The 65,230-nt window shown below is 33.4% G+C and overlaps 1 protein-coding gene across 1 annotated transcript; it reads right to left on the bottom strand.

The window, feature by feature from the left end:
- Positions 1 to 25,606: 25,606 nt before the first annotated feature.
- Positions 25,607 to 63,833, bottom strand: C15 (homeobox protein C15). Its single transcript, XM_076130535.1, has 3 exons — positions 62,987 to 63,833; positions 43,258 to 43,486; positions 25,607 to 26,759 (listed from the first exon to the last, which is right to left on the bottom strand). The coding sequence occupies exons 1-3, from the start codon at positions 63,537 to 63,539 to the stop codon at positions 26,459 to 26,461; spliced, it is 1,083 nt and encodes a 360-aa protein (XP_075986650.1). The 5' UTR covers positions 63,540 to 63,833; the 3' UTR covers positions 25,607 to 26,458.
- Positions 63,834 to 65,230: the final 1,397 nt, after the last annotated feature.

Here is a 65,230-nt window from a genome sequence, read left to right as displayed (position 1 = left end):
TAAATGATAGTATAATTATGAAAGCTAGACTCTAAATTACCTTATGTCGTGTACATTACACATAGGGGTGGCTATCTAAACAGTACTTAGTGTTACTAAACCCCTCATTACACTGTACTTATGTGGGTATCGATTAGGGAGGTGAAACTTACAACCATTTACAAAGAGTGATGTTTCATAAAATATTATTAAGAATCTGACAATGTTATAGATGCAATCCATTTTTCTTACTGACTACGCTCTTCTCAAAGAATATAAAATTATTTTAGGTCAACATTCGATAGGCAATAGATTGTTCAAAGTCATAACTATAACTTTTATTTTCGACAATCAACCTTAGTTTATGGGACTGACTGGTTGAAACACTTTAATATGAATGTACGATAAAGCAGTATATATATTATACGCAATAATAGTAATAATTGTGACACCTTACATACTTTTTGAATATTAAAGCTGTCTAAATGGGCCTCTACGTGTTGGCTTCGGCCCCACGCACGCCTTCTAAAAGTCCGGGACTCTATAGTCCCGAGATAATGAACAGACATACAATTAGATTTAAATCAATATATTTAAAATCTTATCTATTAGTGAAACCCCATGAAAATTTGAAATTTGAGTTTTACTCGAACAGACAAACAAACACGACATACACTGTCTCATAATAACATTATCACTTAGATATCACTTACGTACTAACCTATCAAACATAGCTTCATTGAAAACATAAAGATATTACTTACATACAAACATATCTATTTCAAATCAAACAGCTCAAGAAAACAATCTTAAAACAATCTAGCACCAGTTACATTAAATTCCATACAGATATTTAACTTTCAAATATTATTCTCTGAATCACCTACACGCTCAATTCAGATTAGCTATCAGTGTTGCGACTATAAATCGCGCGACTCGTCGCAAAATAAAGTCGTCACTATATCGTGTTGGTATCGCCGCGCCCACGGACGACTGGTATATGAGCGTCTTCGGTTATAAGTTTGTTGTACACTGAGATATTTAGACTTAGAAGATTCCTTTACCACATTTGACGTGTAGCAACTTAAATAGTCATCAAAGGTTTAGGAAGTATGACCTTATAGCGAATACCTCTTCTTCACCTAAATACCTTTTTTATTTCTTTTATCTTTTTTATCTTTAAAACGAGTCCTCAAAGGGCTATTTTATTGCTAGTCAATCAGCAACTTACTCTATATAAAATATAAGGAAAGCCAATTTTGAGTGATATACTGATGTAATATCGTCACAAGCAGTCATAGTATTTTTTTGGGATCTTATGCGAGTATATTTTTTATATCTGTATCACACGGTAACATCAATAAATAAATAAACCTCATGCATAAAGGGTATGTACTGTAATAGATACAGGATCTTTACTGTCTTTACCTTAACCTACTAAAATATCCTATTTAAAAGTAAGATTGTTTGAGGATTTTGTCGCTAAAGTTAAATATTATAATCCTGTCACCTCGTACTCAGTGTGTCTCGTGACGATCAGTTCAACGTCTGTATTGAAGTTATCCTCGTACTAAGTTAGGTGCAAGTTCACCGCGACGCTTATCAACGCAAAATAAATTGAGAAAACAATCAAAACTTAGCCACAATTGTTACTACATGTATAAACATTGTTCAGACAAAAATACAACAATGTATAAAATAATCGATATTTGTATCAAACAAAATATCAATATTTGGTGATAAAGAACTTAAACGACTAGTGAGTTGAAATGGTTTGAATAAAAAATAATATTCAGAAAATGGTTTAAAAGATATCATTGAATAATAGTTAATTACGCCCTGTTTTGTAAATATCATCTGAAAATAATAAATCTTGAGACAAAACCTACACAAGGGCTCAAGAGATTTAATATTAAATTAGTATTCAGTGTATATTAAACTCAATTTCCAGTCTGAAATCTATTTTCATACTTGTGTACACTATACTAGTACAGTATAATAGCATGGAAAATATGATTTAAAGCATAACCAGTTGGATAACGAAAAGTATCAGTTTATTTATTGTCGACTGGCATCTGACTTCAGTAAAAAAATTAAAATGGTGGTTTTTACCGTCTCCTGGTGATATCCAAAGCGGCCTTGCAAAGCCTTGGAAAGAATGTAGTATAGAAGTCACGGTGTGTTATGGTGTATTGAGCACATTCACTATTACGGCTGTTGTTGTTAATTTTAGAGGAGCAAGACACATAACTCTTCTTCATTTATGATTACCGCCCGTGGTAATACCTAATATTAATTTAAAAAAACATCTTTTTTTGGCAAATCTACCCTATGGACCAAAATAGGCAACATTTGCACCATGTACCTAACATAATTAGAAGATGTAAAGCTGGCAGAGTCAAAATTGCCTGTAGTTTATTAAAGATGCTAGTTTTTCCTAATACCTGGTGATATTCAAAGACTTGAGTGTAGGCGTGGTATGACGGTATATCGTATTGACGTGGTGTATTGAGCGCATTCATTAATACGGCCCCTTGTTATCGCGCTTTCATTTAAATGCCTTCGTCTTGTTACAGACGACACGCTGTACGGTTATACTAAAGTGCTTTACTGATTGTGAAGAAAAAAAATTATAAATATTTTATAAGGGGAATAATACCTTTATAAGTCTTTTAAATGTTTCCTTAATTACAGATTTTGATAAATTTTAGACAATTTTTTAAAAAGATTTTTGAACAACTTTTTTTATTTCACTAAATGTGATTTGCTTTATTTTTAGACATTCTATCTTAATATATATAAAGAGTACTTAGGGATGAGAATTCTATTAAAAAAATTGAAGCATGTTTACCTTTCTCTTTTATTCCCTTTCCTCATAGTAATGTGTTCGGTAATGAAAACTTACCAGTCGAAATAATAATTATCCCTGTATAAGGTATACCTACACACATAAAACGACTGTCAAACTAAAAAAAAACAAACGTTGACGTCATAATTTTTTTCATAAGCCACGTACTTCTAACCCAACTGAACCAGGGTCCATAATAAAGTTTGAACAGAACATAATATTAAATAGCTTTTAACATTCCTCTCACTATCTTAATGTTCTCCCAAGACATTTATATTTAGCCCTCGACGTGTTCAATGTTTACCTTTCTGCCTCTTTATCTGAGCTCTTTTTGTTTTGTATCGCGTTTTGGGGTCTGCGCCGAAAAAATGGTTTGCAAATGCACAGGTTTTTTGATGGTTCGTGAGTCATGGGTAAAGGGTTTTGTAGTGAAGGATTTGTGGTGAAAATATTTCAAAAAAATGTTTTTTTACGAGTCCTTTTGAAACACTATCCACAAAAATAAGATTTATAGCTATATAATAGAATTTGGGAAACAAATCCATCGAACAATTAGGAATAATACTGACGAGTATGCTGATTCCAAAATATATTTTACCAAAAGATATATGTACTTGATTTAAATGTGTATTACCTAAATAAGTAAATAAAACACAGTTCCGTATCTTACATTTGTATAATATATTTGTATCTTACATTTTGATTGGTCTCACAAGTTACAACTATAAAGACGAAAAAAAGTTACGGCATCCATAAAGCCAATTTTCGAAAATAGTATTCGAAATAATCATTATGGTTATGCTATATAGTCTCTTCACAAATAAAACTAGTAATTTACAGAAAATTGTTTCATCACTGTCAATAAGAAATTCAAATTAAATACAATGTACAGAACCCTTTCCATCTTCCATAAAGCTCTTAATCCACTAAGTACAAGTGATTTGTGAGCTCGAGACTCACATATTGAATGCTTTAAAACCTTTTAAGTTGAAAACGTGCTTGTGATAAAATAGTTATAAAACTTGTAATTAATTGTTCGTATTAAATACTAGCTGACCCGCGCAACTTCGCTTGCGACACATAAGAGAATGGGTCAAATTTTTCCCCGTTTTTGTAACATTTTTTATTTCTGTTCTGCTCCTCTTGGTCGTACCGTGATGATATATAGCCTATAGCCTTCCTCGATAAATGGGCTATCTAACAGTGAAATAATTTTTCAAATCGGACCAGTAGTTCCTGAGATTAGCGCGTTCAAACAAACAAACAAACAAACAAACAAACAAACAAACTCTTCAGCTTTATAATATTAGTATAGATTATCAATTAGCTTATACCCGTGACTTTACTTGTGTCAAAAGTTTCATCACATTAAATCTCATATTTCATCCGCTTAGGGGTTGATTTTTTAAATTTAGAATAGCTGTTTTTGGCCTTTGAAGTTCTCTTCCACTATCGCCATTTTTCACCGAAATTGGTTTAACAGTTTAAGCATAAAAGTGTACCAAACAGATAGACTTTTTAATTATAACATCAGTATCCATGGATTATCTCATAACCGCGCCCTTGCTCATAAGTTATTTATTGTTGAAGAAAGCCTAAGTATGTTCTTTTTCGAAATACAAACTATTATCCTTCAAAATTTTTCCTCATCAGTTTTTCTCTTTAACGCTTAATGTGGACAGAGGGACAAACAAACGCGCTATCGAATTTATAATATTTGTATCAATAATTTAAAATTAATGTTATACTCAAGCGGATTTTGTTTATGGTCGTTTTGTTTTATTTAATTTTGTTTATGAGTTTTCTCACAGAGATTTAGAACTAGATTTTTGCGGATGATGGTTTTATAGTTCCGTTTAAAATAACTTGTTTTTATGTTAAACATGAATCTAGCCGTAATTGTTAACCAAATTAAATAACGTCTTACACATAATAATATAGGTACCTACTTGATCAATTTGGGTAGATAACAAACATATAGAAACACTAGCTGACCCGGCAAACGTTGTTTTGCCATATAAATAAAAAAAAAATAGTGCCACTTAGGGGTATGAAAAATAGATGTTGGCCAATTTTCAGATCTACTCAATATTATGCTCACAAAATTTCATGAGAATAGGTCAAGCTGTTTCGGAGGAATACGGTAACTAACATTGTGACATGGAAATTTTATATATAAGATTAAGTGTCAGTTTTGGCCCAAAATGCTAAACCATGGGACATAGAATTAGGCTAAATAAAAAAAACTAAACCATTTAATTTTGCTTGGCGTTCTACTGTTCTACTGTCCTAACTATTGCTTGACCTAAAATAAGTTACAAAACGTGGTGTTTCTGTCAAGACACATAGAAAATCTCACTTTATATATGAAGTAATACACAGCAAAAGCTCGCTATAATCTGGAACATATGAGAGAGGGAATCAAATCTCATACATACATGTAACAATGGCATACAATATATTATCTCTGTGCGTCGTTCAGTATCAATATGACATTCGTGGCCAAACGCGGTGCCCACTCCGCTATCATTTTTATGAGATCTCTCATCTTATATCTACGGGGATGTTGATGTTTTGATACTTTTGCAAGCCTTCGAGATTTTCGAGCTTAATTTGTGTTTGGCTGAAATCAACTTAAAAATAGAAGGCGATAAATAGATAAAGGAAATTTAGGATAGAGGAGTGGTAGAGCATGCCGTTCTTCTCTAAATAATTAGTTGAATTGTTGATTGTAATAAATATTGGTAATTCTAACACATTTTTGTGCATTTAATTTGTTTCGGGTTTATTCGAGTCGGTATTTGAATCCGAATCTAAGATTGGACAGATCCGTTGGTCTTTCCGCCACCAATTGATGGCCTAACACGAAAATAAAAGAATAGCAAGTTCATCCAAATAACATCATCAAACAATCTACACGAGCATGTTACGCTAGCGCAATAGCGTAAAAGAAGATATGTACTTACAAAATAAAAAAAATAATAATTTACCTGTTAATGTGCCATTGATGGTAAATTATGGTCTCGCTGGCCAAGTGCGGATTTGGGACTTGGCATGCCTTCAAAAACTGTTCTAAAAAAATCTCAGGGATGCAAGGTTGCCCAACGATGTTTTTCTTCACCGTTGGAACAAGTGATAATTATTTCTAATACACACAAAAATACATATGGCCAGTAACTATCCTCAGCAAGTATCAAAACCATTACCTCAGTTTCACAATACAAAACGCAGCGTGTACGTGAGCGTAGTACTAAGCGTGGTAACGGTCGTATGGCGTGCTCTCCTTATTATTGTTATGTAATTCGTCAGTGACGTTTACGATGCTGCGGTAACATTGCTTACCGTGTATCGAGCCTCTATTGAGTTGTGCTGAATTTTGTTCAGCTTTGTGAGAAGATGGTTGGGTAAAATGAAGAGTAGAAAAAGCTTTTGGTTTTTATGTGGCGATCGTTGTCAAAAGGTCTGTTTTCTAAAAGATGGTAGAGTTTAAAGCGTTTATGGACGAATGCTTTCTCGCCTATAACTATTTAAAAAGATCACTATTTTAGAAAAAAGATGACTACATTTAATATTTGTAATGAAAATAAAAGAGTTAAATACGACACTTTTATAGTTGTACCACAGATACTAGTATCACTCGGCAAACTTAATATTTATTTAAGACCTGGGATAAAATTACTTTATACATGTGTTAAAAACGAAAAAATCTTCAAACAGTTTCATTGAATGGTGGGTAGATTTGTAGAATCTTCTCTTTACAAATTCATTTACAAAATTATTTACATCAATAGATATTTCTATAATCTTCCATATATTAACGATACGAAGACATCTCCATTCTCTTTGTACCACAGCCTACAAGATTTCGTTGAGCTTCTATCAAATTACATTCAGAATAACTATCCATTTGCAACTATATATTCTAGAATACTAATACCACATTGATATTCAGTTGCAGTCGTATTTATGAAATTTTCATGAGAATATTCCACTGCAGTGATTCCGATTGGTTCCGTACGTGACGGGTACTGAGGGGTTTTCTTACATTTTATCGGTACCCTGATTTTATATGACTATCCTCTGGCGTGGGAGTAAATGATGTTGGCTCAAATTTTATTCGAACAGACAAATTTATTCTATTTCGGAATATCGCAAAGGTTCTGTTTCTTAGAATACTGTAGGTGTATTGTCTCGGTTCACTCGCTTTGGTTTACTACTAATAGAATATTTTGTTGTTTTGCTGTGTAGTTTATTGTTACTGATGGTTACTTGTTTTTGAAGTAAGCCAATATAAAAGAAGGGACGGGCTATTTTTAATTATGATTAAGGATAAGAATCGAAAGTATTAAGGACACGCAAATTCAAATTACTTATTTGTGGGACATAGGTAAGTCTTTAAAGTGATTTAATTACAGTCTTTCTATTACGAAATCGCGAACAGATAGCGTCTTATAATCATGTAATTTAAAGATTTTCCCGTTCTTAAGGAGTTTTACATTATTCTTCATACCAAATTCAAACTTTCAACGCTCACTAGTTTTAGCTGTGCGTTGTCCAGCAGTCATACACTCAGTAACGGGAGAATTTAATACTTAAATTTATATTCATTATTAGAAGCTCTAAGAAGCTTAAGAGCCTTAAGTTTCAACTTGACATTTTATTGGCAACTTAACCATAGATTGTCTCGTAATAATAACAACTTTTGCTTTATTATAAAAATAATGATTACGTATGCATTACAAAACCAATCACATTTATAATATCAATCGCAAATCTATCATTGCGATAATTGCGTAACACCACAGAATAAATGGTAGTTATACTAAAATACGGTGGCAAGTAATTAACTATAGTGGTTTCTATTAATCGTTGTATTAAATTTGGCCGTATTACTCAAGCACTGCACGTACGTAACGACCCCATGGTAAGGGGAGCTGTATTGTTTCTAAGAGAATTATGGGGATGCTGTCTGTTGAGAAATTATTGTATAATGTGAATAAGAAGATATGCAATGGGCTGTATTATATCTCTAACATGTTGGTGTTTTAGATACATGTATATTATGTAGGTAACACTTTCAATAATATAAAAAAATGTTTTTGAATTGAATAAGTGGGCACTGAAATCCTCCTACTGCACTGAGCTTTTACCATTTCAATCAATTACAATTAAATAAGGTGGTTTCTAAAAATTCGTTACCGATCAGGAGATATGATGGTTATGAGTTGATCTTTTCCTAAACTAGGATTATCCCCATAATCCTAGCTTACGAATTTATTTACTAAATGGAATACTATTTACCGATTTTAAGACACTGTACATTTTTGGTCGATATCGATATATGAGAGTCTTATTTCAACCGTTGCTATTTTTGGTTAAGTCGGTAGGTAAAGGTCACTCTGACTAGTTTATAGTTAAAATTCGCAATCAATCTACCTATATATATAAAAATTAAACCCGTTTTCCTTGGTCACAGCATCACGCGTGAATAGTTGGACCGATTTTACTAATTATTTTTGCGTTGTATTTGTTATTATTAGAAGAAGGTTCTTACGGAAAAAAATATCCCATCAAAAACATTCTGTACAAAACCTCAAGTCTCGCCGTAAAAAGTTGTGAGATCTATATAATACCAAGTCGATTAATCTATTTAGTCTCTACTTAAAGGACCTTCTGTCTTAAGTTATTACGTATGTTATTATCATGCCAATTTAAAAAAAATACCTTTAAAACAAATAGACCGACCTGGCCATCGCATGATTTGATTATTAGTATGTATCACACTACACAGCACGACGAGAAGTTAATGCTCCTGAAATGGTAATGGCGAATTTGTGTTTTCTTGCGATGACCAAGTCGATCTATTTGTTTTAAAGGTTTTTTTTTAAATTGGCATGATAATAACATACGTAATAACTTAAGACAGAAGGTCCTTTAAGTAGAGACTAAATAGATTAATCGACTTGGTATTATATAGATCTCACAACTTTTTACGGCGAGACTTGAGGTTTTGTACAGAATGTTTTTGATGGGATCTCACTTCTTTTTGTAGAGCGAACATAAGTCCAATTTGTATGGAAAGACGTTTTTTTTTTCATAATTCAACATATTTTCCTATGGGAATGTTGTTCAGTTTCATGGGCTAAACACCCTTACCCACCCTATACCCCCTCCCGTTATGCCTCATATAGTAGGTACCTATTTATTTTATTTTCTACAGTAATAAAAAATCATTAACTGCAAATGTAACCTTGTAATCTTATACATTTATTTATATGGGATTACAAAGTTATTGTTACAGTTGGTGTATTTAGAAAACTGGACCGAAATTAGAAAAAAATAATTTTTTCCCATGATTAAGACACTAAACCCTATTTGTATTCTAAATTTTAAGCTTCTAAGTCTGCTAGAAGTACCTTAGACTTTTGATGATCGGTGAGTCAGTGAGTCAGTGAATCAGTGAGTGACAAAATTCAAAATTTTAACAAGTTGTCATTCTTAAACTACTGGTTCAAATTGACTGAAATTTTAAATATACCGTGTTTATGCAATGACTGATTAGTTGCTGAAAATCAAGGCTTCTTGTTTTATCCACAACGAAATTATAGGGGTGTCAAAAATAGCCCGAATTGCTTCGAGAAAAGGATGTTACGGCCGTGCCGCTTTTTTTTGCTCGACTTGCGGGGGCACTTCCGTGCCCCCAGATTAAGAAAATCTCTCAGAAATATTGAAAAATAGACATTTAATTTTGCATATTTTAGGCGGTACGAAGTTCGCCGGGTCAGCTAGTATATAATAGAACTAGTAGTAGTAACAAGGATACGTCTGTACTTAACGACATCAGATGATCTGAAGCAATTAACGCACAATTTGGCGCGTGCGGCACATCGCGTCGCTCGCTCAGAATATCACTCACTACACTCGTTACTAACTTGATTATGTACTGCATTTATTGATTTTGTGTAGGGACATCTCGGGGTGAAATAAAAATGAAAACTTGGTAGTAAATATTACTGCATTGGATTGTGTTTGTGTAGTTATGATTCAGTTGCTATTAGGTATCTTGTCTTCACAATTTACACGTAAACCTGTCCTCTTGAATCACTGCATCTGTTAAAAAACCGCATCAAAATCTGGTGCATGTTTTAATAATCTAAAGGTATATAGGGATACAAAGCCGAAAACGACTTGCAAATACCATGTAGTGATTATCGAATCGATATACATAGTAGATCGTATGATTAACAATCAAAAGTAGTATTCGAATCAATTCTTTAACACTCTGCTGCCACGGGTCTCTGCTATAAACAGACCATTTAAAAAAATACACCCAGCAACAATAGATAGAATTGTAATCTCACACTGCCTAATTTTTTAACACCCGTCTGGAACATTTCGTAACATCCTTCGTAAACTACAAATTGGTTCTCCAAAACCTTCCCGAGCGACTCTTGAACGGTATCTATTCATAGTCAGACCACAAACTATTGAGAACTGGGAACTTCCTCTAGCACTGCGCTATTTCCAGTTAATCACGGGATAAACTCACTGAATTGCTTTAACTCGATATTGGGAACTGTAATTGAATATACAATGAGATTACGATTGTATTTGTTTGTTTGAAGACACTAGCTGATCCAGGTAGGTATATATAGGAGTATACGGATAAGTATACTTGTATCAATAGCCTAAGTATATAATAAGCTCTAAGTTGTGGAACTCATATCTATAAGTAAGCTAACAAAAGAAAAAAAGGTACTGAAAGTGTCTACGAAATATCTACCTTAATTCCGTACATTACGAACTTTTTTGTAAAAATCTTACGGATTCCTAGAACCATAGTAAATGATCTGAAGCCTACTTTAGCATTTCTTCTCTTCATCTTTGACAATAGTTATTTTTAAGTTGCTTTTGATATACTTTTACTTGAATAAAACTCTGACAGTAAATTGTGAGTAATTCATAATTACGTTTAATAGTTTTTACCATACATCCCTCAAAAAAACTCTACCTCAATTTTCTTACTGAAACGAAATATCATAATTCTCATTCAGTCATATTCACTTCGCTTTCATGCTACGATAATGAGGTAGAACACAGATCTATGAATGATTGAAATTACCGTGTAGGATATGACGTCATATAAATTATTCTGTGAACACCAGTGACTTGTCGACGCGTCGCCAGCCTCATTACGTCACAGCGCAACCGATTCATTTGTATCGATGCCGTGTTAATCATTGTTTAACGATTAATCGACTATTATGTTGCGGACTTTTGTTTCAAGCGATATTACTTTTATTGGTAGTCGATTTTCAAGTTGTTCGATGTCATTTGTTCAATCGAATTCGTTTCGTGTAATTAAATTTCAATATTATCTGTTTATATTTATGACGCTTATAAAAGAATATAAGATGTTATTATAATAACAGGGTTGGTTTAAATGATTTATACGCTAATTTTTTTTTTGGGTATAAATAATTTATGAAGTTGAATTGATTTGCAACGACTTAAAAAAAACTGCTGAAAAAGTTCTCAAAAAAGCCAATGAATTAACAGTCAAAATATTTTTTCCGTATATGAAATAATTATTAATAATTTTGTTCACTTGCAGTATACCTTTAAAGCATTTTATCCCACTTGCTAGCTTAGTGTACTAATTTTACGCACTATAAAGTAAAGTCAGTTTCTAACTCTACCGACCATAAAACAATCAAACTACTATTTAACACATCATATCACAGTAGCAACAAACACTCGACAGTCCAATCTCGCAGCTAGACCATCCCCTTTTTAATTCGTCAAACATAAGTCAGCTAGCGATAAGCCCCCGTATTAACTCGATTACTCGCCTCGACTTTTTTGTCGCAATGTCGCAAGGGTCGCGAGATGAATTAAAATCACCTCCCTGTGTAATTGTCGTATGATTTTTTGAATGGACTTGTGTCTGACTTTTTTATGCGAATATAATAATACAACATTTTGTTATGCGTTTGGGTAAAATGTCTTTTAGTTGTGTTAATTCTATTTGAATCTATTAAACATTCAGTTAATTTACTTCTAGTTGAAGTTAATTAGTTTATTTGGATATGATTAAATGATTAAATTATACGAAAACAATTCTTTGCAATTCTTGCCCGTACTCAGTAATCTGTATTAACTACGAGTAGTATTTGACGTTTACGCTCAGAATATTCTGAGCGTAAACGGTATTTGAAACCGACGACTTTGTAATATAAATATCGTACCTAATATTTACAGGCTGACCACTAAAAATCTTTTATCTATAAGCAAAATGATATACTTATCAAAAATATGTTTTCGGATGTTAAGATTATACAGAGTGAATATAATAATATGGATAAGTATCAAAGAGCCTTAACACACGCAAAATCTTTAACTTCCAATCAATAAATCATAATTCAATATTATTTTATTAATGAACACAAAATAAATACTTCCAAGTAGTATCACTGCGGTCGGATCTAATCGAATATCCCAATAACGATAATAAGTGCGCCACTAAAACAAAACCGTGGCTAACGACGTCTCAATAACAGTAACGATCCCTCGCCCTAACAATTAACTTATTGCAGCACTTGGGGGCTCAAATGTAGACTAGTTGGTGTAGAACAGTCAGTTTTGGTGTGGGGTAAAATATTGTTTGTGTTAAAGAAGTTAGAGGATTTGTTTGGTTATTGAGAATAGTATCGAAAAGTATTTATAGATTTTTGGTTTTTAATCTAAGGGCTTTGAAAAATAATTGTTTATGTATGTGGCCTTTATAAATGGGTTAATATTGTGGTAGTTTTAGATCATGGAATATTTGATAGATTCTTGAAGTGTAAACTAGTTGTCGTTTGGTTAAGATTGAGGCAAATAGTGTTTATAAGCTTTTGGTTCGTAATCTAGGGGCTTAAAAAAAATACTGTTTGTGTATGTGGTCTCCATAAACGGGTAATTAATATAGTCCTCTACACAGGTGATCGGTTTTCAAAGTCATAGAAAGCCTGTGTCTTTGGTCGAGATGCAATTTGTCACGTTAAAAATTCTGTCACTTCAACCCTTTAGTTAAATGGGTTTAGATGTGAGAGACAGACAAAACATTTTGTAAAGGAAATTGAGTAAAATAATTCAAATGTAAAAATATCTACTTACTTATTGCGAATGGCGATACGTTTGTTCATTTCTATACACATCTGCTTGTATTTTTGCTAATATTCCATCTAACATTTCTTTCATTTATTAAACGAAACTAAACGACAGAGAAATAGTCCACATTATATTACTATCATAATATAGTTTTTACCTACACTCCACTCCATTATATTTATAGACAATCGCAATTTTATAGACGGACAGTGTTAGATCCCGCGTTGAGCTTTAACGTGCCTTTGAGGGTTAAATAATGTGTCCAATATAACAAGACCCATAACTCGCTTCCATTCCTTTCACTGTATAAAAGTGTCAGAGGTCAAACTAAACTGGTTATGGGGATAAAATTTATTTGTTTGTGATTCGATTATAATCGATCTAGTGATAAGAAAGTGTGGTTTATTGTTAAGTGATTGCTAAATATAATTGATGTTTGTGATTAATAAATTAGTTTCGGTTATCTCGTTAGGTTATTGGTTAGAGGAGCTCGTGGTTAAGTCAGAACGATCGATCGGCCACAAAGATCGATCTCTGAGGTGAAGCTACGCTTGCCGAGATTGTTCAGTGGATGGGTGACCATCTTATACACCTACCTCCGTGTTTCAGGTGGCATACAATTTTGGCGCCCGGCAGTCATTAACAAAATTATTTGACAGTCGTTAACCGTAGTCAGAAACTTGAAATTCTGACAACCAGTCTTACCGAAGGATATCGTGTTATAATCCAGGTAACTAGGTTGCAGATCCAACAGGCAGTCGTTCCCTGCAAAATACTAGCATTCAGCTGCATCCGATGAGACTTGAAGCCGACTCCAACGTAGTTTGAAGAGAGGTTAAGCTGATGATGAAATTAGTCTCGGTTATATTGTATCGTAAAATCTTATGAGGCAAAATGGCGAAGGTTGTCGTAAAACGAGACTTGTATTGATCATAATATTAGAAGAGTATCATTTTATGTATGAGCTAGTTACTTTGGATATAAGGTAGTTACAGGTTACCGACATTTTGGATATTGAATTCTTGATTATTAAAACATAGCTTTCTACATTGAGTAGGATAGGTAAAATATAATTTATAAATAAAAGTTGCAGAAAGATTTTAGTTTATTTTATTTTAGCTTCAAGCCGGGGATTGGCAAGAAGTGGCCAAAGATCGGGCAAAATGGCGTTCTCTCGTGTCGGAGGCCAAGACACATTTTGGGTCGTTGAGCCAACGGAGTAAGTAAGTAAGTAAGTAAGAAAGATTTTATGACTCTTTTCCTATAAACCAGTAATAATCTCATTCGGAACTTGTCAAAAATGAAACTGATTTTAGCAGTTTTTAGTTTCAAATGCTTATCTTGCTTACCTTCATTTCCTGGACAAAAAGCACTATTATACCTACTTCGAATAACTGCAGCTATTATTAGAAAAACACTTTCAAATGTGGTTCAGAATTTTCCGAGATTATTGGCATACCAAATTTTGCAGATATAAGTAGGAATTAGTGAATGGTTAAGTTAATAATAAAAGTATAATGATGAACTCTACAACAGATTCGAATCTTAAATCAGACAGTCTATCAAAATCTAAACAGCTTTTTTATTAATACCAATGACAATGTAACAATAAAACAGTTCACTTGTCAACTATTGTATTGCATTGTATTGTATTGAAGTGAAGTGGCTCGGAAACAGATAGTGAGTCGCTTGTAAAACAATCTGTTGTGTAAACAAACAACTGTAACTGTCTCGCATCACGGCAAATTAAAAAACGTAGGTATAGGGTTGCCAGTAGGATATTTGGTTAGTGATTTTTGTTTTAGGTTTATTTGCGTTTTAGGTAGATTTTGTGCAAGTGAGTAATGGTCTAGTCTTAGTTTTGACTGCTATGACTTTTGGTGTACCAGGCTTGTTAGTGGTTATTTTTTGTATAATTTAGTTTAATTAGTTTTAGTAGCGTATTACGATGTTAGAAACGAATTGACTACAAAGCTGATGAATATTTTTTGTTCTGCAATTGCGGATGTTTTCTAAAATAATGACTGAGATTCATTAGAGTTTAAATAGAAATCAGAAGGAAAAGCTGAGTCGATCAAAATTAAAAATGACAAAATTGTAGATTTACTTTATTATGTTATTTCCATCTCTAAAAATATAGCTTAGTCCAAATAAACACACACATAATAGCTTACGCAAATCATATTCTACCTACTTTTGGCAGCCCTACGCCGCAATCACCCTTACCACTCATAGTACAGTGCGGGACAATAAAAACGGCGAGGGGCGTTATCGAATTATCTCATAATATAATAGTCCGGCGATATGCATGTGTACCATCTGATGTTACGCCGCGGCTTCTACGCGAATTTCATTATTTATGAGTTATTGATTGCTTTTTTGAAGCATAATTTTATTAGATTTCATGGGTATTAAATGTGAATTGTTAAGTAGTTAGGGATGTTTGATAGATGGTGTATTTGCTATGGTTAGTAACGCCTCTAGCGATAATACCAATAAACTAAACTGTCTATAAAACTAGGAGTGGAAATCAGGAAAGCTTAAATCTATACTTATAATAAATCTGTAGAGAGGTCAATTCTGTACATTGAATATATTTAAAAAAAAATCAATGGGGGATGTTTAGTAACGGATACTGATACCGAATCTGCAATTTATAATTTTCTTTTCTGTCTGTCTGTCTGTCTGTCTGTCTGTCTGTCCTCCGTCTGTATGTGTCACTATCACGTAAAAACTACCGGATAGAATGCACTGAAATTTGGTATATCCATAGAATAAGTAGTGGAGCATCTTTTAAGATACTTTTTACCTCATTAAATTGTTTAATTTTCTAGAAAATTGCAAATATGTAGTAAAAATTGTACACAGGTAACATAAAAATATAAGCGATAATTTTGGCATCACTCTTAAGCGTCGCTGTGGCGTATTGGTTTAGGTGTGCGATCGAACCTCATCGGAGACAGTACTTTTTGTGACTGTTTTACGTTTCAAAGTACTTTTTAAACATTTTCTATGAATTTTGTTAAGATTTTTGTGGAAATTGATATAAATTTTATTTCATAGTGCATTATTTTATTTGGGACTAGCTGACCCGCGCAACTTCGCTTGCGTCACATAAGAGAGAATGGGTCAAAATTGTCCCCGTTTTTGTAACATTTTTCACCCGTACTCTGCTCCTATTGGTAGTAGCGTGATGATATATAGTCTATAACCTTCCTCGATAAATGGACTGTCTAACACTGAATTTTTCAAATCGGACCAGTAGTTCCTGAGATTAGCGCGTTCAAACAAACAAACAAACAAACAAACAAACAAACTCTTCAGCTTTATAATATTAGTATAGATAAAACCTCATCGGATACAATGACTTTTTGTGACTGTTTTACGATTCAAAATACTTTTTTTAGCATTTTTTAAACATTTTGGGTAGATTTTTGTATAATTTAATATCAATTTTATTTCATAGTGCATTATTTCATATGAACCTGAATTTACATATAGGTACACATAATAGATGGCGTTGCAATCCATTTTATTTCAAAGTGCATTATTTCATATGAACCTGAGTTTACACATATACATCATAGATGGCGTTGCAATCAATTTTACAACATGCACCAACCTTATTGGTTTTTGTTTTATTTATTTTTTAATTTAACTTCAATCAAAATTTTTATGCATTATGTATCATATGACGGGATGATAGGTAAAATTAAATTATCTACAATGTCTTATGAATATAAAATTATGGTTAATGCGGCGCTCGCGCCGGCCGTATCATGGTAGATCCCTACATGATTTCGCGAGTGAAGAACTTTAGCGCGGTTCCATACGCGTACGCTACATAGCAGGTAGGTACGCGGGCGCCGACAGGAACATGAGAGAAGACGGGTACGGACAGAAGGATAGGTCAAAACGAAAAGTTTTTAAAGCATTTGCATGTAGGTAGGTATATTATTTTGAAAGTATCTAGGTCTAAGTGAGCTGCAACGAATGCAACAGCACGACATTCACGCGAGCGGAGCCGCACGGGTCAGCTAGTCGGAAATAAACGTGAAATAGAAGAGAAAATATGCTTACTTCTTTCTTATGGTTACAGTCTTAGAGGACAACGAAAATTAAACAGAGTAAAAATATATATGTTTCTGCCCGTGATATTTTATATGACAGACCAGTTTACGTCTACTATAACCTACAATACAAATTGAGGACTATGTTTTGTGATAATAGCAAACTAAGTACATAATATTATTATGTCTAATAGTAGTTATGGAACTAGACATAACACCGTAGATGCAACGATTTCAAAATCACAATAAAACGAACTGAGCGTGAGAAATTCGCGACTTCAATATAGACATCAAATATACTTGTCGCCTTGGGACCATCTATAGATACATCACCCTTTCCATCCCTTCTAATTCATCTACCGAACAAGATGTTGCCCATTCATTCAGCGTTTACAAAGTCAAGTGCAAAATTCGCTACTGCACTAACGCTTAACATATTATGGGAATCACGCCTTGCTGTCAATTCTAAAACAGACTTAAAATGTACTTCTACATCATTTGAATTTGTATCTTAAAACGTAAGTAATAAAGTTGCAATTTGCCTGTAAAGTACATCTGCAGCTACAATTACATCATCTAGATATAAAAAAACGTAAATCACATCTATGTTTATTTTAATTTTGTGTTTTGTGTCACTGTGTTTAGAGTCGAGTTTGCAATGGGGAGTTGAATCAATATCAAGAGCCAGTTAACGCGGTTAATCCCTAGGGGTATAACAAACCCCAAAGCTTTGGGTACAGATGGAAAGTTTATGAAGGCGCACTTGTTAGGGAATTACAAAAACCGTGTTATTGTTTTGTATGAGAGGGGAATTTTATGTGTTAATAAAAAGTGGGTGGATATTGCCGCCTGCAAATTGTGATTCTGTGTCTCTAATGTTATTGTGATAGATGAGTTCTTTGTTTAATTGTTTTTGATTATTGGGGTGGATTGTTTAATAATATTAGCTGTTTCAGGTTTTAGTTAGGTTACTATATTTCTGGTATTATTATGCAGTTTTCATTCCATCGTCGGGAATATAGATGGTATACTACAAAGATGTTTGATTGTTTTGTACCGATTAGACTGGCCTTTTCTTATTTGGCCTTAGTGTCTAATTGTTATTGTGTTATGTTGAAAGATACAACACTAACATCATAATACCATTAATATAAATAATATTAACAAAGACCTAAGACATCGACATCACTATTTTCCTCTCTTCTACAAGATAGTGTAACCCATTGAACTTGAATTGTCATCATATAAATGGCTCTCTATAGTGTCTATCATCGTCGCAGAAATCATAAATCAATCGACACACATGCGATTTTCCACTTATCCTTCACTTTCACGTATAAAGTTTCACCAAACGATTAGATCTCAATCATCGTAGCGTGGGAGTGTATTAAACTCGTGTGACGATCTCCGAACATTTATAACTTGTCTCTTGAGAATATCATCAGTTTTGGGGCTACCTTCAACCAGTTAAACTTGACCTCCCACCCTCCTCTCTCTACTAACAAAATCAGAACTAAAAAGAGCGTTCAATTCGTGAATGATAGGTCTTTTTATACTGGTCGTTTCTTCGGCTAGTTGATTTCGCACGGGTATCCCGTGTTTGAGATTAGACGATCAAACAAGTGATCTAGTTTGTAGGGTCAGAAATTATATTTGGTATCGTTCCATCTATGTCTGTTGATAATTTGTTTGTGATTATAAAATTGATCCTTTGACACTTTGTTCACGTGCCTTGGTGATTTGGGTGTCTGATTACAATATTTTTTTTTGTATTTGATGTGTTGAAATTATAAAGGATTTTATTATTATTAAATTAAGTTGTTAAGTAATTAAAAATCTACTCGTTAATGCGTAAGTGCTTAATTAAAAGTAGTTCACACAGCATCATATTATATAAAACATACCAATTAATGCAATACTCTTAACTATTTTATTTACCGTGTAATAAAAGCCAAAGATATAAATATTTTATTCGTAATTTCAGTATTTTTACCGACCAATCAGCGCACACGTGCACATAAACAAAGAATCAATAACAAAACAAAACCTAGGCACCGAATGTACAGTCAAAACGAAAACTGTTTAATATTTGATCAGCCAACTTTTCAATGTTAAAAATTCTCAGTCCCCCTATTATTTTCAACACCCCGACTCGATAACGCTTTTATGTTCCCCCTAAAAGAAAAAAATGAAATAAAAGAGTAAATTTAAAGTTAAAATGGACTTTGACGGATGACATGGCTGACCCGTCAGCTCCTTGTGATGATGTTGAAATATTCACGAGGTGTCAACAGTATAGAGTTGGGAACACTTGTGGCCGCGACTGTACGTCGAGAGGTTTAGATTCAAGTATTGATGGACCAAGTTTAGGGTTTGGAGACACTTGAGAGAAAGGGTAAAGGTTATTTCGCGTATCAGTGAATGTGACTTTCTTATAAAAGGTTCACTTTGTTGTATTCTCACTGACTTTATATTTGACAAACTGTAAAAGGTTTGTGTTTTAGGTTTCACCATAATGAATGGAAAACATTGCCGATTCCTTTTAAGAAAACAATAGATTTGCTGTTTTTATTAATTTTGTCAGCATTTTCGAAGTATGCACTATAAGTAAGTATCTTCTTTTAGCATTACATTTTTGAGCACTAACGGATAATTGATTTTGGTGCCAACACTCAGCTTAGGTTTTAATCTCGTTTCAAAACCAGAAAGAGATGAAGTTTCATGATTTTCTATAATGTTTAATGTAATTTATTAGATACCAAATATCGAATTTACTATCAGAAATTACGTTTCTATTTCATTAAATAATATAGATTGATATAAAAATAGTTCAATTAGCTAGTATTCCCATGAGTTCAAATTGATAGCACTACAATGTGTATTGAATGAGGTGTGCTCTGTGGCTCCGTAATGAGCTGTGTGTCGTCGCTTTGTGAATACACCTGTAATTACCGTGTACAGTACAATACTGTTTGGTGTTTAGAATGAACGTTGTTTCAGTATGGTTTTAGAGTGATGATTGAAGATTAGAATTGGTGTTTAGTTAGTAGGTCACATCTGGACTTCCTTTATTATCATTTTGGGTGACGTGCCCAGCTGTAAAAGTCAAAAGAAAGTAAGAAGAGCGCAGCAGTTTCTTTTGGTAGATGACAGAATAATAGCAAACTTGGCTGTAATTTCCAAATATACCTACATTTAATTTTAATACAAAAGTCGGTCGACGGTCAACATAGACAGATCTAGGGAGTTCTTTGAAACTAACCTTTTTTTTGTTAAATACCAAATAGCTCTCCAATGTACCCAAAGGGGTCTAGACTCAACCACAACTTTTCATTTTCTCCAAAGCATGTTTAAAGATAAGCTACCTCTATCTTTAAAAATAAAATTAATGCAACATCAAATATAAAATTAGAGAATTTAATGAATCAGTTCGAATAGTAAATATATTTACTTTGTTTTATAATAAACACGTCTGCTCTACACATTCGCAGCTCCACAACTGACCTCAAATTGCATGCCAGGCGCGGATTATATGTGATGCAGCCCTAATCAGTCTCACTTACCGGCTAATTGCTTTCCGTTATTGTGCGCTAAACACCGATAAACCAAACAGCTTTATTATTTAACACTCTCGTTACACTTTACGTATTGTTTTAGCTCTTATTTCGATTGATTATAAGTAGTTTTCATGTGGCCTTATGAGTAGTTCACCAATTGATGTAATGAATTCGAACCAAATAGCTTTTATGCTATGAGGAATTGATTGCCAGGACAGAATCCGTGAAACGAGTTTGCAATGATCGCCTAACCGAGGTCTCTGCACTGTAGTTTTCTTCGTTGATTTCTTTACAGAACAATAAGATTATGGATACAAAAAGCCAAATATCACCAAAGTAGATTCAGAAAGTTCAAAATAAAAGCATAATTAACGGGTAGAGGTAGTTAGAGGCCTGTATCTTATTAAATTTTTACTCCGTGACTTCGTTTTTCGTTTTTCCTAAACATACCTTAAGGAAAGCGAACCTTTCTTTTTAACCCATTACTGTCCCACTGCAGGGCAAGGGTCTTCTCCTAAACGAGGGGGAGGGGTTTGGCCTTGAGTCCACCACGCCGGCTAAGTGCGAGTTGGGGACTTTGCAAGCCCTCAATAAATGTATCAAACAAATTTAAAAAGCGACCCTTACTTTTAGTATAGTACTCATAAGATTTCGGCATTGTAAGACCCGCTTCATTAGCATTACGCAAGTTCACTACACAAACTCCACTTATAACAAAATAGGAACTAAATATGTCCACAAGCTATACTTTAGTTCATTTTAAACTTAATTTGTGTGGGACTATCAGTTAGAATAGTCAAATTACGATGGCGTGTTCAACTATGAAATTAGTCACAAAAATGCGCATGTCAAAATTTTGTCGTGTTACCTTTATACAGTGGGGTTGATGAAAAATGGTGCCGGTTTTAGTTTGTTTGCTATGTTAAGCAAAAAAAATACAGTGACAGATTAATTGGTTAATGATTTCATAATTTTTTTTAACACCAGTTTAGGCCCTCTTGATATTGATGAGAATGTCGGGTGATGCCCCTTAATAACAGTATATGGCTCATTATAAAAAGCAGTCGTAGTAGGTTTTTTGATAATGACGTCACTTTCAAAATAAGCTAGAAACTTAAAAGAATAAAATGATTGCAAAATAAAGCATGTAAAAATCTAAATTTAATAGTCTAAAATCTCAATCCTGTCTATTTTGGCGTATGTTCGAATACGTTTTAGTATATCGATCCAATTTTACGGCAATACTTGTCTGCGTGACTACATTAACTAGTAGCAGAGTTTGCACGCTACACCTATTAAACATCGGTCCCCGGTTCGATTCCCGGCTGCAGACGTGCCCTTGCGACTTTTGTAAACTAATTTGAGACAATCGTCACGCGATCCGGAAAAAAAAGAGTTTTAAAGCTTTTTTTAAGAGACCATTATTTTAATATGACTGCTTTGAGAAAAAATTGACGTAATTTTGAAGACACAATTGGTTGTTGTTTTAAATTTTTTTGACGTTTCAGGAAAACTGTCATTTATTTAATGAGATGTTTTCATTATTTTTGTTCAATTGGCTATATTTGGCAACGTTTGGGACAATCGTTCAGTCGGTGTTTGAGTTAATTGACTTGTGCTTGTCATTATATTTGTTTGCACCTGTAACCCGATTCTTTACTGGTATCGAGTATCGACAACCGGCTAGCAGCCGAAAACTGTTGTATAAAAATCTGACCAGCGCTTCAAGCGGACATAGTAAAATTATTTTTGGAGTACATTTTTAATATCAATGTCTCGATACTCGTTGGTTCCAATGGTAGAGAATCGCGCTACTGTCAACATGTAAAATAATTAATGTATAATAGAATACGGGAATTAACGCCTAACGTTTCGGCGCAGGTTGCACTCACCGTGGTCCCAGGCAGCCTGGGACCACGGCGAGTGCAACCTGCGGCGAAACGTTAGGCGTTTTAAGGTAAAATGCGTGTTCGCGTTAATTCCCGTATTCTATTATACATTAAACATGCAACGCGAGAGTTTAAAAGTTATGATGTAAAATAATTTCATCTATTTAAGAGGCATACTCATTTTCAGCAGGTGAAGAAAGTGACTAGAAAAATCAGGGTAAGGTAAGGAGGGAGATTGATTTTTTATAACATTTTGGAGAAATTAAACTCTCATTAACATGGCTAAATGCCACATAAATTACAAGCGTTTACGAATGTCGTTTCACCCCAAATAAAAACATTTATCCTCTTCTCCCCATTTCGTCACGTAGTGGTTTTCAATATCTAATCGTAGCTAAACGTTCGCCCCTAATGACATACATCGACAATGCAAGGTGACTTATAAACGGCGCCATCAAATCGTTTCCATCACTAAACATCGATTATTCGGAGACATCCTTTAAAATATCATTTGGAATAACCTTGGCACCCACTTCTAACTGCCTATCTCAAACTGATGTAAGCCATTCTCAAGTTGTACAACGTCCATCGATGTCTCGGTTAGAAGATGTTGAATTGTATTTGGTACAAATGTAGCAATGGATTTGTAAAAGAGCGATGGTGTATTAAGAAAATGCGATATCATAGTACAATAATATTAGGGTTAACAAAAACTCGGTTGATTTTTTCCTCGCTTTATAAAACAAAAGATAATAATAACAGCACAGGAGTCACGTCCTACCATAATGTCGGATTATATGAAACCTTCTTGATATTAAAATTGTATTATAGTTCGTAATGGGGTACCTAATTGTCGCTAAATCGTCGTTTGAGAGCGGAAACGTGGGCATTTTTTGTTCGAAATCGATTTCGCTTATAGTAGTTTTGGTGGACAATTGTTTTCCGTTACAGCTGTATAATTTGAAACGCCGGCGGTTTTTCTACTTCAAACATGAGATCTTACCTACCGTATTTTATATAATAGTCCGTTTTTCTTTAGTTTAACTACGCGTTTGAGATTATTAGCTGCTATTAGAGTTTGATATTTTATTATTTTTATCGTTGTTTTCCTCAATTGATGCTTCTCAAATGCTTATTTTACTTTAAGGTGAGTTGAAATAACGTATGATCATGACTTAGGTATTATTTGCTGAAGTGTTTAATTACCTTTATTATTTTATGCGATGATTTTGTCTACTACTATTTATATCTTGGAAATATTTATGTACTACAGGTACTTACCGTTATAATTTTATATTACTGCATTAATGTTTTCTCTACTAATCGTTCTGCACTTTCTATGTTTTGATTGTATCCTTCTTTGCAGTCAGTTTTACTTCGGTAGAACTTATATTAATATATTTTAAGTCATATCTTCTTACTTTTTTTTTGTAAAGACTATATCTAATATGTTTTACTACTGCAGTTAAGATTGTTTGAATCGCACAGTTATTTTGCCAGACATTAATAATGAAGAGCCGAGAGCTGTTGACACACGCCAGTTATGTATTTTTGGCATTAGGTTTATCTTAACGTAATATGGATAAGATGAGGTACTTTCAGGGCAAAAATAATTGGCTAGCCTATGTTTAATCCTGCTGAAGTCATACTTATCAAAATCTCAGGTTAAGCGGTTTAACCACGAAAGCTTATAGACAAACAGACAGCCAGCCTTTTCAATTTTTTACTTTAAATAACGAGCATGGATAAATATTTTCTTAGCATCAAAACCCACTGCTTTGACCAAATACAGCTTATTATGATACTAGTATTTCAATAGAATTTACTTGAAAATAATAAACTGAATTTCTTCTGATATCACCTCTTTCGGGCTTTCTAAATAATATTTATTTTGCTATTTAATTTGGTTTTTAAAAATCAACAAGTACACCTTGTTGATTTTTAAATAAAACGAACAAAATACGGATATTTCAATATTTTATTAAAACGTCCACTTGGATGTAGCGCAATGAAAATTCGACAATTATACAATAATTTACATTAATTATATTATATTGATGCGATATAAGATTTCACAATAAATTGAGCTACTTTACGTACTAATACTTAATTATTATTATTATTTACAAATATCAACGGGGAATGCACATTATTAACTTACATTTAAAAGCGTTATTTAGCTAAAATATTGTATTATTTATTTTAAATGAGTGTCGAAAACTGTTAGAAATAAAATTGTATTTAGATTTGAATACACTATTATTTTATTATATTATTATAAACGTGATAAATTGAGATCCGAATACAATAAAAATAAAATGAGAGTAAAAACTTATAATTATTTTAAATATTTACAGAAATTTTACATCCAATTTTAATCTAGTACTATGACATTTTACATTAATTATATTTAACCAGTACCTCGATTCTCTACCACTATCGACTACCGACAACCGGCTAGCTATCGACATTTGACATTTAGAATGTACTGCCAAAATGTTTCCTACGACACCCGTCAGAGGCGCTGATGAGATTTTCATACAAAATTTCTCGATGACAGTTCGGTTGTCGGTAGTCGATAGTAGTAGAGAATCGAGGCACTGATATCTGAGCTTTTGTTTTGACAAATAAGTAGATAATATTATATTTATTTTAATAATTATTTGTAGGTAGCAAATAAATATTTGTTCTTAGAGTTATTATTAAAGTGACGAGTTTTCGGAATTTTATATCAGTTATTTTCAAAATGATTTTTATTTATTATAATATTTGTATTTGTATTATTAATATATTCCTACATTTTATTATAAGCAGACTTAATAGAGATATGCTATTACAATATATTTTATATAATAATGTAACTATAGTTATAATACTGATTATTTTTATTTACAAAAATGTTTATTTATTGCCACTTATAATAAATGAATTTAATTGATTATTATTTTGTACGGGCCTGCAGTAAAGTGAACTAGAGAAGAAAAAAATGAATTTTATATATTTTTCCCATATTTTTGTTTGTAAAATTATGTTTTAACGAAAAACGAAAAATGCATAAATCGATTAACTGAACATTGAAATATTTATTTTTACCATTTACAAAGTAAAAACAGTGGACTTTAAAGTAATGTAACAAATATCTGTCAGTTAAGCTTTAAGTATACGTCCTGTTCTTGATTGTAATTTAAATGAGCTTGCAAGTTCAAGGAAGATATGCCTTAATTAAAAACCCTTTTGGTTTCACCGCCAGCGAAATCTTGGCCCGATTCGATAATATTTGTACAACACTTTAATCAGTGCTTTAAAAGGACATGGTCTTAAACGGGTAACGATTTTAATTGCAATAAATATCAATGAGGGAACCTTTGAGATAATTTGGTGGTCGATTCTCTTATCCCATCTTGCAGTGCTGATAATATAAGCAATCCCATTTCCAATATGACCATGTTTTATGTCAAAAGTCAAATCAAATTGCTGACGAGAGTCACCCAATACACATTACGCACTATCGGCGAACTCTAGTAACTCATAACTAGTCTTAACTGAGTTTCTCGGCGATTGAATCAGGCAATGAATTGAATAGATAACCAGTAACTACAGTATACAGCGTACACATTTAATCTTAAGACTGTTCTTCTGCTACTGTACTCGGCAACTGGTCGACACTGCGTAAAGGATCATCGCTTGAACTGAACCTACAACGTCACAAAATTTTAAGAAATTTAAACTTCATGCCACAGCTATCAATAAATTCGAATAAAATTGTGTGACATTATTGTATGGCTATAAGAGAATGAACCACCTCGAAAAACTTGACTGTCAGTGTAGCTAAACAGTAGAAGCTTATATCAGCTATTGTTTTAATAAATAAAAATTTCCAAATACATCATATTTCGCAGAGAAGTGTTTCATACGTACAAAATCACAGAACTTATCACTAATTTCATTCTAATCAACTACATATCAACATATAGGTGAGGCTACGGGCGGCGGGTGCGGGGGAGGGGCTGTGTTTGGGTTGGCATTCATGAACCCGTTCTGGTTTCCAGCCCAGGGTTGAAGGTTCTGTAACGCACTGAGTGCTGTGTTCGATGGTGGTGCTGGAGCCGCGTTTGATGGGTTCTGGTAGTGTAATGCTGAGAGCTGAGCGCTTCCCGGTGGAGGTTCTGGGATGTAGCCCTTGGATAATGCTTCGGCTTGCAGTGAGAGCATCAGGCGGTTGGCTGCTTGGCGTTCGGCTTCCCGTTCTTCGGCTGTCTGGCGTCTGTAACAAAGATAGTTATGTTAGTTTGTTTTATAAAAACTTTAGAGTTTGAGAAGTCAGTTTTATTTATTGTGTGCCTATAACGATCAATGAAAATCGATTGCCGTTAACTGATTTTCCTTTGAATAGACGACAGTATATACAGGTTTTCAATAACTGATAATATACCCCATTTTGTTACTGAAATTGTAGATTAAGTTTATTTAAGTTCGAAACTTATTGACTGTAACCTAAATTAATTCAGTAATCATGTTCAGCATTATTAATCTAGATAAATAAGCTAAAACTACTTCTCAGCAAATACCTTTCGCAAAATTGTAATTTAATTCAGATTTCCGAGCTCATTTAGATCCAATCGTAAATTTGAACCATTCCTATCAATAAATGAGTATTTAATTAAAGTAGTATCACGTGTAAACAGACCAGCTAGCGGACAGGCCACTAATGGGCTGGCAGAATAATTCAGCGCTACTTTCACTGCAATACATAATGTAGTGGCGATAGAAGTTTATGCTATCGCGGTTATAACGACCGATATTAGTAAATTAGATTTGTATTAGGTTTTAATGTGTGTTAGTAATTGTAGGTAATTTAAGTTGAATTTATTCGTGTATTGAAATTGCATGCATATTTGATAAGCCTATGCGATTACTTGTATTTGTAATCCGAAATGGAATTAATAAGTTTATTTTTCAAAAGAAAAGAAATAATAGGTGTAGTGTAGTAACTTTGGCGCTTCACATTTTCATAATTATTTTAAAGTTGTCCATTATAGGTACAATATTCGATCCAATTTCCATTTACTTATTTTATTGCAAATATTGCATCAAGTTAGTCTAATCAATGCGTGGGATGATGCAAGACAAGCTGTCTAGGCAAAGTAAACATTTATTGAATTCTATTACTATTCCTAACATTTAATCGGTACATAAATATAATAAACTGTAAATACATTTAATATTACTTAGTTACTTATATTTCACAAAAAAGTTGCAGTTGACAAGTATCAATGATTACGATATATTTTTTAATGTTGGTATTTAAGTTTAATTATTACAACTGTTTTATTAGCATTGTGTTTTTGTCGTAAAAATACATGATACCTAAATCTTTTATTTTTGTTTAGCTTCCTGGCTTTATGCCTATTTCCGCCAATAACACAATATTAAACAAAATATATCAAAAAATATTTTAGAGTCGTATTTTTTCGGCTGCTAAGAAACCATGTTGAAACAAAAGTCCTACCTGAATCTTTATTGAAAATTTTGAAAGCCGTCATTTGACATACTTCTTGACTATAAAAAGACGCTAAAACACACCATAAAGTAATAAATGTCGAATACCCTCTTAAAGGTAAACAGAACAGTTTACAATATAACCCTTATTATGGTTAAAACTAATTCACCTGTCGCCATAATACCTGACTATTTAATTGTCACTGATCGCCGTACCTTCGTCAAAACTCATGTAATATTCACACTCACTGAAAGCCGTGGGCGTTCTAGTGATATTCTCGCTTTAATCATATTTGTAGAGCTTAGTTTGATTATGATTTAGTTGTAAAGGAAAATTACTGAGGATATTGTGAGTTGTTTGAAGTCGAATTAAAGTTGTCAATGTAGATATCAATTGAAAGGGTCATTGAAGGATACGAATAATCAGTCAAATAGATTTTATTTCTAAACAGTCAGTCAATTATAAGTAACATATTGTGTTTACTGGTATACTAAGCTTTTATACCGGCAATTTCGGCACTAAAAGTTACTCGTTTGTTACAAGGGCTATGACGAACATACAAACAAAGAACACAAAAACTCAAAGCGCGATTTTCTAGTGGGTACAGCGTGTATCGACAGTTTGACATTTAAAATGACTTATAGAGAATTAGTTCATGCAAAGACCACTAGGAGTACTGATCAATTTTGTCATACAAAAATTGTCGATAGCTTACCGGTTGCCGATAGTCAATGTAAGAAATCGCCCTACTGTAATATACTACAAGGAAATGACAGTTTAACATCTAAACATTAAAGTCTCAAAACAACGTACTCAGCTTTACATTTTATCTAACATCTTTACAAGTCTCACAATCTCATTACAACATTCGAGCGAGTTGACTTCCAAGTCAAGTGTAAGATAAGTTGGAGCAACCCTCTTAACACAACGACCAGTGTTTGCATAATTTATACTCGAACTCATCGCGCGACGAGTCTGTCTTAAAGTCGAGTCGGGTCGAGTTATGGCTTTATTTCGCTAGATTGAAACGCAGAGTGGCTGAAGATAGTCTATTTATTGACTACTTTGAGTACGCGTTGATGTCTGTGTTTAGTAGACTATTTTGTCTGGGATTTGTGGTAAGGATTAGTTATAATTTGAGCACTTTTACAGTATTTTACTTTAATACTTTTTCAGGAATTGAGTGTGAGTGCGATAATAATTTAAATGTGAAGTTAATATTTATCAATTTTATAATGTTTTTTGGTAGCGATAAAGTTACAGCTTTAACATATTGCACTTATTGAATTGTTCCGGCATTGTTTAGTGAGTATCTTCAAAATACTCTTACATAACGTTAACATAGCACTGAAAGGTTTTTATGTGGACTAAGTACACTACAAAATACCGTAGTTAGGACGACTTTATAGATTCTCATTCCATTTCATTCGACAACCTTCAGCACTTCAACAAAAATGGCGTCGATACTTCAACCATGCTCTACCCGCTATAGTTACAAAGTAATAATCGAACAAAACAATCAAAATATAAGTATTGTCGTAACGCTTTGAATAATACTGTGATGTCAAATATCACCGCAGAGGCGTAACCACAAGCAAAGTCGACTGGTTGTGCAACCGATCGGACGACTGTAATTTTAGAGCGTCCTTAACAGTGCTATAAGGTCTAACTGGATATGATAGATGAGAACCTTTGTTTGTAAAAGTTAAACAAACAAACCCTTATTTTTTTCCTTAAGGTTTTGCTCGAAGAATTTTTTTGTCAGTTCCAGGAGCTGCTAAACGATTTGAACACAAGATTTCATAGTAGTATACAACTAGAACGCTGACTCAGTGCAAGGGAAATTCGGTCGATTGATATTCCAATGGGACGGTCTAGAGTCGTTGCTCAAGTTTTGTGATTTATGCCAAAAAATTGAAATGTAGGTACGAAATACTATATATGGAAACCATGTGATTTGATAGAGGGATCATTAAATAGATGATAACCCAGCTGTCCATAAACTTAATTATTTCCTACACCACGATAGGTAAATAAATCACTTACGTGTTTCTATCACAAGATACTACTACGCTCATTACCCGCTCACAACTATGCTCTAGTCACATCCATCTATTATTCTCTACACCAACGTTATTAAGTAGGCAAGTACCTAGATAATGCCGCCACAACTTAACTCTTAGTGGCCTCTACTTAAAAGGGGTGAACACACTTTAGGGTAAACGATATTTTGCTTTTAAAATATTAATACGCTTAAGTATGGGACTTTTTGAACTTCATATTTGACAGTTTTGAACAGGTGAATAGATAATGTTTGTGTTTAAGATTGTCTATATCAAACTCTACAATGACGTCATTTTAGAAGAAAGCGAAGTTTGGATCATTATTATTTTAGTTGTATCATATCCAAAAATAAAAGAACGGGTGCTCTCTGCCAGCTTATAAATTGTCATGCCAATTTTATCAACATTTTAGGGTTAAGAAGAAATTAATTGCTGGTATTATTATAGTCAAATTTTAATGAACTTTACTAATAAGTTTCGAAAAAGTAAAGTTTCGGACAGTCTATCGTAACTTAACATTTTTATTTTGTGCCGTATTTTGTATGAAAGACGATTATTACTACAGTTATTGTAGAATTATCATCAAAATGGTTTACTATAATTATGACACACACTCGTTAATTCTAGTTCTTTAGGACTCTAGTACATATTGCAACATATTTCGCTCACGTAATAATAATATCCTCCTAGCCGATATACGGCTACGGCGCGGCCGCGGTCAGTTTCATTGAAACTGGCCATCTGTGCAGGGCTTTGTTTATAGTGTCCAAGTGTGTCCACAATACACAGGTACACTCTCTATTCCATCGCTCACATCGCTCACGTACAGAACTGTTGATACAGAACCCTACTCCTCTCTTAACGTCACAATATCAGCACATTAAGTGACTTCCCAGTAGAGCTAATCTCGTGATTATACCAATTAAGTACTTGTCAACCGTCAGATAGTACATGTTAGTATTTCAAGTGAGGTTTCCTGTAGTTATCGTGATTAAATGCCGAGAAATGAATAGCCAACAAGACTGATAAGTGCTTCAAAACCTTCCATTTTTCTGCATTCTACGTAAGAAGTATATTTTTTCGAGTTACAATTTTTTAGTAGAATTGGTTATAGTTACAGTACCTAGCAGATACGCTGACATATTATTATTTATGACATTAGTCTTTGAACTGAGTGTATTTGTGTTTTGGTGGCCCGGTCGATTAAAGAAAGCAGGATTCTAAATTACAAGATTCCAAATAACAAAGTTTCAGCAATCCAGGCTGTAACTTTGTTATTTGGAATCCTGTAATTTAGAATCCTGCTTTCTTTCAGGGTCATGTGAATAATATCTTAACTTTGTGAAAAGTAGCATAAAACAGGATTTAGCAGCTTCCTCGTAATTCCGAAAACTGCAATCTTCATCAAGTTAACATTAAACCTTTAAGCATTGAAGCGAGACATAAACCCGCGCACACACTAATGAACACTTAAAACTTAATCGTTATTAAGTACGGAGACAAGACTATCGGGACGAAATATTTTCAATTGCGATAAAACTCTTACATAATTGAGTCTCTTAACAATCTTTTGCGATATCGTGTGTGCTCAGCTTAAAAGCTTTATTCGTCTAAAAAAACTTAAGTCTACACTTCGGTTATACAAAAATCGATTCTATTGCTTGGAGAATAAAGTTGAAACAAACTGTATTTAATAGTGTGGTTTTTATGTACGCAAATTGATGTTGGGTTCACTGGATGAGTCTTATGGTATCTTAATTAGCCGATACAAGAGCTTGGTGCTTATTTAGAGGTACTGGTATTGAAGGTATCCGTTCTAGTAATATATAGAGCTTGGGTTAGTTCGTAGGTGGTACTAATATCGTAACTATTTTCATTTGAAACTGAACCATGGGAGTGTTCAATATCTTTGGCGAATGTATAGATTAAAGTATGGCGTAAAAGATTTGCTTTTGGTGATGTTTATTCCGTTGTTAAACTGCAAGGAAAGCATTGAGGTAGCTTTCAAACTAAGATTGTATTTGTGCTTAGGGTGTGATGGCTAATTACGATGTTTTTAAGTAAAATCCTAAACTTATGGAAGAGGCTCTATAAAATAACGCTGCTCTTATGTATACATAATATTTATAAATTATTATAAATGACTATAATATTACATAAATTTTTTTATAAATGACTTTCCCTTTAAACATACTATAGACTGAACAAAGAACCGCTACACTTTAGTAGCGCGATTGACTACAGGTACTATCGAGTATCGACAGTATGAAACTTAAAATGTTCTGCAAAAATAGTTTCTACGGCGACCGCTAGAGGTACTGATCAGATTTTCATACAAAATTTGTCAATAGTTAGCCGGTTGTCGACAGTCAATAGCGATAGAGAATCACGCTGCAGATAATCAGATTACGTTTAAACAACATACATTTCAACATAACAAAACTCATTGCCGTTCAAATTACATACACAAAGAAAACAACACAACACATGAAACCATTAACTTATAAGCGAAGAAAGTTCCGCCATAACTCACGTTTCATTATAACTGACGTACAAATGAATATAAAGTTAATTCATTCGCTGAATTCAAACTTTAGACTGATATATGACCACCCCGCAGAAGGAGGTGCAACCACCAAATTAACAAGACCTCCCCCTCCCCTCGCTCTAATGAAGATTTTAATGAGAAAGGGGAGAGCCGGTCGGTTGTCAGGGTTCTAATTACGCTGGTCTGTGTGTAGTACGATAATGAATGATTGAACGAAGCGTTAAGTCTATTATAACGTTGCAAGAACTTTATTAGAACGGTTAATGTAGTAGGCGTGGTGTAGTGATGGGAGATAGTCGATAGATATCGATTCATCAAACTTATGTACGAAGTGTGTTTGAATAGAAATAAGTATTTTATCGATATTTTACAGGTAAATCATCACTGTACATTTGTGATTGCATACGATTTGATATTAACTTCATTGATCAATAGCCGTTTATTGGTAATGTTAGACCTGTTAAAAATTTGGACCTGCCGAAAACTAGAAACATGTCAATAATATAACATTTTACTAAGCAATTTATATCGTCATTAAGTTAAATTTTACATGGCATTTTATTAAAATATGTCAGCAAAAAAGGAACCTACCCCTGAAATACGTATTATAATTCATATAAAATATTCAAAGTTCACAAATCAAACAAACAACTCACAAAGTATACACAATAGTATCGACGAGAGCACAACACTAAACACCGAGTTGAGTCTGCGTCTTTATAATTAGATAAAGTGGGGAACAATTAAACTTCCCTTAAATAAGCCAAACGTGGAGGGTGGCAATTAGTATTTTCAGGCTGATTATTTTATAAGTCGCGAGCGTTTAAATAAAACGGTCACTAGATGTGCCACTGGGGATTTAAAATCTTTATACTTTTGACCCTGTTTTAGCAAAACTAGTAGTGCATAAAAAATAATAGTTCAAATACTCGTAAACTTGGAACTAAAAAAGAGAGGAGATCTAAGAAGAAAATCTGTTATTTTTATTAATTTTCAAAATAAAACAGTACAACATGAATAGGAAAGTCTTTTATAACTTTCGCATGAATACTATGAGATTTCATGGTTTGCTTGGTTCGTAGTCGCAAGTGGACATTATCTATACTAATATAATAAAGCTGAAGAGTTTGTTTGTTTGATTGTTTGTTTGTTTGTTTGTTTGTTTGTTTGTTTGAACGCGCTAATCTCAGGAACTACTGGTCCGATTTGAAAAAATCTTTCAGTGTTAGATAGCCCATTTATCGAGGAAGGCTATAGGCTATATAACATCACGCTACGGTCATTAGGAGCGGAGTAGCAACGAAAAATGTTACAAAAACGGGGAAAATTTTGACCCATTCTCTTAGGTGACGCAAGCGAAGTTGCGCGGGTCAGCTAGTAATAGATAATTGAATTTTATTATACGTTATTACGTTTACGATATTGTTATCTAGCTATTGGAAAGAGAATAATTATAATTTATTAGGTAGTAAAATTGATCGAGCAGTAAGGCCATCAGAAAAGACCTTTGGCCTCTGATTATTCACAAAGGAGGGAAATGAGTTAGCCGACGGCATTGCCTAGATTTGACTCATTATACTAACTGTGCGTTTTGCATGTATCTCGAAAAAATCAGTCATTCAAAAAAATAAAAGAAAATGATTATTGTTCTTTCTTTTGTTTGATTCCTGGTCTTCTACTATATTCATGCCAAATTCATATTTTATCGGTTTATTGTTATAACCCGAAAAGCGTTACAAATAGACAGACTTTCGCATTTATAATTAAAGTATATTGTATAGTATGGGTTGTTTAAAGGTTATTTGATAAATTCGCACCTGAATAAATCCAGTGTGCTCATCCACTCGCACGACGGCGGATACCCAGCGGAACCAGAGAGCAGCTGATGTGGCTGCTTTCTGGTTCACAAAAGAAAATATTTATGAAGAGCAATGAGAATTTGAACAGTAAACTAAGTCTTAAATACCAATTATGGAAAAATTGTGGAAAAGATGATGTTTCATAAAAGTAGAAACTGTCTTTTATGTACTAAGATTTTGTATTATTTTAATCAAGTTCATTAAAAACTTGATGGGTTATAAACTGAGAATACTAAAAATAGGTGTTGATGTTAAGTACATTTACTTTTTCTTAGCAATATAAAAATAAGTAACAAGTAAAAAACGATAATCATGATTTAAATTTTGCAACTATTATAAACAAATATCATGAGTATTTTATAGTTAATTGGCGAAATTATATGTTTGAAAACCCAACCATATTCCGAAAGCGCCTCATTATAAAACACTTGTCAGCTTTTCCAGTAACTTTCTACGTCTACGTGAGCTCATCCCGAAGCGCGGTTGCTTCTAACAAATTTATACCGTCTAATTAAGATCTGCTTTATTAATTACTTTGGCCAACTCTCTACAGTATCTCTTTTTTTATTCGTGAAATCGTATCTAATAATCTGTTTAGCGGCTATGAAATTTTCGGCGTTGAATTTGTAGATTTTGACGCCATTTTAAAAACTGCTGATTGCAGAATGGTTTTTAAAATATGTTTGTTTTTCTATGAAATTATAAAGATCGAAAGCCTGTAACTTGTTTTGTCATTTGTTATTTTGGAAGAAGTACGATTTTTACACAACAATGAGATGCATGCCCTTAATATTATCTACGTATTTGTAAATACTAACGAATTTCTACATAATCGTATAAAAATTGGTTTCAATTTTCGTTTTACCGTTATACTCGGAATATTAAGTTTCACAATTTTCTCTGAAATAACGTTTGTAAGTTCAATCAATAATCTTCATCGTCTTAAAAGAAATTAATTTTATTTTGCCTTCACAATTTTATACCAAAAATAACATTCAGAAAGAATCCCAAAACCTTCAAACAGCGGGTTAATAAAAATGTTCTAACGATAAAAGTTTACTGCCCTCCCTCAGCAGTTATCAAAACAGTCAAATAAATCCGACGAACGTTTTAAAACTTCAAGATGCTTGTTCTCGTAAAAACTCCTTGCATAATGGATGACTGGCTGAATTTGTTGTTGCTCCTTTAATTTTTGTATGATCATGACAAGTATAAGATGGCGGCGGCTTAGAAAGACGCTACATAATATGCAAGAATAAACACGAAACAATGTAGTAAATAATAGCCATGGTGATTATAATATTTCAAGTATTTCGCGCTGTATACAGGCACAACCGGGTTAATGGAGACCATGCCGCAAGAAAAAAAATATACATACATATATATTAAATCAATAGATTCTTAAGATTGCGGTCAAATTCTTGCAATAATTTAAAAAATCAAACATTGAACGAAAAACCACTAAAGTTTTAAAAAATCGCAGTGTATAAAATGGCGTGCCAAAGAACTAGTGAATAGCTGATACTTTAGTTAACAGCATTTAGATTTATTGCATAAAGCTTTACAATTAACTGTTAGAAGAGTATCGCTACGATTACAAGCTTGGCAAGCGTATCGATAACCGTATTCAAACTTAAGACCACACTGCCACCTTTAAAAGCACCTAAATTTATAAATGAAGATTGTGAATGCCAGTTTCCATCTATTTTCATTTGACAGACCGTCTTGAGAGCCCTTACGTAAGCAAAGATAGACGATGTGCAATAAAAATTAACTACTACCAACTGCGAAACATATCACTCCCCATCTTAGAACCCTCGAATCAATCGACAAACGGATTTGTTTCCTAATTCTTAAGGAGACAACCTACAAGCAGCAATTATAGCAGAGACAACCAACACACGGCTCCAGAATACTCCTACGCAAACAAAGACAAGCCATACAAGACTTTGTTCCAAGAAAAATAAGCCTCATTATCCTTTGCAAATAATATATCTCCGAAATTAAATCGCAAACCAAGCTACGACCGGAAAAGTACTCTTTGCGGTAGACATAAGAATTACTTTTCAGCAATAGATCTATCACCCTAATTCGGGGAGTTTTAATATTCACTTATACAAGGGAAAAGAATTACAGGAAGAAAATGAAACAGGGCGAGTAAATAAATAAAGAAAACGAGACGCCTAAGGCAGCCATGTTGTACGTGGGTAACATTACGTGTGAGATCGTGCTGCGATTCCAATTCGATTTGTCGATCGTCGATAGCAGTCGAACACGATTCCAGGGAAATGACTATCGACCTTTAGAATGTGTAAATAGTTTGAGGAAATTGCCTTACGATAGATTCCAACCCATAAAGCACGAACTTTTTAAGGGTATGACTTTTAGAGCTTGTTAATTACTTGTTGTGAAAAGATAGACCTGAAATGCTTTTACGGATAGATTAAGATGTAAAATTGCGATAAGACAACACACAATAATTGACTAAAAATACTTAAAATTTAATGCCTCATAAAGCTTACATACATATTCATAAACTAAATTGTTGCAGATTACATTTGTAGTTGATTAAAATTAAATTGATTATCTTTATAAAGCGTTCGCCGCAAACGCGCTTGGAAACATAAAATCGACTAAAAGCGAACATGAATATTTATTAAAAATCCACCGCATCATTAATTGTAAAATAACTAGTAGGCTACGCTTATCCGAGACGAGGTGCGCATAAAAATAACGTTAAAGGGAACGTAAAAGTCACAAAAATAGGCAATAAAGTGAACAAACGGGTGTACAATACATGTAAAAAGTAGAGTGTACGTCTTTTCCACCGCAGTTAATAATTGATGCCTCAAACTGCCGAGTTGTGTTCCTCATACAATATTTATCTCCCTAGCTACCCCATGTTACCGCCTGCTTGATGTTTTGTACATAGTATATGTATAAATAGTACGTCCACTTAACTGCCTCTCTCTAACCTTTGTTATAGCAATTTGGTTGGTTTGGGGAACGAATTGATTGGGTGTACGCCTGAATATATTGGTTCGCGTGTAATTTATGAGCGTTTCATTGTTATGTGGTATAATGCGAGCGATTTTGATGGATGGTTGGCTAATTTAGTAACAATAAATTACTGATACTAGCCAATTATATTAGTTTAAACAACTAAAAGCTAAATCATGCTTTACTTAATCATTTCGATAGAATCCACTTTAATTTTGCTATTAACTTATATTTATTGTCTATAAAATATAAGCCTATTTATTCAAAGAACCGTGAAACACGTTCAATTGATGATAAATTGCTTACCTAATGTACGATTGAGTAAAATTATTCAAATCAATACACCAATCGTGGGCCAGAAAATCCTACACAAATCGACTATTCAACGACAATTAATTTTGAATTTAGAAATCGAATGACAATAATATCGATATTATTATTTATTAGTTTGTCACATCCTTATCTGAGACCAGAGATAATCAATGAAGGCACAGATCATAATGCATGGAGCCATTGTTTATGGTATGAATGAATGAATTTAAACTATTACTTACATTAAAGGTGTAATTTATTATGTTTCATTCATGTATTGTTTTCATTGTCGACAGATAATCGTTTGTTGCATATGTACAATGGATTACATTGTTATTTAATGAGTTAAGCCGAGACATTGCCTATTTGATTATAGTTTTTAAAGTAGCGATACCCCGCAGTTTCTCTTGCGTTTATTGTAATTTATTTGCTCCCGTAGGTCGTAGTATAATGCAATACTGAATAGCTCAAATCTTTATAAATGTGGCTTTAGTACATACTGAAACAAAGTTTTTCAGATCCAACTCTAAGTTTATTAGGTTTTTCCAATTGCACTCTAAAAAAATATTTGTTTTTCCGTAGATTAGACGTACTAGGGTTGATTCGACCAAAATTCGAAATTATTTGCTGGCAGTCAAAATTAGCGGAAAATAACATTTCGGTTTAATGAGTATGTTATGCATACTGCTCTTACTTTAATTATTTTTCAGCATCAAATGTAATAAATAACGCATTCTATTCCATAACTAGGTGTCATTTTAGATAACATACTAAATTCTTCGACGGGCGATAAGTATAAAACTTTTTATAACACTATTAATGTCAAATTAAAATTAATTATGGCGTATAATGATGTACGGTAGCCCAATATTATTACCGATCAGCATCCATGTTGAGATTCCTGATAATAAGAGCTCATTTGTCATAGATAAAATGCCACTTCATTTAATTTATGTTCGCTGTAACTGATATAGAAATATGAAAACTATTTTGATTTAGGTAGGGTTAGACGACATGTGTGTTAGAGACCAATTTAAATGAAATATGTTTGACATTTTCTTGTTTTGTTTATAACTCAGAATGAGGTTTGAAATAAATTCGATTTTTTTTTATTTATGAAATTCCACGCATGATTTTAAGGAAATTGCTTCTTTACTCTATTGTGCTCTATCAAAAAGGTATTAACCTAGTTTTATTGATTCTTAGGAAACTCCGTGAAAAGGATAACTCGAAAACTGCTGCATTTAGTAGGTATATTACTAAGATTAATGCTAAACTTTATAAAAGGCAACCTTTATCTTTTATACTCTAAACTACATATCATAGAGCACAAAACAATAAACAGTTTGCTCGCTTATTCATATTTATGGTCTTTATCAACAATAATCTTTTTTTTACAGGCACAAAACAAGGATTCCAAATTCAAAACTGCGAGACAATGCGAGAGGTGCGTTCCGAAGTCGTGTGTTGGTGGCATCACAACCGATTACGTTCTAATGGACAAGCGGTGTTTGTGTTCAGAACTGATAACGCTTGCTCGATACGCGCGGCGCCATGCCACTGATTTTATTATAATAAAACAAATAAAAACAAAAAAGGCGATTGGCCAAGCACTCACGGGCGATGTTCGTGATCTACTGTCTGATATTGGATTTTATTTCGCCTTTGTAATCTGATGTGATTGTGGTTTTTGAACATACAGTTAAATTTGCTGAACGGCAACTTTGGATCGAAAACATTTACATATGTCTAGCTAACAAACTGAGCATTATTTTTGCATTAAGTCAGGTAGACCGTCAATGTAAAATAACATAGACGCTATATATAACCGAATGGCTTTATGCTACAGTAGATTTCTTCAGCATAAATGACATTCATAAGTAAGCCGGAAATTAAGGCTCTCAAAGCAACTGTTTGGCCCACAAACATCTAGCGGACTCATCAAGCAAAAATAGCGCAAAAGTTAATATGCAATCACAATACTTAATTTGAAACATTCAGTCATGTGATGATGGTAACCATGTATTGTCAGTACTTCCGCATTGTTGCCAACATAACGAGCTAAACATTCGCTATTCCTATTTTAAAACGTGTCCCGTACAAAAGGCATTAGCATTCGGATTCGGTCGATTTAGCTCGACGTCTCTTTGTATTAACCGGCCATGTTAATGGGTGCTTATCTCAAGCTTCTTGTTTTTGTTCTCTTGTGTATTATTAAAAGTCGGGTTATCTCCTAACGAGGGACGACGTCTAGAACGCAATGTTGATAGGATTTGAGTTTCACTTGATTAATTTACTGGCTAATGTTCCTGACGGAGTAAGTAAAGGATTTCGTTATTACCTTTTTTAGAACATAAATAATTGTGACGTAGGTAGATTAAACACCTGCACTAATAAATATTTTTAAAGTAGAATTGAAAATTAAGTGCCATTAAATCAAGTTAAAATTCATACGATTTATCAAATACGTTTTAAAATAATTTATTTGCGTCAATAACTTTAAAACGAATTAAAATATTTCAAATACAAAGATACGACATCGTTTTAAAATACCAACACATCAATTCGATGTAAACTGGGCAAAGGAATTTTGGGTCCAGCCGCACTTTACCGTATTTCCGAACGGACATTTGAAATAAAAGACTCATTTAAAAGATTACGATAAACCACATTCGATTTATGTAAGGCTCTCGATATATTTTAATACTGGGTCACTTTGGACGATAGGAATGTGTCTGGCTTGAGTAAGATAGATTGTAAGGTAAAAAATATTCACAAGTATTGTTGAAAAAAATTATGCAGAAGATAGATCACGTTTTAATATAGTGTATTTATTTCTGTTTCAATTATTGGAAGAATGGAATTTGGAGCATATTTAATACAACGTAGCCAAGGATTACAATCATTCCATTCACGTTTTTCTTTTCTTGGAATTATTTTCTTTCTTTTTGAAAGATTGTCTATAAATCCTTAAAATGATTTCTCAAATAAAATTATCCTACGACAAAAAATCGGTCCTAAATCTACAAGATAACCAAACCAACACTTATACAAAGCTGTTAATACTGTCTGCAAGAAATAAATAAATCAAAGCGCTTTATTCCTGTGGCTGCATTTGTTTCAAATCGACAACGTGTTGTGGTTGAATATGAATCAAATACAAAAAGTTTATAGTCCGATGTTAGCACCATAAATGTTTTGGTGGTTAGAACTATGTCACGCTTCAGTTGTTATACATAAACCATGTACAGTAATGCAAGATTTATACTTCATACTAACGGACCCGACAGACGTTGTCCTGTCTACACGCCGTCTGTCGGATCCAATGTAAAACATTCCAAAATCAACAACTACTAATAATTGAAAAAAAGTATTTGAAAAACATTGTCCAGCGGACAAAATTGTGAATCTAAACCATTCTCAGATCCCCTTGAACACACACAAAAAATTTCATCAAAGTTGGTCCAGTCGTTTAAGAGAAGTTCAGTGACATACACACTTACAGAAGAATTATATATATAAAGATACCGATTCTACGTTATATACTTAGTAACTAGCCAATTTGTGCGGCTCCGCCCGCGTTTTAACATCATCCTCTTTTAATCTGCTTAGCTGACGATCTTTGGAAAAAATAGAGTTAGGTATAAGAAGTTTAATGTTACAGAAGGACAGATAAAGTAAGTTCGAGGTATTATTGAATACATTCTATAAAATTAGTGATGCTTTTATTGGCATATTCTGCATATATATATTGTAAATACAGTATTAGACTTGTCCGCGTTTCAGTACATGTTAGCTGATAAAATTCCAATATAAAAGACATAAATAATGTAATTTTCTTTGCAGTTTATGCTATGTAATTAGAACATTACATCTTCTATCAGTAATTGCTATGTTAAGGCTCCATTATGAAAGGAATAAAATGATCCAAGTAACTTTACAAGCGTTAAACACTATGTAATACTACAAACTTTACAAGAAAATACCGTAGAAATAGCTTTTTGAACATAAAACTACATGTCATAGACAAGAAACCTAACATTATCTGTGGTTATAGATGACATTAAAATTTATGGTCGAACTAATGTTGCCATAAATTAAATGGTACGGTGTTGCAAGTTAAAAGCACTTAGAAAACATGTGTACGTTCATTGATTGAACGATTCTAATTAATTTATGTTAATCGATGTTTTCAATATAATTTATTGGAACTGTTATGCCTCTTTACATATATAATGCATGTAATTTGATTAAAATTATCGTTTAAAAACTTGTTGGAACTGGAGCTATTGGTTTTAGTTATCGAATGGAACCAATAGTTGGTTACTTAATGTAACTAATAGTAACTGAATTACTGTATCAGATCTGATGATGCAATTTCTTTTTGATAACAATTTAGTAAAAAACCATAAGTTTGAAATTCACAATATTATGACGTTGTAAATAAATTTTATTTCACAGTTATTAAAAACTATAGGTACTATAATGCATTTTCATTTCTTAGAATTATATTAAAACTTAATCGGAAAAAAACTACACTATAATTTTCTCAGTAAAAAGAAACAATAAAAGTGACTAGTGACATCACTCGAAATATTTTCCACTAAACGCTCATACACTTTTCATATCGTCCATACCACATTAAAAAAACTGTTTCATGTTCAACAACCCTTTTAAACTTTTACGAGATGTAATTAAAACAAATACTTTAGTGGGTGTATCTTTAAACGGCTTCTCTACTTAACTTTTTACAGTCATATACTATTAGGGAACATCGAAAACCAGAATAACACGACCTGTCTATACCAACAAAATACACCATACGAGAGCTCAATCGTTGGTTATACAATAACCATTTTATAAAGACCTGTCTGTCTATCTAATATGTAGAGTATCAAAGGTCATGTAGTCTGGTGATGAGTGTTTTCGGTTTATCTAAACAACGACAAGCAAGCTAAAGGAATGTTGACGCCTTCACTTAAATTGTTAGAAGTACGTATTTAAATGTAGATGTATATGGTAATTAGATGTAGCGCTTTTGTTAATAAAACCTTATTAATTTATATTGAGACTTGTTATTAGTATATTGCTGTTTTAATATAGAGCACTAAAGATCATGTTGGAAATTTTATTTAAAGTAGTTTGGATCTGTCTCTTTTGAACTTATTTTCGGATCCATAATTCCTAGCCTAGCCTATTTTCTGCCGTATTAAAGTCTAATTATAATTATTGGTTATAAAAGTCATTTTTTCCATCTGGTAACTAAGTATTTATTCAAACTAATCTGATACTAAATTCACCCTTATGTTAATCTTCCACTAGATTATTCGGAATAGATTTCCTACTTCCCAAAAGCCTGAATCTTCTTCAATCATTTTGCTTTACCTAACCATAAACACCAAACCTACCCAAAAACACATACAATATATTTTAACAAAACAAACCCTTAACTTATGTAATAAATATCTTCATCAACTCACCTCCACTTAGTCCGTCGGTTCTGAAACCACGTCTTAACCTGTGCATCAGTCATCTTCAGGGTCTTCGCCAGAGACGCTCGCTCAGCCGACGCTAAATACTTCTGTTTATGAAACCGTTTCTCCAGCTCAGCTATCTGCAACCTCGTGAAGGACGTGCGAGGCTTCTTGCGTTTCGGCGGTGTCCTATTCTGGTACGGATGGCCGATCCGTCGGGTGATTGGGAATGACGCTGGAAAGATAATAACTGTGTTATTTGGAGTTGAAGATTTTGTAAGAAGTTGTTGAAGCTTGTAAAAGAGAATTAGTGGCAGAAGACTGAATGTCTTCAGTTGTTTGGGACTGAATTATGTTGTCAAAGAACAATGGCAAAATCTCATACATCATAATCACTAATTTTAAAATGTTGCGTCTTCAAATAAAACAAATGTTATAATATGCAGCATTAATTCCCGACTCTAAATATATAAATATGTTCATTAGGCGCACCGGAGATCCTGAGTAATTTGAGTTTATATTTTTATAGGTTATGTCATCATCACTTCATTAAAATGTTATAATTGACCGTTAGCTGTCAATTACACCCTGTATTACTATCGTCATCGTAGTGAAGTTGACTGCCTTAACCTTTCGAGCAGGTATAGCCCCAAAACTAATATGTACCCAGAGATTTCCGTATGGTAACCTCTGGGTCTTATGTCTACATTTCCAATTCTTTGCGTTAATAAAGAGATAAAGAGCCGATAGCTGCTGATAAAACATTTGTAGCTAACTTCACTCCACATATTTTAATTGAGTCATTGTTCCTTCAACTAGACTGCTATATTATAAAACAAACTGTTTTATGGGGTATTTAAGTTATCAGATAGTATAAATCAGCTTGGTTGTAACAACAAAGGTAAATAAAAAATGAAAAGGTTATACATTATTTATTTCTTTCATACACATCTCTGATTATCATGTCATTTTAAAATTCAGTTGGTACATTATCTTGATGCCTGGGCTATCCTAAGTACCAGACTAAAGTCAGCAGAACAGCCTATTGTACGAGTATGTCTATCCACCGGACAACCTATTTTCGTGAGATATGTTATTCTATTGGCGCTCGATGGGGGAGGCCTTTGTCCAGCAGTGGACGATTCCCGGCTGAGATGATGATGATGATGATGATGTTATTGGATAAACCCAGCTAATCAGCAATGTGGCAACTCTTGTATTTTGTTCTAAAGCAGGGTATCAGCGGAAGCTATTCTATGTTACAATTCACGCACAGAATTCGAGTCAGTCTGACACGACTTCCCATACTTGAAGAAGTATTATACTAGTTCACAAAATCCAAAAAGCTAGGAAAACGTCCATGATGAATCAGTAGAAGTCATGTAGATGCAATCCAAATCGAAATCCGTTAGAGATGCAGGGTTGACAAATAGAGCAGAAATCCTCAGTAAGTCAGAGTTGTTTGAAAATAGGTACGAAAAAGCAATAGTAATCGAAAAACACAACAACACGTCAATGCCGAAACCAAACGTCAACGACAAACAATCAAATCGAACCGAAGTAGACAATATATAGTTGCCATACTTTAAAAAGATAATACTACTAAAATATCTCTGTTGACTGTAAATATATCTTTGTATGAGCAAAATAAATGAGAAGTTTTCAGTTTATTAGTAACTGTTTTTAATAATTTGTCATAACAATATATGTCACGTTGAAGACTATTTAGTTATTTAAACAATTAAATAGACAAAGATAACATAAATCTACTTAATAAACAACAAAGTACCTAATGGCAACATTTTTAATCTAAAGGAAATGGAGAATCATTCTTAGATAGTCAATTTTTTACTTTTTGTTTAATCTATTAAATGTCGCTTTCAGAGGTAAAAATGATATTCCTGAAATTCATACGATAATTAATAAAGTACATTGGTAATATTGAGATTCGAAGACGCTCAAAAAATATAAGTGATTTTTTTGCCATTGTTCTTTGATGTAAAGAATATGGAAGAATCAAAATAAAAAACTTATTTTACTTATTTCCTAGTGCACATTTATGTATTTTATTTGTATTTTTTTAACTTAAGCCATCCCAGTAAATTTATTACTGTGAATGGTTTTAATCATTTTTATTGGGTGTAAAACAAATATGATTGTTCATCTTAGTTGTACCAATGACTTCATACTTCGTTATGTAAAATTCCCTTTCCAATTCTTAGAAAATAATGGTGCGAATAAAAACAATTACCTAGTACGCACATAAAAACAATTATTTTAATTTCGATTGTGTGATTCATTTTCTTTGAAAACAATCTTAAGATCTAAGTTAAAGTCTCGCACTAATAGATTATTCAAATTTTGCTTAGTAATTCTATATCAACTGAAACCATAAAGCAATTACAACAGTTACGACTCACAAACGTACATTTACACCTTATCTTTATAATTGAAATCACGATTTAATACTAAGAACAATCAAACATTTCGAAAATTACTCAAAGAAAAACCATGAATAAATAAAAATCTCATTAAAGTACGCACTCATATTACTCATTATTACGTTCCTATGAAGTATGTATTATAGAACCCCGTGATTACGTCGTAATCAAAATATTCCGTCTATAATAAATGTAAAATTACATGTTCAACATCATTCAACGAAACTCGACTTAAAACACTGGCACACAAACCGCAAGTTATCTTACTTTTTAAAAAGGAAGCAGTAATCGTTACAAATCGTTTCAAAGTAGCTGTTGCACGTTCTCTTTTCAAAATTACATCCAAGATGGCGGGCGCAATCACGTTTTAAAAATTCGAAACTCAATAAATTACTATTTAAATGGCGCGTTGCGATTGGTCGAGCGGCCGGTAATGGCCAACGTTTTCCGTAATAGATCGATTTGCATTAAATGATCCGTGAGATGAGATCATGTTGTTAACCATATTGTTTTCAATGTCATGTACATATTATTCTACAATCAACATAATAACGTATTTATGTCCATTTACTTGAACAATTTTATAACAATTTGTCTGCCTATTTACTGGACCGTATATAATAATAGGTATACGATTCAAAAATTAAATTTAGTTTTGATTTAAACACACTATTAGCTAAGCCATCGCAATTTAGTATTAGCTCATTGTAGTTTATATTTTTTTGCAATTGTGTGCCGACAAGGATAAATAAGATTGTCGAATTATTACTTATAGGAGGTTGAGATCCGATCTGAAAATGTCATCTTCTATCTATAGGTGAACTATTACTAGTCATTCATTGTTATTTAATTGCCTACAAACTAGTAGCTACAACAAATTACACAGTAATAAAGAACTCTATAAAGCGTAAATTACAATTTTTAATTACACAAAACCTCCATGTTTTTTTATCTAAAACACGCAAACACTTATCTTACATTCTAAATTAAAACATTCGACCTATTGCTGGCTGATAAACAGTATGTTGCCTTATCCAAAAAAAAACATTTTTCACATCAAATATGGAATCATATTAAACGGCGCGTTCTCATTGGTCGGTCGGCGACCGTAATGGCGGACTTACGTGACCGCAAATTATGTAGCAATTGCTAGGGAGTACGTAAGTTGGCCGTAGTTTAAGATTGTTAGTGACTTTTGTTCCCCCTCGCAATTTAAGTTTAAAGGCAAGCCGGATTATTCATTTCCGACTGCACGAAGTACGTCTTTTGAATGGAAACTTAAAATAGTTAATAAATTAATTTGTCTTATGTTTTTTTCAGACGACGTTTATGACCAGTATGATCTATTTTTCATTGAAACAAAACTTTATAGTAATTAAAATTATGCCTATCATAGGCATAATTTTCATTAGGTTCCATAAAGTTCTGTCTCTACAACTCTACAGATATTTTATGTCCATGGTATTCATAGCTGAAGATGGGAAGCTGAGCCTTGGCGAATATTGCAATTTTCAGCCAGAGACTGAACAATCCTTTACTTATATTATTACAAGGAAAATTTATTTTAATAAAACCGTTTGTTCTATTTATTAGTATGATTATAATGCGTCAGGATTGCTGTCTGATTGCGGATACTGCAATATGCGACTGCGTAGCGATGCAAAGCGAGTGGTCTTTTCCTAAGTTTCAGAAAGATTATTCTTGTGTATCTAACAAGTTTTACTTAAAAATCCTACTTGTCCCTATTAAATATAAATGCTATATCTAATATATCACTCTAATAATAAAGAAAATATACCTCATAACTAGCTATCAAAAGAATAACTATGCACATAAACCCGACCAAGTTTTCTGAACCAAACTACACCATCGATTTCCACCGTCCATTTAACATGATCGCACACAGGCCACAAAAGAACATAAATGATTAGGTATAGTAAACACATGTTATGTCGGCTCACATCAGGCCCGGGTGGAAAAGGGTGCCGTAACTTGATTCCGCGCCGGTAATCCGGTTACGACCGGTATGATTCATGCGATACGACTCGCGGTATAGTGGTTTGTAGGGATATTTGGTATATTTTCGGGTTGTTTTGTGAATATGGGTTATATTATGTAATTTTTTTGGGCTGTGTTTAATAGGTAAGAATTAGATGTTTCGAAAAATATAGGAGTAAATAGGTAGTTATGAATTATAGCTGGCTGTTTTTTTTTCCAAAGTAGGATTGCTAAATTCAACGAACATGTTACATTTAGTTGATGTTGAGTAGAGATATTTGATGAAAGTTATAGTTATTTCTTGAATGAATTCTTGTGATAAAAATGCCAATCAACTTGCAAAGAAAATTACAAAGAAAAGTGTACAATGTATGTACTTACTAAATTCATTTCCTTTAAAAACATGGAGTTTATTTTGTGTAAAAAAAGTGTGTGAAAAGATAAAACTTTTTATCATCTTTTATATAATAAGTACCATAGATATTACACGATATAAGAAATTCATTAACATTCTAACTTAATCTTCTTAATAAAGCGTCTAATAGAATACGCATCACCGTAAAAATTAGTGAAAAAACAATTTCAAACGATAAAAAATCATGGGCGTTAATTTTAAAACGGGAACCCTAATTACGTCAGTGAAAATGGCAGAGAAAAATTAACGAACAAATTAACATTGAAAGGTTTAACCGTCTGGGGTTTAACCCTTTATGATATTACGCTACCCTTCGCCCTTGGGTTTGCCCACTCATTGCGTATCTCCTTTATTTATATCGCTTTATCATACCCCACAGTTTGGAAAACGGAAAATTAAATTTGAAACTTTTTGGGGTTTTTAAAACTGAATGAATAACGGATTGTTTGAATTGAAAAACACACTAAACGTTATATGAATGAAGGGTAAGATATTTTTAAAATGGAGGCGTTTGATTGCCTGTACTTCTTTTATTTTATTATTTAACAAACGGAAGGATAATTATATTATTTATCGAAAAACAACTATGACTGTATTGGAAATTCGGTCTTAGAGATGTCGTCCAAAATAGAAAGCAATTAGGCAGATAAAACTAATTCGTGTGATTTGATTAACACAATTCTGTGATTTTGCAAAACAGTAATATAAAAGACATAATAATTGAGACTAAACTAAGTGTTGTGCGTTCAAAAATATGTTCAATATGTATGTGGATGTTTAAAATTTATATTACAATAACAATTTTCGTCCCACTTTATTATAATATTCACGCAATATTCTACAAAAGTGACATAACAGATACGCAGCCATATACGCTATAGCTTTCACTTAAACGAGACAAATTCCCGCTCATATTTCTGTACGAAATCCGCCCCCGAGTGAGGGAAGTGAAAAAGTAAGGACGGGAAGACGAATGCTTGACGTCTAATTGGCCCTCGACGTCACCTGGGATTACATGGAGCCACTCCATCACTTTCCACGGCCGCATTTGTCCGCGCCTCCAAACAATGCACATCCAAAAATGTACACACAAACCTCATGAATAAAACTTCATGTAAGCTACACTCACAATTCCATTTAAGCCTGATTTTGAGTGCGAAAAATTCGGCACTTTTTTGCAAATCAATTTGCACGGCGATCATAAATATGCAATTACCTGCACCGATGTACACGCTACGGAGCAGAGAGTAAACATTTTTCAATTACACCGGACAGTGGTGCGATGCGAAAAAACAAACGGACAAAATCTCATACATATTGTACGCAACAAGCGAATACCAATTCCCACTAGTTACTAGCAAGCGAATGGGAATCGGGGATACGGTGGCCTCATGGAAAATTCAGCGGTTGAAATGCAATCGGGTTGGGGCTTATGTTGCATTTTCAAACGTTGCACTCCGGCGAACAAAAGGCTCGTTTTATGACGTTGTGTTTTTAGTGTGTGTTGTTTCCTATCGTTACCCTGTGCGATAGGTTTTGTTTGGACTTGTACGAGCGATCGTACATTCTGTTTCGAGCTGCATCCGTGTTGTACAACGTTTTTGTTCAGGTTTTGTGAAATAGTAACGAACGTTTCAATTTTGTATGTTTTGTGACTAGTTGCATCAGAGATTGTTTGTACGTTTATTGGTATAAAGGTACATAGCACTAATATTTGACATAGAAATTAGCCGAATACATATTTTTCTTATTCAATGGTAAATCATGTAATTACAATTCATAATGTAGAGAGAATCACTTAATACTTCATAACATATGGACTATAAGAAGTCATAAGAGTAAATTGTATTTTAAATAACTATAGAAACATGTGTAAAGTTAGTAAATAACAAAAGTACTATCCATGTAACATTCATTATGTTAAGTGATAATTTCACACCTTTTATCCGTATCTAAGAGGATGCAATAAATTGCATATAAAAGCTAACATTTAGCGTGTTTAATCTATCCATTGAATTATCATAATGCATTTCCTATAAATATTTAAGAAAACATGTGTTTTTTCTACTTAATGATGTAAGGCTGTATTTCTTTTGTTATCAATTCTAAATGTATGAGGGCAATGTAAATTATATTAAATAAGTTTAAAGGTCTACAATAATACTATATTATACAATATTGTTTTATCTTTTACACATTAGTAACTTTATTATGTAATAACAATTACAATTAAGATACATTTTCCGTAGTCAGATAACTTTCTTCAATTTATAATAATTTGCCGGACTAAGAGCGTGTTTTTTATACTACTACATGTAAAAGTGCAATATTCGTGATTATAGGTAAAATATATATAAACTTGAAATCAGACGGGTGAGCGTATACTTTTAACATAATTTTGGTATTATAAATCACACTATTAAAATTAATATTTATAGAAAGACAATATTAAAGACAGTGAAAGAGGCAAGGGAAGTTTGTAAGGATCGTACCAAGTGACGTTTTTTTTGTTCTCTGCCTACTCTGTTCACTATGGGAAAAAAATGTGACATTTTGTATGTATTACAAACAGTAACTAAGTAGAATCTTTTAAACCTCAAATAGCAGTTACAAAAACCTCTTATTCCTACTAAAATGTTGTTTAGAAGCAACAATTTGGAAGATATAATACAAACTCCCACGTTTGTGGGACGGTGTGATTACACGCACGCTTGCTCATTTCGCTCATTAAAATTTTGTCCGGACTGTCGACGCTTGGCCCACTGGGATTACGTTGTTGCCTAATTGCGGATAACCTAGTTGTACATTCTATGGGAATTTAAGAGAACACACGATTTTATACGGTCTTTCTATTGAGTAGCCCCTGTAGAGAGTCTTTGACATTTTTATATTATAAAGGAATTAATCCCTGCGAAAGATATGCTGATCAATTTTCACTTTTTTCTGATTGCTAGGAGGCTATAGTGTTCGGAAATTGACCCACTGCGACATACTAGACTTCTATCATATTTTCGTTATAACAAATGAATACTCAAAATCTAATATATTAAATTCTCGCGTCACAGTTTTCGTTGCCATACTCCTCCGAAACGGCTTGACCGATTCTCATGAAATTTTGTGAGCATATTGAGTAGGTCTGAGAATCGGCCAACATCTATTTTTTATACCCTTAAGTGACAATTTTTTTTTTATGGCAGAACAACGTCTGCCGGGTCAGCTAGTAACTTATAGATGTCTTTGATATAGATTCTTTTCTGACACTAGAAACAAACAATGTTATGACAGATCTTGGGAGGAAATTAAAAGTGACGTTTTTAGAACATAGTCAGAATTACCTATCATTTATATGTGTACCAATATTTATTCATGATTAAAATGAATAAACATTGTCTGAAATATTAATTCAAGGATAAAAAGATTTATATTTAAATAGTTTATTTGCATTTAAATAGTGTTCATAGCTTAGACGCATTCTTGAAGTGTCAAAAGATATATCTGTCCTACTTATTTGCATTAGTAAAAGGCATCAAATCCCTACTAATACTATGAAGACATGTTTGTCATCATGCCTGTCATGCTTTCACGACTAAACCACTGAATTGATTACGCCGAAATTTGACAACCGGATAGTTAAAGACCCCAGAATCAATATTAAGCAAACATTTTTATCAAAAGTCACCCCCTAAGAAGGTAAAATAGGGGATGAAACTCACAGGTCAGCTAGTTATATGTTTCTCTCATGAGGCATCAATTCATTGTCATATCATAATGAGTACTGCTCATTCATTTTTTGCGATGTATTGTTAAGTAAAAAGCACTTCGTTTTATTCTGAAAGTGAATGTGTCATTACTGAGAATGACAAAGAGCATGTTTATTAAAGTTAATGAATGTGACGGGATTCCATTATGGAAATGCCTTTTTATATCATTGTGTGATATGTGGGTTATAAGTTGATGTGAAAGTTAGACGTTAACATAACTATATAGAAACCGCGGTAGTATATAAATATGAAAATTTTTGAGCTGTGTTACAAAAATGTTTTTGAGTACCATTTTTTTTTTACAAATCGCCATTACTGCCTCCAATATGAAATTAGTTTTATCGAAAAGTATCAGCTACTTGTTCAGAATTCACTTAAACGTAAGGATCAATAATATTGATGATTCTCTAACTGAAGAAGAACTATATATCTATAATAGGTTAGTAGACAGATAATCTATATATCTAGATATATAGTTCTTCTTCAGTTCCATCAATATCTCAGCAGTCTCAGTTTAGCCTAGTTCCAAAATATCACAACACGGATGAATTATTACTAACTTAATTTATTTCCATATCACACCTACTGTTTCAGTTTTTATCTACTTTGTTTTTTCTGCCCAGTGTCAAATTGATTGTGTTTCTAACTTCTTATTTATCTAAAGCCTAAATAACTTTCGCAACAAGCAATAGCACTTATACAAGGTTTGTTCTAATCTTTCTGAAGCGAACACACAAATTGCGATATAATATTTTATGTAGATGGTCCACGTCTCGCGGGAGAGACTTCTCTCGCATATATTTACACATTTGAAATATGGCCGCTTTTATAGCCTCGCGTTATGGATTGGCGATAAAACGTATCAACTTGTGGATTACTTACCTTATAGATATGAGATAAGATAGCTTGGAGTGAGACGGTGTTTAGTACATGGGTTTTATAGATATAATTACAATAAAATAGTATTATATTCTAGCTATAATCCGAGTTTAGTAGAGAACCTTGGCATGCAAGACCTATCTAGATTATAATTCATAATTGTAGGTATTTCTGTACCAAATTTGCCGTTGTAAGCTACATAAGCCTGCGGATCACTGGTATTCTAATTTCTGAATGATCTGCCAGGTGCGAACCTTTCTCAAGACTTAGAAACGACGCCAAGTTTACTAATAGACATTAAAATATGAACTCGTATAAGATAGTCTCATTTCATCGATTAAGACGACGCAAAATAACTTGTACTATTAAATAGCATAGTCTAAAGACAAGTCAAATGATTTTCCATTAAATATTAACAGAAGACTTTGTTATTAACATCTACTAATCCCATCCTACTTATGTATGTACTAAAACGATTATAGAAACCCATCGTAGACCGCGGTCTTTACCATAATATTCAAACAAGGCTATCAAACTAAATCCAAATGATAACACTTACAAGGGGAGTTTCACACTAGCAATATACAAAATAATATACGCGCCCTAACCCCTGAACATATCATCGCATATTGGTTGGCGTCAAATTTTCATAACGGTATACCGCCACCCCGCGGGAAATGGGGCGAAAAGCCTTTCGAAGGGAGGCTTCGATATTAGACATGTGTATTAGTGTATCGATGATTTTGTAGCACATTTTACCGATAGCTGAAAGAAAGGTGCGCAACACGTGTGACGAGCAAATAAAATATCGTTGACGGGCGCCATCAATGTTATTGGATCTTTTTAAGTGTTTTCCGTGTTTATGGTACCATTAAACGTATGGTGTTACAATTTTTATATCTATACCGTCTTGTACATAATTTGTTAGAAGATAATTCACTTCTTAACATATTTTTATAGACAATATCCTTTATTAGAACGTAATAAAATTTAATTTATTCTCAATTGGAATGGAAAATTATCTGAATAAGTATTAGATTGGACGTTATTATTAAATATTTTACCTAATTCAAAAGTAAAATTAAGTAATAAAGTGGGCCATAAACTGTGAAACATCTACAAACACACTTAAGACCAAATCAAGCTATCTTTAGTATTTTATTGATTTTTTATTATCTGTAGTAAGGTCGTGGATGTCTTTACGCCTCCGCCATATTTTAAATACCGTTTAAAAAGCTGTTATTTGACTTTATTGAATGTTGTCTCACGAATGAAGGTAAAATTTTTACAGTAGTCCTTAATTAAAACTTGAGTTGTAATTATGATGATGACTGTCAGGGTCAATTATCGACATTTTGATGTGTAAGAGTACTTATAAATTATACTGCACGAATATTAATACGTTAGTGTGGTATTTCTCTTGATTTATAATTGTTATTTTGTTGTTTTAACCAGTGAGTACGAATGCCACATCCATCTTTACCGCACATCCGTACTTACACTACCGAATTCTTATACCTAGAGCAGCAAAGAAATAATTATTCAAATGGAGTTCGTTTTTTGTATTATTCTTAACATCCGAATCTACAAAAACTTTATTCCGAGTGTGATAGTAATTTAAATTCTTAACTTAAAAATATATCTATACTAATATTATAAAGCTGAAGAGTTTGTTTGTTTGTTTGTTTGTTTGTTTGTTTGAACGCGCTAATCTCAGGAACTACTGGTCCGATTTGAAAAATTCTTTCAGTGTTAGATAGCCTATTTATCGAGGAAGGCTATAGGCTATATATCATCACGCTACGACCAATAGGAGCAGAGTACCAGTGAAAAATGTTACAAATACGGGGAAAATTATGTCTCTCTTATCTGACGCAAGCGAAGTTGCGCGGGTCAGCTAGTAGAAAAATATATTTAATGTGGTATTTGTCTTTACACCAGCAGTCCTGACCAGCCCTATATATTAGTACCTAGTAACTTTTAATAACACTTAATTAAAAAAGATATAATATTCAGATAATTGCAAGACCTTCCTACAAGAGAATAGATAAGTGTAGGTGCGTGTTTTCACCGACGGGTAAGATGAGATTGCGTTTGAAATAAATTCATTATTCTTGGCTTCGTGAAAAACAACAGGTTTATTTTGCTAATCTATGAAGTCTATTTTTAATGTAAAGTTAACGCGATAGTACAAGATATTAATAATTATTTTATTTTTAGCTAGATCAAGAGGATTAGATATAATGATATTAGCTCGGTCTTAAAATAAATCGTCCGACGGCAGTAACTATACTTGGAGTGTTTCAAATTACAGAAACGCAAAATAACATCAACTAACTCATCTGGTAGAAGGCTAAAATTTACAAAAACTGTACAGGATTCGGGTTCTTCTGTAACTTAAGTCATTATTGATATCTTTATTCCTCTCTTCTTTAAGAAGAATCAACACAGAACGGGTATGTTTTTGACAGCTCTTGATTACAACTTTATTCTATAACAGACTAAGCAGTGTAATAATATAAATAATGATTCCCTTTATATAAAATATTCTCACGGATAAAACCCTCAGTTTTATATAAACTCATAAAATAATTGCGAACGATTAGACCCATCACGGAGGCATTCACTTTAGATTCCTTGACCTGCTTCCACTAACGTTAGAATAAACTCGTGCTCACTACAAATTGTTAGGAATTACTCAGAATTATTAAGGTTTTTAAGGTTATACGCGGTTGTAGTTGGAAAACTTAAATACTTAATTAACGATAAGTTTGTTTAGTTACTAGTGTAATTTTGATTGAGGAGCTTATGGTAATTGTATAATGGCTACCAGGTAAAAATATAAATATCTTCAGATGTGAATGAACGATTAAAATATTTAGGTACAATATTACTGTTGTTGAATAATTTTATGAGTTACAAAAATGTAATTGTTGTACAATAAAGAACATAAATACGTACATATGAATAGTTTGCCTATAATTTTGATGGTGTGCGTTGATGTCTTTAACACGTTACTTTATGTCTTTAGTCTCAGAAAAATATTGTAAACCTTATGGACTAATTTAAAGTATATTTGCAGTTTTCTTTAAGGCTTGAATTTTATTTTAATTTAGTTTTGAGTAAAATGACAATCTAATAAAAATCTAACTGCATAAGGGTGAGTATAGACTACAACATTTTCTGGAGCATTTCTGTGTAATGTAACGTTCTTACGAATGATACAATACAGGCAAAAGCTCAGTTTCCAAAGCATTTCCATGTAATGTAACGTTCCTGCGAATGCTCGGCGTTATGTTACGGGTAAATGCTCACAGCGTGTGTGCATTTACCAACATTTCGTTGTACCATGCGTTCATTCTTTTTTGAAATGTCGGACCTACAAGCTGCGTGTGCTGCGTTTATCTTGATGAATTATATTAGAACAACACGCACTCGTGGCTCGACGAAATGTTACACCAATACGCTCGACGAAATGTTACACCAATATGCTCTTTGGTTTGTAACAAGAGGCCTGCGTGCTCGACGTTTAGTTCGTAAGAGGATGATACACTAGAACATATCATAGAGCGGCTCGTTGTTCTGTTACAAGTAAATGTTGTAGTCTATACTCACTAGGGTGTTTCATTTTTCTGAAGTTGTGATTTTATTCCGACTTTGCACGGCCCCTGAGTCTCAATGGTACAAACAACATTTCAGTTAAATTTCATTGTGATTGGACAATATTTAAAGGTTGCACACATTGGTGACTTTTATCTTGATATAAGATAATTTCGAATTTTGTACCATATTGTGCAAGTGTGGGATTTTATTCTATAATTCTTATGTGGGATTATATTTGTCGCAGGTTAGTAATCTATTTTAAACATAAGGACTAAAAGAGGTATTTGGTTATTACATAAAGTGCCTATTAATGATTTTTAAGAGCTAGACTTACTTCAAAAGAGCAACTCTACTACTAGTACTTTAGTGTTAAATTATCACCGTAAGAAAATGAAACAAACCCTCTCTAATACCGCAAAATTTACCGGTGCTAAATTCCAAGATGTGTGGACGAAATCATAAACAACAATTTTAAACAAAGACTCTCCTATTCGAGGATTATTAGAAAAACAACGTGTGATATTGGTTACTTACATTTAAGGTATTTTAAGGGACCGAAACCATCCAAGAGAGGACTACAAAGAGTTGTTACAAGTCTCACTCCCTTCATTTAGAAGGTTGGGCTGAAATCAACTTCAGCTTCAGAATTCCATGAGACAAGATAAATGACAAAAGCATAATATATTATTATGCACTTAAAATTGTTCTTTTCTCTTCACAATTGAAAATACTTCAACGCGATTTTTTTTTTTTTTTTTTTTTTTTTTTTTTTTTTTTTTTTTTTTTTTTTTTAAAAGACAACTCCCGCACTAAGAATTGCTCTTGTGTCGCGGGGACTTTTACAAACATACAAACAACGGACACAAAGCACAACCAGACCCGAAACAATTATTTGTGGATCGCACAAATAATTGCTCCGTGTGGGAATCGAACCCACGACCTCCCGTTGCAGTGGTATCGGCGTGGCGACCTAAACCACTGCGCCACGGAGGCAGAGGAATGAAGAGAATAGATGATTTTGTCAGTCTCATATACATCCTTTTTTGGCACGAGGCGCCTATAAGCCGATGGGCTCCAAAGCCTTGATTTACTACAGTTATTAAATTCTTACCCAGACGTACACAAAAATTTCAGCGGCCAAAAGATGTCAAACATCTATCAGAAACAAACGTGTGACTGGCATCTTTTGATGAACGTTTACGTGAAGAAGTGAAGGAAAAAGTGTTTTAAAATTTGGAAATGGTACCCGCAGAACAAGAAGAATTGAAGTGGTTGGAAGGTAAAGGACTGGACTTAAAAGAAACTATCGTAAGCGATTTTGTAACAAAAAAAAACAAAGTTTCTTCGAGTTGTTTGGAATCCATGATTTGACAGAGTGCTGTAGTGATTTACTAAGGATCCAAATAAATGCTCTGAAGGTGGTTATTAATAAAGAACGAGGAATAGTTCTTATATAAGAAAAGTTGAATGAAACGGTAAAAGGCGACCAACAAAAACAATTCTTGTTGATGGTAGTAAAAATCACGGAAAAGCCGTCACCAAGTGAACTTATAGCTGAGCTACCATCTTATAAAATTGTTTGATGCGTATTGTTTATCGTCAGTCATAATGTATATTAATTTTAGTATCCAAAGAATATTATTATTTAGAATTTTGATTTCTTGTTTTTTCAATAAATGTGATGAATATTGATAGTTGAGTGTTTTTTCATACATTTTCAAAAGTGACCAAAGTGTGCAACCCCTAAATATTATCCAAACGGCTTGAAATTTGGTATACGTACCTTTTACACGACTGAGATCTGAAAGGCGAGCAAAGTCTAGAAAAATAATACATTAAATTTTTTGCCTTAGAAAGTGAAACACCCTAATACTCACCTTAATGTTATGAAAACTCAATTTCATAACATTAGGTCTAGACTTTGAGTACATCTAATTGTGACAGATTTTTGTAGAAATAGTGCCACTGTACTTACTTAATATTTAAAAATATCCTTATAATTATTACACCCTTGAATATTTTTTCTCAACGTACTAAATTTTTTCCACATCTGCCGTTATTATTCAAAATTCTGCGGGTTACTATTTACATAGTAATTTCTCTATTACTGGTACTAATAAAAATACCTTCTACATAGTTGCACGAAAGCCTACAATCGCAATATCTAAGAGTAAGCACCTAAGCGCATTTCAATACATAAACGATTACAACCAGTTTGATATCTCACAAAACATTAACATTATACAGCATGATCTTGTTTCTTATGTAATACAAATTGATATTTGTATTATTTACTATAGGTTTTACTTATGAATAGGCAATAAGGTGAATTTGTATAGTAACCAATACCGCATAGTAACTAATTGAAAAGGTTCTTGAAATTTTAGCACTTCTCTAATGTGCTATCCTTTTTTCATACGCAACACGATGCGTATATGACGATAGACCTTTTCGAAAATTGAAGTTAATTTCCTAGGTGCATATGAGGGTTATATTTGTACCAGGACATATACATATTAATATATAACTCGGTCATACAAATAATTCACTAATTAAATAAATGTGTCATCTTTATCTGTATTTATTAATATTATTTGGATTTTTGTGAAACTATGGTTGCTGACTGAAATGAAATCTATTGAATAGTCGTTTTAACAAGAATGTTATGTATTCCACGTTTCTTTAAAACACACGCAATGATTTGTGAAGACAAATGACGTAACACGTGAATGACACAAATGACACTCGTAAAACTAAGGGTTAGTTGTACAAACTGTAAGTAATAACTTAAAGAACAATGCCAGACAACCTAATACAAAGACCCTTTCCAAAATTCAGTCAATACCTATTTACCTTACCTTGTATTCAGTTTAAATATGAGCGGTACATTTTCAAAGGACAATGGCCGCTTACACCATGTCCAAAACCGACTTCCAACCCCAACCACAAAGCCGGTCGCATATAAAAAGCCATAACAAAGCCGATCAATGCTCACTAATAGGTGCAAAAAGGCAAAGAAAATTCTGCGGTGGAAATAATGAGGGGACAAAGCGGAAGCCTGGCTTGAAGAAGCCTATTATAAGCCTTATTACACTCTCTATAGATTTCGTAAAGTGATCGGCTTTTTTGTTATGACTTTCTAAATGTTTGACAATCAATGTTTGTGTTTGCCGTTAAGTAACTGTTTGTCAATTGAGATCGATGAAGCGTTAGATTTACCAAATTGTTGAAAATTATACTATAATTTTTGAAGTGGTAGTTGATATTGAAATAATAAATTGTTGCGTGTTTTAGAAATATTTGGTTAAAGTGTTCTTAATAAAGAACGTTTAATACAAATTATAAAGGCTCAGTTGTGTTGTCACTCACGAAGCAAACGTGGTCGGGATAAAATATATTTCTTTTCACCATACTTTGAGTAGTTTAAAATTATAAGATACCTATGTAACACATAATATGATGCCTTTTTCCTGTAAGGGTTTCCAGCAAAAGACACAAATGAGAAAGTAATTATTAAAAAATCTTAACTTAAAAAATTTACTGTTTTAAATAAACATATTTCAATATTCTAAAAGATCTTAACAAACATCCGCCTACGCCCGCGCCGTCGGCCAGTTAGCAAAGCGCAATAACCGCAAATTTGCGGAAACTGGGCAAAATGATCTTACCGATAACTGAACTGAGATGACACGCTTCAGATCACGCGGTTACACAACATTGTTGCTAAACAAACCTATGTAAACGACAAGAGTTATGGTAAAAAAAGAGAAAAAATCACAAAAAAAAACTCTTTATGTAATGAGAAAATCTGCCAAGAACAAATCTTATGAACCGATTGTGTCAGTAACAGTGTTATATACGTAACTTTTGTCACGATGTTATTTTACATGGAGCGACAAAACTAACAAAATTATGGTACAGACCCATTTTATTTTTGGGTAATTTTGATACATTTAGCGCGATTTTCTGCAGACGCTACTATCGTATGACAATAAAAGGTACAAAAAATAGTTTACGGCAACCAATGGGTACTGATTAGTTTTTCATACAAAATATGTGGATAGCTAACTCGTACCTCGTCAATGGTAATAGAAAATCGTGTTACGGGTTGTACCGAAGTGCTTAATCATCACGAATTTTGAAGTAGAAAGCTCATAATTGTCCAGAACCAAATGCAAATTTAAGATTTTAAATATACCAAGTTTAAATATATCTCAACTAAGTAGCAGGTTTGTCCCAAACTAAAACGGTCCCAAAATTCTGGGGCAGACTAAATTTATTTAACCAATAGCGTGACCAGTGCAAGTTAGCAGCACAGCGGTTGTCCACCGGGAATACTGTCACTCCCCGAGGAAGGAAACGCATCGTTTGGCGGAATCTCTGATAGAGGACAATGTGGATCTTTTGGGGAACTTTTACATACATACATAATATCACGGCTGTTATATACAGAGGTGTAGGCAAAGTACATCCACGATGCGTTGATAATCTTAGTGTATTCGTGTAACAGGGGCGAGCCTATTGCCATATACCGGGCATGTAACCAAACTCCGGGCTACTATTGAGTAATATTTTAACATGAATTAGAAAAGACTTCTTAGTACTATTTCTTTGGATCTGACTCGGAAAAAAACCCGAGACCTCATGGTCAGCAGTCGGATACACTAACAACCGCGACACCTAGGGAGTTTAGGTATTTTTAAAAATTCGTTAGTTTTAATTATTGAAAGTGTTTTCAAATCCGTTAGACCACCTACCTGCTCAAAAATACGTCTTCATCAAGGTCAATCTGTTTAAATACTTTTTAGTTTCGCACACTATTAAAATGTTAATAAAACTGTTAGACATTTAGATACATTTGGGTTTATGACTAGAAACAAAACTAAAAATAAGTGTTTAGAAGTTTTATGTTCAATGAATTTAAGATTTCGCATATCTAAATTCTTTCTTCTTCACACCAAAATGGTCTTTAGGCCGATAGCAAGACGAAGCAAAATGGCATAACTCAAATTACCTAAAAACTAATTTTAATTACTTAGTAATCAGTAGCATAATGATTTTCAACTAATCAGAACTATGTAAATTAATATTTAATTGCACTATAATACTTAAATAGCGTCACGTCAAAAGTGTTTCAATGTTTTAAAAAGCTATAAAAAAGTTTAATAGGTGTCATAAAAACTGCTCTCAATTGGCGCCAAAAGATTTTACTTTTTTTTAGTTTATGGGTGAAGTATTTCCGATGCACGTATCGTGGTCTGATTCCGGGTAGCTATTGTCTCAATTATAGGCTGTTTACCGCTTCCTCTTTGCCGGTGGTCGCAAAAAAATTGGGTGCCTGCACGCGTCGGGTTTCCGATTTTTTTTGCAGATTTGTTTTGTGCAAATTGTCCTAGTGGTGTGAAAAAATGGATTAGGGTAGTTTTGCACTAATAAAAGCGAAAGAGTAGCTTTTGTTTGCTCTTTATCTGTCTAAGCTTTTAAAAGCTTACTGAGATTTTGTAGTTGGTCTTTTGTTTGAGTCTGTTAGCTTTCAACCGATAGAGATGATATTATGATTATACACTGGCTGGTAAAACTTTGCAGATTTTGATATAGGTAATAGAGAAATAAGCTACAGTACCTAATTCATTTTTAACATTAACGTTGAATCGTAAAAATAGATCCGGTCTATTAAATGAATTCTAATCTCCAAGGGTACATTTTACGGCTATATATATTCTTTAGAATGCATAAGGCAGTTATTATCAAAGATCTTAATTGAAAATATAATTTGCAAACTAACACAAAAGCTATACCGACAATTTTAATCACCTATTATTTCAAAACTACTAAAAACGAACCACAAATAAACCTCAAATTACGCTACACGAGAGATGTCGAAGTTAACAAGTAATTTTCTGTCAGGATGAGTAAGTAACAATGTAAAAAACATCGTGTCCCCAGTTTGACCGGCGGACGACAAATTACAGATCGGGGCGCCTCCAATCTCGCCTCTGAGGAACCAAAAAAAGGCAAAAAAAAAAAGAAATAGTTTTCTATTCGTGTCATCGGTTCGCACGCGAGGGTAATTGGTCTGAGGACATTGGCACCCGATTCCGTCCCTTTTTTATAAACAAAGAAAAAATGTTTGTTATATTCCGCTTTTTTGGTTTCGGCATTTTTGATTTGGTGGCGGAAAATTGGTTTTGGAGATTTATAGAAGAAGAGTTTTTTTGGACGGATAAATTCTGTCGGAAGGTATATTCCGTAACGCTATTGTTTTGCATACTATACATATTCAGTATATAATAATCCAGCTCACATGAAATACCTAGGGAATAATTAGCAATAAAAAGTAATAACATTACATTAGGTACACACTTAAAAGTAGTAAAGTACCTAATCAAATACTTTTAAATAACAAAATTATAATATGTAATAAGTATATTTTTGTCAAAAACATTTCATATTTAAATTTTTACTCATATTGCTCGGTACCGCTGTCCGAAAGAGAAATACGAATATTAAAATGTTCCATTACAGAGCTTTTAATATTCTAATAAGACTCCAATAAGAACAACGGCAAAAACATAATCAGCAACCTTGATATAGGAATATAACACAGTACTTAAAACGATATTAATAATGAAACTTACCGTTCAATCGGTCTTTGACAATTTGGTGTGCGAAAGCCGCCGCCGCAGCCTGGCGCATCGGGTCCATGGTGACTCCCCATGCTCCCAACGCACCCAGAGCCCTGTGAGCCGGCACTCTGACCACGCCTGGACTACTCGAGAACCCATACCCAGCACCGATCCCTAACCCCGGTCTCAATAACAGTCCAGAGTTAGGATATAAACCAGGGGTATGTGAAAAGTTCAAAGGCAAACCAGAATTGTCCTTTCCATCATCTTTAGCACTCTCTGATTCAGTGTCCTGATCACTCCTATCATCACTCTCCCCGGAATTCCGACGCTTATCTATATCCTCGAACTGTTTCCCTAAAAGCCGAGATATGCTGAAAGGCAGATTCACCCTCTGTTGTGTGTCAGTCAAATGTTCATTTGGAGAGTCGTGGTATCTGTCGTTGTAGCTGTGCTCAGAGTCTCGGTCCTCGGATGCGATGCTCCTATCACATTGTCCCGACAGCCTGCTATCAGAGTCCACATTGATCTCCTCCTGGTCATCATCAGAATGCACAGAAGACATTTTCGCAAAGTTTCAGCAACTGTTTATCAAAACACTAACACTTAATAGTCTTCACAAATTACTTTGGGCGCATATCATTTTTTAAATAACACTAATTTATAAATTGGTTCAATACAATTCTAGATCCGAAATAAGAATGAAACATACGAAGTCGTGTTTCTTATTTGAAAAGCTGTGTTGGCGCGCTACGCTCGACCGCACGCCACCGAATCGTTACACAGTGTATCGGCCAAAACGAGCCAATCAGCAGTATCCCCACCGCTTTTCGAAATTCAAACGCGATAGTTTGACCGCACAAACGCCTCAACTATGCCCGTTGAGTGGAACAGTTTCCAACAAAAGCTTAATACGATTTCCAAACATAAAAACTCGTTTGGACTCACTAACTTAAACAGAACGATTCGCTGCGTCTCTTTCGTGGCTCGTCTCGCTTCAATTGAGTCCCCCCATGACACCATTAACAAGCAAGTTGCAATTCTATTTGTACAGCAATAAGGTTTATAATATCCAAGCAGACGTTGGTCTTTGGCACATTTTTAGCGGTCTTGTAACAAGGTAAACACGACTAAGAACATTTGTAAAACAGAGACGGAAACAAACTTTGTCGCCGCGTTTACTGCCGTTAGAGCGAGACGGGTGTATGTCTGTCAGAGGGCGTGTCCCTTTTCTTGTAACGCGTCGTTTAAATCCAGTTATGGCCTGACAAATGGTGTACATATTAAGGGGGGCAATGTTAGGAAACTATTTTTGAATCTTTTAAGACAGTTAAATTATTTACGTTCGGCGGTCGCCCGACCTCCTCTCTAGTAGACAATGCACTTTATAATAAAATAGATCCCAAGTTTCATGTTATGGCCATAGATAAGTAAGGATAATGTATTGCTGAAGATAGCTACTTTATAGTATTGTATCCGACAGTTGGAGTGGTAAAGGGTGTTAGATTATGGTTTTATGTGATACGGGAATGCTTATTCCTTTTACTGTAATGCTCGATCATAATAAAAGGAATTGCGTAATTGAGTCGGATACGAATGCTCAATTTGGTTAATTCTGGAGTTGTGGAAGTTTACCGCTCGGGTGTTGACTTATAGAGTGTCGTTGAGTTAACTTATTAGGATGATTGATTAAAATTCTGTCGCAGACTTTGTTTAATTGAATGTAGAGATTATTATTAGAGGCTTAATTTAGTAAAACAGTTGCGTCTTAATACTTATATTTAAGTAATAAATGGTGAATTCACTTAGATATTTATGCGGTCATAGAATTTATCAATCAGTGAAACTTAAGTATAGCGTATCTACCAGTACATATTGTGTTTGTTGTAAAGCTTAACTCTTACGTCTATCTTAGTTTAACGATAGGTTCCTTGATGACCGAACCGGGATAGATGTTCGTTCCAAATATCGCTGAGCGGCTACCCGTAGTCTATAAACTTGCGACTACTTGAGGTCACTTGAAGAATAACTGCTCGGTTTTTTTGCTTGAATTGTGGTCACATAATTTATGTGATCCCTTCTATATATTTTATATCTGAGCTTTGAATATGATCTTTTGTAAAGATAAAGTTGAACATTTCAAAACATAGGCGTAATCCCAAGAACCCCAAGTGCTACGATCTTACAAACTTGTGCTCCATTCATATTCATTCGGTTTTTTATGAGTAAAGCATTTAAAAACATAGCAATACATGG

Source organism: Anticarsia gemmatalis, chromosome 24 (genome assembly GCF_050436995.1).
Source record: "Anticarsia gemmatalis isolate Benzon Research Colony breed Stoneville strain chromosome 24, ilAntGemm2 primary, whole genome shotgun sequence".
In the NCBI taxonomy this organism is placed as follows: Eukaryota; Metazoa; Arthropoda; class Insecta; order Lepidoptera; family Erebidae; genus Anticarsia; species Anticarsia gemmatalis.
Note: the sequence above shows the minus strand (reverse complement) of the source record. Positions and strands in the feature narration are given on the sequence as shown.

Coding starts and splice junctions, on each gene's coding strand:
- C15 (XM_076130535.1), bottom strand. CDS start 63,539: ATGTCTTCTGTGCATTCTGATGATGACCAGGAGGAGATCAATGTGGAC. Junction 43,487..62,986: donor TGTCAAAGACCGATTGAACG/GTAAGTTTCATT, acceptor TTATCTTTCCAG/CGTCATTCCCAATCACCCGA. Junction 26,760..43,257: donor AACCGACGGACTAAGTGGAG/GTGAGTTGATGA, acceptor TCTTTGTTACAG/ACGCCAGACAGCCGAAGAAC.